The sequence below is a fragment of the Mesoplodon mirus genome, assembly GCF_964341445.2.
Source record: "Mesoplodon mirus genome assembly, chromosome: 10".
Lineage (NCBI taxonomy): Eukaryota > Metazoa > Chordata > Mammalia > Artiodactyla > Ziphiidae > Mesoplodon > Mesoplodon mirus.
In genome coordinates, this window is record NC_138986.1 from 2,378,801 (window position 1) to 2,450,400 (window position 71,600).

A 71,600-nucleotide genomic window follows, 5' to 3' on the forward strand; every position below is an offset into this window, starting at 1 on the left:
AAACCAATGGTCACCAGTGGGGAGAGGGAAGGGGGAGGGGCAAAATCGGGGGAGGGGAGTAAGAGGTAAAAACTGTTATGTATATTGTACACCATGGGGAATACCGTCAATATTTTATAACTATAAATGGAGTAAATAACCTTTAAAAACTGTGAATCGCTATACTGTACACCTGTAACATATAATATTACAACTACACTTCAGTTAAAAAATTAGATTAATGCATAAGATGAAAGGAACAACACAAAACAAAGAAAGCCCCCAAGCAACTAGTTAAAAGACTGGCCACGTCCTAAGATGGAAGCCCCCTCTTATGCGTGCTGCTTCAGGAGGGTACGCTGTCCTCGGCTGGCTTACTTAGAGTTCTGCAAGTGCTGATATGAAGTCAAGGTAGAGCCAGGGGGGCCGGAGAGGACGGGGCCTATGGACCCGTCTGAGCAGCAGAGACGAGAACATTCTCACATGGTTGTCCTCCAGTCATCCGTTACGGGCTGAGCTGTGTGTCATCTCTCTGTCCCACAAGGAGCCCCGAGTATGGTCATTAGAGATCAAAGTGCGGAAGGAAACAGAAGACATTTCTCCTCCTACCAGAAGTTTAAAGTTCAGGGCTTGTGAAGCAGCCTTCTTTAATTAGCTGTGCAACAGCCCGTTCTTAAATGAGAACCCAGAAAACCATCATTTCTAATTCTGAGAGTCTCGTGCTTCTCAAATTTAAGGAGCACATAAATTCCCTGAAATCTTGTGAACACACGGACACTGGGACCACAGCCCTGGGGTGGGCCCGAGAGTCTGCATTTCTAACAAGTTCTGGGTGACACAGTGCTGATACAGTGCAGGGACCACTCGCTGGGCAGCAAGTTTCCAGAACACAGACCGGGCGCTGATCTAGGACCCACCGAGCACTCCTAGAAGGTCTGCAGCCCTCCCAGCTCTCCCACCACTAAATATACCCTGGGAGGGGCAAGAATGTGTAACTAGAAACTCTGCAAGTTGACTAAAAGGATTCTCAACTTGAGGACCTGAAACTGAGGCTTTTGTGAAGGGCCTCGCTGTAGCAACGGGGACTTCCCCAGGTTTCCAGGACAGAGAAAACACACAGCAAAAGCACTGATGGAGTTCCATTAAAGCAACTATCAAGCACCCACTCTGAGCCAGACACTAAGCATTTTTAGGTATGTTGCTACCCCCGTGTTCATTATTTACTTACTTTTCCACACTAATACAGTCTACAAATGAATGTATTACCATAAGCCTGGGACAAAATACAAGCCTATTGTTTGTCAATTTCAGTTTGTCTGCACATTTCTAATCCTTCCCCTAACCCCTGGATTCTACCCTCCCAGCAGAAGGACGTACCCTTGTCACTCCATTACTCACAATCCCTGAGTGTTTCTGCTGTGTGTTCTTCTATATTAAGTGACATCTCAGTCAGTGGACACAGTTTATGCTAAAGCCAACTAGACATCTGCTGCTATCAGTGAGATCTTCTAAAGTTACCACTTACTGGAAGATGTGTACACTGGGCACACATCTTAAGAAAGACCAGTTCCCACCGTAACACAGAACTCGTGGGGTCTTATTTAATAACAGATCTGTTGGCATGAAAGTTGTCACCAAAAAAAAGTTCCTGCTGACACTTTAAATGGGAATATGGTCCATATGAACCGGTTGTCTTTTCCTTAGAGGTTTTGTTATCAGCCTCTCAGTGGCAAAAATTGTTGAACACTTAATTTCTATTAGGAGCAATGATATTCAGCTTTTCACTTCAGATAAAATCACGGTTCCAGGCTCCAAGTCTCTAGGTCCCAAATCCATCTGTATCTGATCGTTAGTTCCTCGAAAAAGCTATTCCTAAACATCACTGTAAATTCAACCGTGAAATGGTGGGTCTTGTTTGGAATTTTCCTCTGGGAATCAAAGAGGACCACGTACCCTGCCATCCCCCAGTGCAGCGCTGCCAGAAATGCAGAGTCCTTTCACGGGCGAGGTGGAATTGGTGTGCTCAAACACCCTGCTTCTGTATACATGTCCGTACACACGCACAGGGCAGATTCCAGCTCCCCACCGAGTTGGTTTCCTTCGTGAACATCGAGACTGGAGGAGATCCCTCGCACTTTCAGGCAAGCCCCTTAAGTGCTGGCGTCCAAGTAGCCACATCCTCTCTCCTCTCGTGGTGCTCCAAACGGGGGAGCCCTGTCAGCTTGCCTCCCCAAGTGATGGCAGTGTGGGCCAGGCCTGGGAGGGACACGGATCTGGGCGAGACATGAGGCTGCCACCGTAGCAGAATCTAGCCTACCCTGAGCGACCTGGTTGGTTTATCATAAGTGACAAGTTTGGAAAACTCAAAAGGTAAACAAAGGTCTCCCTAAAGAGAAATGATCTAAAATTTTCTTAACTTCTTAGAACACTTCTTCAAGAGGCGTACTTCAACGGCTCTAAAGCAGGGTTATTTTAGTCCTTTCTTGCCCTTTGAAGAGAGTGGGCTCCACCTCCTAGAGGGTATTAGAAAAGCTGCACTCAATTCCGGGTGCCATGCCTGGGTCCCTACCTCTGCACCCAGCAGTGCGAATAAGCACTTTACATGGGTAATCTTCTGTCTCCTCCACACACTTACGAGGAGGAAACATTACAACCGAGAGCAGAGAGGAAACGTGCCCAGTCACATGGCCAGGAAGCAATGAAACCAGGATCGGACCCCAGGACCCCCGTATGTTCTTAGGAAATGGAGTACTTACAACATACTGACTTATCTCTAGACCCACACCCTATGTACAGAAGACATACCATCTGGAGATGCTGACTTTATACTGGTGGCCCCATAGATCTTTGTTAAAATCCACACATATTGCTTAGGAATAATAAGTCTTAGAAAACAGAGGTGAGGAGGAAGACGATGAATTAATATTGAGAACCCACTGTGTGCTGGATGCTGCTTTCTTGCTTAGTATTCACAACCTTTATGTCAATGAGGTGCTATCTCCATGTTACAGATGCACAAACTGAGGCTTGGAGGAAGATTAAATAACTTGGCCCTAATACATGTACTGCATATCAGAATTAGATTTCAATCCAAAATCTGTCCTTTATGTGGCCCATGCTCTCCCCACACATGATGGTGCAAGGTGTTTCAGAAGTGGATTACAAGAAAGCCAAGTTTTTCTGGAGGTTGCTAGAAAGATCCGGTGCCTGGCCAGCTGCATCATGAGGAATAAGGCCACGGGAGACACCAGGGAGGAGAAGCGCTGTAAAGGGAGCTGAAGAAAGCTCGTCTGCTTTGTCTTTCCATCCCACGGCCAGGCCCAGGCCCAGGCCAGAGCAGAGCTGCTTTGTCTCCCTCTCCGATCTGACTGAAATCAGAGTACTTTTAAGGGGAGTACTCAAATCGGTACTCTTAAGGAGAAATCAGAAATTTAACTGCTTTTTTGATAAACTGATGAAGTTTTATTCTGGACAGAAAAAGGCAATTTAACTGATGGCCAGTTTTCCCACTAATTCTATTCTCCCCTGCTTTCTGGACACAAGGCACGCAGCTGGGGAACAAACTTTCAAAAACTGGAGAATCAAACTTGATTTCTATCATGGCTACTTTTAACTACGAATCAAGAAATCATTTAGTTTAGACAAAAACTATCCAAAATTTGATATTAAGAAATCTAGTAACTGGGATTTACACAATACATGTGTAAATTATTCCACTCTAAAACCGTTTAGCAGATAAAAGCACTATAGGTAAATTGCCAGGTTTAAAAAAAAATAAAAGAGGGAAGATGAAAAAAAGGATCATGGAGTTTCACCTTCCCTTCGGGAACCAACTTAGAATCTTTTTTTTTTTTTAATGTATTTATTTATTTTATTTTTGGACGCATGGGTCTTCACTGCTGTGCGCGGGTCTTCATTGCTGTGCGCGGCTTTCTCTAGTTGCAGAGAGCTGCGGTGGCTTCTCTTGTTGCAGAGCACGGGCTCTAGGCACGCGGGCTTCAGTAGTTGTGGCTCACGGGCTATAGAGCGCAGGCTCAGGAGTTGTGGCGCATGGGTTTATTTGCTCCGTGGCATGTGGGATCTTCCCGGACCAGGGCTCGAACCCGTGTCCCCTGCATTGGCAGGTGGATTCTTAACCACTGTGCCACCAGGGAAGTCCCTATAGCATGGTTTCTAATGAGAAATCTGCATTCATTTGAATTTTTGTTCCTCTATAAGTAATGCATTGTTTGACTGCTCTAAAGACTTTTTTTGTCGAGTTTTCAGTAGTTTGATCATGATGTGTCTAGAATATGGATTTGGTAGAGGCGGGTGGTTATCCTGTTTGGAGGTTGCTGAGGTTCTCGAATCTGTTGGTTTATGTGTTTTGCCAGACTTGAAAGTTTTTAGCCGTTACTTCTTCAAATATTTTTTCTGTACACTCTTTCTCATCTCTTTCTGGTCTTCCAATGATATAAATGTTAGCATTTTTGGTAATATCCCAAAGTTCCCTCTGTTCTTTGTTTTTTTCAGTGTCTTTTCACTGTTGTTCAAGTCAGATAATTTTCTAGACCTGTCTTCAAGTGCACTGACTCCCTCCTCTGTTACCCTTGTTCTGCTACTGAACCCATCCAGTGAGTATTTTGTTTCCTTTTTTGAAATTTTCAGGGTTTTTTTTTTAACATCTTTATTGGAGTATAATTGCTTTACAATGGTGTGTTAGTTTCTGCTTTATAACAAAGTGAATCAGTTATACATATACATATGTCCCCATCTCTCTTCCCTCTTGCGTCTCCCTCCCTCCCACCCTCCCTATCCCACCCCTCTAGGTGGTCACAAAGCACCGAGCTGATCTCCCTGTGCTGTGTGGCTGCTTCCCACTAGCTATCTGTTTTACATTCAGTAGTGTATATATGTCCGTGCCACACTCCCACTTCGTCCCAGCTTACCCTTCCCCCTCCCCGTGTCCTCAAGTCCATTCTCTACATCAGTGTCTTTATTCCTGTCCTGCCCCTAAGTTCTTCAGAGCTTTTTTTTTTTAGATTCCATATATACATATATATGTGTTAGCATATGGTATTTGTTTTTCTCTTTCTGACTTACTTCACTCTCTATGACAGACTCTAGGTCCATCCACCTCACTACAAATATCTCAGTTTTGTGCCATTTTATGGCTGAGTAATATTCCATTGTATATATGTGCCACATATTCTTTATCCATTCATCTGTTGATGGACACTTAGGTTGCTTCCACGTCCTGGCTATTGTAAATAGAGCTGCAATGAACATTTTGGTACATGACTCTTTTTGAATTATGGTTTTCTCAGGGTATATGCCCAGTAGTGGGATTGCTGGGTCGTATGGTAGTTCTATTTTTAGTTTTCTACAAACAATAAATGCTGGAGAGGGTGTGGAGAAAAGGGAACCCTCTTGCACTGTTGGTGGGAATGTAAATTGATACAGCCAGTATGGAGAACAGTATGGAAGTTCCTTAAAAAACTAGAAATTTTCAGTTCTAATTTCCATTTAGTTCTTCTTGATGCTTCTCTTTCTTTGCTTATAATTTCTATCTTTCCATTCAAAAAGCATTATTGGGGTGGGATAGGGAGGGTGGGAGGGAAGGAGATGCAAGAGGGAAGAGATATGGGAACATATGTATATGTATAACTGATTCACTTTGTTATAAAGCAGAAACTAACACACCCTTGTAAAGCAATTATACTCCAATAAAGATGTTTTTTAAAAAATTCCAATTAAGTTAAAAGCTGAAGCAGTATAAAATATTTTTCTGTAATCACAGCTTGTTTTGGTAGCACTACATTTCACTTTAACTGCTGAAAATCCAAATTGAAAGATGCTCTAAGTGCAAAATACACACCAGATTTCAAAGACAGTATTTAAAATATGTAAAATAGCTTATTAATATTTTTATACTTTTTGCATGATGAAGTATATTGGGTTATATAAATATGTTTTTGCATGTTGGATCTGTTGTGTTTGAGAAAATATATTATTAAAATTAGTTTTCCCTGAAAAAAAAAAGAAGCATTATTATAGTAGCTACTTTGACATCTTAGCCTGAACATTAAGATTATTAATTAATGGATTTGCATTTTAAATATTTTCTATGTTAAAGTTTCCAAATCTTTTATTTAAAGGTAAAATTTAATTAACGAGAGCACTCCACCTATGAGTCATCTTACTAAGCAGGGCTTTACCTCATACACGTATGGCTGAATAAAGGCTGATGGGCAAGGACACCTACAGCATGGCTGCTATTATATAACAGAACACACACTTAGCATATACATTATTTCTAAAACCACAGAGGCCAAACCACAGTGGAAAATTCAGCTACTCTGGAGAGAAATAGCAAGGTTATCTTCTGCAAAGTTTCCTATTCAGGTATGCATTCTAAGGTGGCCTATATTTCTAATGCTTCTTAAAACCCACACAATGAGTTAGTCTCTATGAAAAAAATGTGTCTTTTTGGAGAGTTTGCCTCTTTGGCCCTGTATTCAATCTCACAGACAGGCTTTAAATATTGGGAGGTATTTAAAATATTTCACAGCACTACAGATTTCACTCCTTTTTCCACATGCAAAGACAGACCTCAGAGAATTCTGGATTTTTTTATCAACTCATTTTTTGAGAATTACTTAAGGAGTAGACATCACCTATAAAAATAGCCTGATATATATACCTCCCTCCCTGCCTTTTGGATTCTAGTAACCTCAGAACTGGACTAGGGAAAATCTGCTGGATTTTATATCTTGAAGCAAGTAATTTAGTAGATTATTTTGTCCACACTGCAGCAGTTGAGAATATTTTTTCCCAGGAAGTTTCTGTGGCTAATTGATCCCGAAAAGTTAATCACTGATAGAAGAGATAAGACAACTGTGTATGATGGTGGGTCATTACTGTATCAGCTGATGGCCCAGTCTCCTAAGAGGAAGACAAAGACGGCTTCACATTCTTTCCCTGCAGGAATCATCGATCCCCCACCCGGCCCCGCCCTTGCGCTTTCCTGCCTCCTCCTCCCGCCTCCCTCCTCCTGACCCATTTCTCTTTTTCCCTTTCTCCCTTGTCTGTCTCCTGTGCTCTCCCTCTCCATCCTTACTTGACCATAATGAATCAACCAATATTTATTTCTTTGTTCTTATAAAGTTGGCCATTGTATAGACTTACAGTGTTATAAACTTACAGAGTGTTTAAACACTCTATTGCCAAGTTTTTAGAGTCTTCTATTTTCTCAGTAAAAAATTTTAAAGGTTCTCTGCTGTTTCTTAGGAGACCCATTGCCAAATATCTGTATAAGCCCATGGTAATTATTCTTTTCTCTTTCAAAGAAATGGAAATAGCTGCAGATAAACTGCAGCTCCTTCTCTAGTGCTAAGATTTCAGAATGCATACTGGGTAAATGACCTAGTTTGACTCGCTGCCACTACTAGGCATATCACAACAGATGATGTTATTTAATACCTAACCATGACACAGAACAACATGACACAGTTTTAGGTGGGTGGGTTTTTTTGGGGGGAGGGTTGCTTTTAATACATTAATTTTAGTAATTACTCTCAGTAACTTCGAGCAAGACTCACTAGATAATAGTATGCACACAAGGTTTTCTTAGAATATGCTGGCCGATCGCTGAGAAGTCCCATCTGCTTTCTTTACAAAACGTTGCTTTCTTCTGCCAGGAGGTTACACCTTCTGGGCAGCATGCTGACGCAGCAACAGAGGCACGCAGCCCAGCAGCATCCCCCAGGGCAGTTGTTAAAGGAAAATTCTTCTTTTCAAATATTAGAACTTGATTGTATGTCATGGGCGAATAAGTGGCTTTCCATTCCCCCCTCCTCAGCCCCTGAGGCACCCTGAGAGGCCTGGGCTCCTACAGCCCAGTGTGAAAACACAGAACCAAGGGTCCAGCACCCTCAGCTGACTCGTGAGAGGCAAGGTCCACAGAAGGGGCCGAGCTGAGAGGTCCAGAACCCGGTTAGTTTGACTACAGCCCAGGATTCCTTCTTTCAAACAGACCACTTCCAATTTCCAATGAGCATTCGTTCCTCATTATGTTTGTTTGCTAATTCCACCTAAAATACATATCCTACTGGGTAAAAATTGACCAGTTCTTCTTTTTCCTGATGCTCATTTGAACACCTATGTTAACACCTAAATATTTTGACTTAGCACTTAAAGCTCAGAATATTTTGGTCACCAACTTTCTAGAAAATGTCCAGATTTCATTAAACAATCATTTGGTAATGGTAAATGGTAATGGATAGGTCAATGAAGCCATTTAAATGTTCATTTACTATGATTTACCTTGATTATATACAAACTCCTTCTCCACTGATACAGAGTACAACCAAAGAAAATTACTAAAGCTTCACTTTTTGAAAGACATTTCAAAAAGTTCACTGGTAAGTCAGCGGGTTAACATTCATTTTTTTTGTAGAAACATGCGTCCAGAAGTGTAGAAAGCAAGGGGCCAACCTCCAGAAGTCGGCTCATCTCCTAATTTACTATTTCAACTCTGCTTCCTGCTCTGAGGCTTTGCAGCACATATACCAGATCACCCTTTGGATTCATCATTCTGTACATGTTCACAATTTCATGGAAGATCACAGACAGCTATGAAAGGTTGCTGCCTAAACTTTATTTAAATTCAAGTGGAGTAAGCCAAATTGTGAGAAATCACAGTAAATGGCACAGTATATGACAACTTCAACAAAGTGTGAGGTAAAAATGGGAGTACTCTGAGTCATTTTGAGATACGACCCCTAGAACAGGCGGCCTGGTAATAGGTAAGGAATGAATCAGGATACACTGTTGACTAACAGATGCAGGGTAGGGGGGTTTCATTCGCTGCAGAGTTGTCAAGTGGAAGTTCACAGATCCCCCTCTAGAAATAGCTCAGGGTATCCTATCCACTAAGAGAGGCACAGTTCCCTTTCCATATGTTTTCCTGTCTCCCTACCGCACTTTATGGGCATGGGTTCTCTAAAAGACATAAAATTACATAAAGTAAAAATTATAATAGGCAATTCTTGGACTTGTAACACATACAGAGGTAATAACGAAAACAGCGCAAACACAAGGGAAGAGGGAATAGAGCTAGACGGGAAACGCGTGTCTATGTCTCAGTGGGAATAATGTAGGATAAACCTAAAAAGATTCTTATAAGTTGAGAAGTATATTGTAAGCCCCAGAGCAACCACTAAGAAAACAACTTTGAAAAGATACATAGGGAGGTTGTTAAGAGAGCAGACCATAAGAGTAATTCCTCATCACAAGAAGAATTGTTGTCTTTTTATTATGTCTATGAGTTGATGGATGTTAACTAGACCTACTATGGGAACCATTTTACAATACATGTAAATCAAGCCATCATGCTGGACTTAGCACCTTACACTTACATAGTGATATATGTGGAAAATACACACACACACACACACACATACAGTGAACAAATAAGGAATCATAGTTACACTAGAAAAGATACACTTAATGCAAAAGAAAGCAGCAAAGAACAGAAAAACAAAAAATACATGACACATATAGAAAACAAAAAATTTAAATTGCAGCCATAAATCAAACTACATCAATAATAACACTAAATCTGAATGGATTAAACAATCCAATCAAAAGGCAGAGGTTATCAGACTGCACTGAAAGAAAACAAAAAAGATCCAACTATATGCTGTGTACATGAGGCAAACGTTAGATTCAGAGATACAAACAGGCTAAAAGAAAAAGGTACATCATGCAAACAGCTGCCATAAGAGCAAGAATGGTTATACTAATATCAGGCAAAATGATTTTAAAAGGACAAAAAAAATTGCTAGAGATCAACAGGGACATTTTATAATGATAAAAGGGTCATCCATCAGGAAGATGTAACAATCACCTAACAAGAGAATTCCAAAATACAGGCATTTTGGACAGAATGAGAGAATTGAAGGAAGGAATAGATTGTTAAACAGTAACAGTTGAAGATTTCAATACCCCATTTTCAATAATGGATAGAAAAACTAAGAATAAGATCGAGGAAACAGAAAACTTGAAAAGCACTATTAACTAACTAGACTTAAAAGACGGCTATAGAACATGCTACCTAACAGCAGCAGAATACACCTTCTTAAGTGCACATGAAACATGCTCCAAATGCAAACCCAAACCACAATGTGATACGACTTCACATCCACCAGAATTGCTATATTTAAAAAGAGAAATAGGGCTTCCCTGGTGGTGCAGTGGTTGAGAGTCCGCCTGCTGATGCAGGGGACACAGGTTCATGCCCTGGTCAGGGAAGATCCCACAGGCCGTGGAGCGGCTAGGCCCGTGAGCCATGGCCGCTGAGCCTGCGTGTCCAGAGCCTGTGCTCCGCAACGGGAGAGGCCACAACAGTGAGAGGCCCGCGTACCGCAAAAAAAAAAAAAAAAAAAAAACAGGAGAGATAATAATGAGTGTTGGTAGAAAAAGCTTTTGACAAACTTCAACACCCATTTATAATAAAAACTCTCCAGAAAGTGGGCATAGAGGGAACCTACCTCAACATAATAAAGGCCATATATGACAAACCCACAGCCAACATCATTCTCAATGGTGAAAAACTGAAGCCATTTCCTCTAAGATCAGGAACAAGACAAGGATGTCCACTCTCACCACTATTATTCAACATAGTTCTGGAAGTCCTAGCCATGGCAATCAGAGAAGAAAAAGAAATAAAAGGAATACAGATTGGAAAAGAAGAAGTAAAACTGTCACTGTTTGCAGATGACATGATACTATACATAGAGAATCCTAAAGATGCCACCAGAAAACTACTAGACCTAATCAATGAATTTGGTAAAGTTGCAGGATACAAAATTAATGCACAGAAATCTCTTGCATTCCTATACACTAATGATGAAAAATCTGAAAGAGAAATTAAGGAAACACTCCCATTTACCACTGCAACAAAAAGAATAAACCTACCTAAGGAGACAAAAGACCTATATGCAGAAAACTATAAGACACTGATGAAAGAAATTAAAGATGATACCAACAGATGGAGAGATATACCATGTTCTTGGATTGGAAGAATCAATATTGTGAAAATGACTACACTACCAAAGCAATCTACAGATTCAATGCAATCCCTATCAAATGACCAATGGCATTTTTTACAGAACTAGAACAAAAAATCTTAAAATTTGTGTGGAGACACAAAAGACCCCAAACAGCCAAAGCAGTCTTGAAGGAAAAAAATGGAGCTGGAGGAATCAGACTCCCTGACTTCAGACTATACTACAAAGCTACAGTAATCAAGACAATATGGTACTGGCACAAAAACAAAAATATAGATCAATGGAACAGGATAGAAAGCCCAGAGATAAACCCACGCACCTATGGTCAACTAATCTATGACAAAGGAGGCAAGGATACACAATGGAGAAAAGACAGTCTCTTCAATAAGTGGTGCTGGGAAAACTGGACAGCTACATGTAAAAGAATGATATTAGGACACTCCCTAACACCATACACAAAAATAAACTCAAAATGGATTACAGATCTAAATGTAAGACTGGACACCATAAAACTCTTAGAGGAAAACATAGGCAGAACACTCTTTGACATAAATCACAGCAATATCTTTTTTGATCCACCTCCTAGAGTAATGGAAATAAAAACAAAAATAAACAAATGGGACCTAATGAAACTTCAAATCTTTTGCAAAGCGAAGGAAACTACAAACAAGACAGAAAGACAACCCTCAGAATGGGAGAAAATATCTGCAAACGAATCAACGGACAAAGGATTAATCTCCAAAATATACAAACAGCTCATGCAGCTCAATATTAAAAAAACAAACAACCCAATCAAAAAATGGGCAGAAGACCTAAATGGACATTTCTCCAAAGAAGACATACAGATGGCCAAGAAGCACATGAAAAGCTGCTCAACACCACTAATTATTAGAGAAATGCAAATCAAAACTACAGTGAGGTATCACCTCACACAAAAGTGGTAGGGAGGTGGTGGTGATGGGATGAATTGGGAGATTGCGATTGACATGGATACACTCATATGTATAAAATGGATAACTAATGAGAACCTGCTGTATAAAAAATAAATAAAATTCAAAACTTCAAAAATAAAATCATATCCACCCTGATCACACACACACACAAAAAAAAGAGTGTTGGTGAGGATGTGGAGAAACTGGAAGCTTCACAGATTGCTGGCAGGGATGTCAAATGGTGCAGCTAGTTTGGAATGCAGTTTAGCAGTTCCTCAAAATACTAAACATGGGGTTATCATATGACTCAGAAATTCCACTTCTATGTATGTACTCGAGAAAACGTTCTCCCAGAAACTTGTATGTGAATATTGTGCGAATATTCTTAGTAGTACTATTCATAACAGCAAAAAGTGGAGACAACTCAAATGTCCATCAGCTTACGAACTGACATATCAAATATGGTGTATCCATACAGAATATTATTCGGCAATACAAAGAAATAAAGTAGTGATAGATGCCACGACATGGATGAACCCTGAAGACATTATGCTAAGTGAAAGCAGCCAATCACGAAAGAAAGCATATTATGACACATTGTATCATTCCATTTATAAAAGAGGCCCAGAATAGGCACTTTCCAGAGTCAGGAAGTGGTTGTCTTGGGGGAAGGTCGGAGGGGTGGGGAAAAGGGAGGATGACTGCCAGTGGGTATGCGGTTCTTTCTGGTGGTGATGAAAATATTTTAAAACTGACTGTGGTGATGGTGGCACAACTCTGTGAATAGACTAAAAACTGTTGAACTGTATACTTGACATGGGTAAACTGCATGGTGTGTACATACCTCAATAAAGCTGTTTAAATTACTGGAAAGTGACAGGAACTGCATTACGGCATGTTCCAGCCTGCAATGCACACCCTGACCATTTTCTGGCCCCAAAGTTTGTCTCAGCTATCCCAGCTTGTTCTTTGGTGAGTTACACCCAGCAACTGGGTGTGGGACTGTAGGCTGCAGAGAAAATATTTCTATATTTCTGCATGGTTAGGGCTTACTGAACAAATTTTACTGGGACCTTGGACAAAGGGCGGGTCTTTACTGAATAGAGATTCACCTTTCTCATGGTCTGTGCTTACACTTCAAAAGGGTTTGAGACCTGGAGCCATGGAGATATTCCAGCAATCTCTCCTCCTGGAGACATTTAATTGCAATCCAAAGAGTAAGAACCCAGGAGTCTTCCCCCTTTCTTCCTGAGGAGGATTTACTTATACTGGGAGAATCAAGTTGCTTTCCCTCTCTCAGGAGGAGAGAGGAACAATGTACATATAAGCCTGCAGATTCTTATTTCAGGGTTTCTCACCTACAGTACGGACCCCCGAAAGGGGTTAGGTGACAGCAATCTGGCCCTCACCACCTCACCACAGAAGGGGAAAAACTAGAGCAAAGGAAGCAAATCTGGTTATCGCTCTTGGGGATAATCAGTTCCCACCCAGGAAACCCCACCTCGACTTTCAGGACAACACAAATAAACACGGGCGTGGGAAAATTACCAAGGTATGTCCACTCCGGCCCTCACCACCATCAGAATCAAGCCTAGGCCACTATACAGATTTCAACCAAAACTTCAGTGCAAATTACTACCTGCTTGCCTGCAGTGAGCAGTCCCACTCCTCAAAGATTCCACACCTTGCTCTCTGAACTACGTCCTGGTCCTGCTGGTGGACAGAAGCCCTGCGTTCTGCTCATCTTGTCAGAAAATGTTGAGGTCCCGCCTCTGCAACCTACACAGTCTTACCTGTAAAAGAGGAATAAGTAATTCCCCTTATGTTGGGAGCATCATAGAGGAGCATTTGTCACCGACCTAAAGGGACAGCAGTGACTGAAACAAAGTGCCTGCCTTGTGAACTCCCATCCTCCTGGGAGAGCGCTCCACCAGCTGAAAAGGTTGTCACAAGCTGCTTTCGTCTACTCCTATGCATGGCGGTTATTAGTAACAGTTCCCAATGCAAATCATCTGTCTGAAGAGGCAAAAGGTAAAAACCAATGAGAATGCATCCATCATGCCTTCCATTTCTCTGGTGTGTACTAAACAGTCTTGCTGGCTGAGAAGCTTTCAGGGAGGGGTCTTTATAAACGTCAAATTTAATACAGTCTGGTTTCTGATGAAGGAGCAAAGGCAGTTCGGTGGAGAAGGGATAGTTTTTCTCCAATGGTGCGCGAACAAATGAACATCCAATACGTATAGGGTTGGCCAAGAAGTTTGTTCGGGTTTTTCCATATGACGTTATGGAAAAAATAAAATTAAAAAATAAAAATCCTGCTGCGGTACCACCAGGCTGTTTCTTTGCCCATCTTCCTAGGCTCCTGCCTGGTTTTACGCCTGATTCTCCATCCTGTATCTTCCCAAGAAACTGCATTTCTGTCTAAGTTAGGGATAGACTGAGACTGTTGTCTGCAACCAGGAAGCTTGCCATTAAACCAGAGGGTACAGAGCAAGCAGCTGACGGCAGCAGGCTGCCAAGGGCCTCTGTGACGCTGATACCCCTGGAGCAGGCGTGATGCCCGGGAGACGACCAGATGTGTCCCTCTGCACGGAGAGCAGCAGGCCGCATGCCCGCTGCGTGAAGGCTCGTGAGAACGGGGAGGAGACGGGCGCCAACGGCGCTGCAGACTCTCCCGCCAAAGGTGCTCAGGATTCGAGTTTCAGGAAGGAACTTTCAATATTTCTCATTTGATCTACAGAATCTGCTCAAACTTCAGACGCCTACCTCTTTTCAATGACCAGCGCTCCTTGATAACAGACTTACACTGTTTCTCCCTCTCCACTGTTTTCTGCTGGCTAGACTCCTAGCCTACTGACTAGGGCAGGGCCTCGCTCAGCAGCCTGTAACATCTGGGACTACCTTCTGCTAGAGGAGGGATACGAAATGACCTGCACAAAGCTAGCTATAAACATACATACTCTGAATAGACACAAGAGCCCAACAAACTATACATTTTAAAAGTCTGACAGATCGGCCGGCCCGGTCCTAGGGGAGGAAGGCCGAGGGCGCTGGAGTGAAAACAAATCTGCGGCGACGCCAACACGGCGGGCACGGTGGGCGGGAGACGGAGCTCTGTATCCACTTTGTCCCCGTGAACTGCCCTTTGGTGGAAGAGGAAGTTAGCAGCCCCAACTGGCGGGTTCTGATTACTGGTGCCACCAGGCTTCTTGGCAGAGCTGTGTACTAAGAATTTCAGCAGAATAATTGGCATGCTGTCGGCTGTGGTTTTAGAAGAGCAAGACCAAAATCTGAGCAGCTGAATCTCCTGGAGTCTAAAGCAGTTCATCACATCATTTATGATTTTCAGCCCCATGTCCTAGTACATCGTGCAGCAGAGAGAAGGCCAGATGTTGTCGAAAATCAGCCGGATGCTGCTTCTCAACTTAATGTGGATGCTTCCGGGAACTCGGTGAAGAAAGCAGCTGCAATTGGAGCATTTCTAATCTGCATTAGCTCCGATTATGTTTTTGCTGGAACAAACCCACCTTATAGAGAGGAAGACGTACCAAGTCCCCTAAATCTATATGGCAAAACAAAACTAGAAGGAGAAAGGGCCGTCCTGGAGAACAATTTAGGAGCTGCTGTTTTGAGAATTCCTGTTCTGTACAGAGAAGTTGAAAAGCTTGAGGAAAGTGCCGTGACTCTTATGTCTGATAAAGTGCAGTTCAGCAGCAAGTCTGCGAACAGGGACCACCGGCAGCAGCGGTTCCCCACACACGTCAAAGATGTGGCCACTGTGTGTCGTCAGTTATCACAGAAGAGGATGCTGGATCCATCACTTAAGGGAACCTTTCACCGGTCTGGCAATGAACAGACGACTAAGTACGAAATGGCGTGTGCAACTGCACACGCCTTCAACCTCCCCAGCGGCCACTTAAGACCGATAACTGACAGTCCTGTCTTAGGAGCACAACATCCGAGAAACGCTCAGCTTGACTCCTCCAAATTGGAGACCTTAGGCATTGGCCAGTGAACACCATTTCGAATTGGAATCAAGGAATCACTCTGGCCTTTCCTCACTGACAAGAGATGGAGACCAACGGTCTTCATTAGCATTATGTGCGGTGGCGGTGGTGTTTTAAATGAGCAGTATGTGGCACTTTTTAAAGAAACAAGGAGATAGTTTTGTACAAGTGCTCTTTAACTGGGACTCATGATCTTTCCGGTGAACGATGCTCTTGCACTGGTGAAACTGTCTAAGGAAACCAAGGACAATAATGCCTTGTTTGAACTAACGAGTTTTCTGTTTATCATTCTGTTCTGGCTTAACTTGCTGTTTGAATATAGTAAATTATGATTCTCAAATATTTGAGAGCCAGGATGAAACACATCTGCTGTAGACTTTTTTTTGGATGAAATGCATTGTTCATTCCTATAAATAACCTCTACATTTTCGGGACTTTTGCATCTGTTGGTCCTTCTATGTTTTAAAGTGTGTTAAATAGTATAAAAATCATTGGTGTTCATTATTTGCTTTGCTTGAGCTCAGATCAAAATGTTTGAAGAAACTTTATTTTTGCAAGTTAAGTGTAGTTTTTATGCTTGAGATGTTTCAACTTGTTATGTATATTGGAACTCCTGCAGCTTGATGCCTCCTGCTTTTGTAGCGGTGAATGGTGAGCCTCTGAGAGAACGTGTGTGTGTATTTGTTTAATATATATGAAACTGTCCTTTTCACTCCATGTCACCAAGTGATATTTCATATGTGTGGTTATACTAATAGTAATGGGCCTTGTAAGTCTTTTGACCATTCATGAATAAAAATAAATATGTACTGCTGGCATGGTGAAAATATAAAAAATAAAAATAAATAAATCTGACAAATACCACAAACATCGCAAAATACAGGAAAATAAATATTTTCATTGACTGCCTGCTGTATTTTTGTAATACATTTTTCCTACATTGCTTTAACGGCACACTTTCTGATATCACCTCTTCATATCAGAATGACTTTTAAAAATATCTTTCTATGGAGATAAAAAAATAATTTTACTCTACAATGATTGATCAAAATGGTTTTTCAATTACTGACATATTTTAAGAGTTTCATCGATGGATGAATTCAATTACAATTCATTTTGGAAATGTCATGCATGTAAGTTTTAGAACTGTCAAATTTTGGAAACCTTTTTCGAGTTCTTTTTTCACGTGAGTTTGGAATTTATAGCATTTCAATGTTTTTTCAGTGACTAGTAACATTTTAGTAACATAGATGCTCTCTTTTAATTATGTCCATTCACCAGTTTTTCATTCATGTTCTTGTCATACAGTATATCATAGTGTTATATGGTCTTCATCAATATTTTGTGTCAAATCAGTAGTAAATCTAAATGTTTTTACAGTGTATTTACATGATGCACTCCTCTTCGTTCATTGGGTTATCAAATAACACAAGAGCCTAGTGATTATTTCTATTCAAAATTTAACTCCTGAATTACTACTTTTGGTATGATCTGAGGAAGTATTCTGTTACAATTAGCTTTTAACGTCGGGATAACTTCTGATGTTCCGTCACTCATCTTTATCACACAGACCCCAGCAGCAAGACTGAGCAAAGATGCTCATCCTGTAAATTCAAGCTTGAACCTCACCCCTTAACAGCTCAGTCTGCAGTGCACTAAGAAATTACTTTTTAATCCCATAATTCTCTTGTGAAAGGAATTACAACACATTTTGGGGTGTTAAAATCATAGTTGATGAAAATTTTTATGGCATACTGTGACTTCTCAAACAGTCTGGGTGGTTTTCACTCCGTTACCACACCAGGTCTCCTTTAAGTGGTGTGCAGTCACAGCTAGAAACCCCGGTTGGGACACCACTGACAGGGACACGAGGAAAACCCAGACCACGAACACGTTACACTGCGGGTACCTCGGTGGGGGGAAGAAGGCTTGGTGGGAAGTGGCGTCCGAATCAGGCCTCGGGAGGGCAACAGAAAGTCATCTGCCATCACCCAAGGCGCTCTCTCTTCTCCTTGCCCTCCACATCCAAGTTAAACTACATCCCGTGACTCTTACCTTCTTAGTAAAAAGACCGTTAACATTTACTGAGTATTATTTGCCGAGAACACTGCTCAACACTCTGCATACGTGACTTATGTTTCACCACAACCGCCCCGTCCGGTCAGGCAGTATTCACTCGCCCTTGTACCGACGAGCAACCTGAGAACATCGATGATAAACCACGTGCCCAACAGCACTCAGCCAGGAGGTTAGGTGTCCAGGATCCTGCTCTGTGCAGTGGTTGCAACACGTACACTCAACCCCTCTGCTCCTCAGCCTCCTGCATCTCTGCTGCCCCCACTTCCTTCTGGTGACACCCTTCCTTCTCAGAAGGGCGCCTGGCTCACTCCCCATGAGTCCGGCAACCCTGGGCAGAACCCATCAGCCCACCAGTTTCCAGGGAACCAAAGTCCAAAGATCATCCCGAACGTCATCTTTCTGGTGGTGCTGCGTGTAACATTCTCACAGGGCCCGTGAGCAGCACACGGTGGCACAGACGTGGTATTTCCCAAGTCCCCGTTACCGACTGTGCACAGAGCGTGTGCACACCTGGCACAGCACCTGGCACCCAGCACCTTAAACGTCTGCAAACACCTGCTGGAATTCTGGTATACTTCCCCCACAACGGGATGTGCAGGGAGTCAAAGGGACAGACGACAAGTACCTGGCACACCAAGGAGACGAAACACTTGCTCCCTCTCACCTGGGCCTTGAAAGAGGAGAAAGGGTAAGCGTAGCCCAGGTGTGTGCAATGGGGAAGAGGGGTCAGGGAAGGTGGCGCCCCAGCCAAAGAGCCAACACACCTGGGGCTGCAGGAGCACCTGCCATCGAGGCCCAACACCAGACTAAGGACGGTGGGTGCAGCACAGCATTCTGTATACCAAAATTTAAACATAAGGTCAGATAAAAAAATCACACATCACATGGACTGAGACAGAAGGGGGAGAGAAATGCTAAATGCCTGAAGTAAAAAGGGAACTCATTCACCAAAAATTTCCATTTCGGAAAAGCTACCATTCAGTTTTACAAACTATAAATGATTTAAAAGAGAGATTAAGATCCATATCCAATAGTCTAGTGATTTATAAAACATGCCCAAGGGCTCCTCTGGTGACGCAGTGGTTGAGAGTCTGCCTGCCGATGCAGGGAACACGGGTTCGTGCCCCGGTCCGGGAGGATCTCACATGCCACGGAGCGGCTGGGCCCGTGAGCCGTGACCGCCTGCGCGTCCGGAGCCTGTGCTCCCCAACGGGAAAGGCCACAAAAGTGAGAGGCCCTCGTACCGCAAAAACAAAACAAAACAAAACAAAATGCCCAAATTGGCTTTTAGCAACTAGAAGTGTTTGAAAATTAAACATTTACGGGAAAAATAATTTCATCATCAAATCGGAAGATTGCATAAATTGCCAAAGCAACAAACTCAGGTGAAAATATCAGAAATGACCCCTGTATATAAGGCATGGCCCAGACACCTCTATCCTGCAGCTCCCCTGTCCCTATTTCTCTCCATCCACCCTGAGATGCAGGCCCGGGGACCCCCTGCCCTCTCTTCTCCTTCCTGGTTTTGGGGAAGCAGGCCTGACTTTACCCAAAGTCACCATTCTGCAGAGGCAAAGCCCTGGTAAAGGCACAGCGTGCCCCAGAAGGTGGGGAGGGGTCCACAGGTCCCCTCCCACTGCCGGTAGCAGCACAGACTGCCCCGCGGAGACGTGACGTAAGCCTGATGCCACGTGAGAGGTCAGACCCGTCTTACCTTGCTTTGTGATCCATTTCCTACAAGGCAGAAAGGTTCCTTTTTTTTTTTTTTTTTTTCCATCAGGGTAGAAATTCTTTGCTCAAAATTCATTTTCCCTCCTAACTTTGTAGCTATTGCTCTATTACCTGTAGCATCCGGTCAGGCAATTTCATTCTCATTCCTTTAAAATGATCTGGGAAGAGTCTTTTTTTCACACTAATCAGGATCCACCCAGCTGTGGGCCTGGCTTTCCCTCATCCAGACACTCAGGTGTCTCCGAACTTATGCACATTTCTGCCAATGTTTCCTGCCTCAGTTTTAACCCTGTGGATGGACACGTAGCTGCTGCAGTCCTTAGTCAATCCTCTGTCCACATCTCCTGACCATTCTGTTTCCACCTTGGTCTTTTTGCTACACATGCAGGGGGTTCTTTACCTTTGAGGGTTACTAATTTTTTTTTTTTTTTTTTTGCGTTATCCCATCATTCAATCCAACCACCGAATGACTTGGCCCAACAATTTTTTAATCAAAAATCATTTTGGGGGCTTCCCTGGTAGCGCTGTGGTTAAGAATCCGCCTGCCAATGCAGGGGACACAAGTTCAAGCCCTGGTCCAGGAAGATCCCACATGCCATGGAGCAACTAAGCCCGTGCGCCACAACTACTGAGCCTGCGCTCTAGAACCCGTGAGGCACGACTACTGAGCCTGCGTCCTGCAACTACTGAAGCCCACACGCCTACAGCCCCTGCTCCGCAACAAGAGAAGCCACCGCAATGAGAAGCCCACGCACCGCAACACAGAGTAGCCCCCACTCACCACTAGAGAAAGCCCACGTGCAGCACCAAAGACCCCACGCGGCCAAAGATAAATACTTTTAAAACCTCATTGTGGCTGCGCCTTTTTCACGGCGGCCTTTTTAGGTACAAACGTTCTCAGATCTCAAGCAGCGCAATTAGGTTACTTCAAAAGTACTTTGTTCTCTGAATCGTTTCCCCCAAGATAAGCCAGTCTGCTGGTTCACCTCAGCCTTTGTCACACGCTGTTCACTTTCCTCCTCCGTCCAGTGTGGATGACCCGAGAGAGTGGCTGCCCTCATTTCCTCTGCACTTGTTTCCACCAAATACGCCCCTTCGTACAATGGGGGCTGGCAGTGTAGACCGTGTCAGGAGGGCAGGGTGGGTTAGTGTGCAAGGGCAGAGACCAGGTGGGGTCCCAGGCAGCCCGAGGCCGAGTCCAGGAGGGTCTGCACCTGCGCCGTGGGGCGTGCTCTTCCCCAGGTGAGCGCTGCCCTCCGGCACGTCCAACGGGGCCGTCGGTGCACGACCTCGAACCCTGCTGCTGCCCTGTGCCTGTGTCCACACTGAGCCGCAGACGGGAGGCCTGCCCACGTCCGTCAGGAGCAATGCTCCGACCAGCCTGGGGGGCGGGCGGGGCAGCCAGGCCCGCTGTCCCTGAGCCACTGCTCAGACTTGAAGCTGGGGCCTCCCTGGGTTCAGGGTAAGGACGGCTGTCCCCCTGAAAGCGTGCCGTGTTGTCCTCGGGCAGCAGCTGCCCAGCCCCAGACTGCGCTTCCCAGACCCCTGGATCTGTGGATGTGGTCGCCTTGGATCCTCACCGGGCACATACAGGGGCTGACTTCTGCTCCAGGCACCAGGGATACACACTGCTTACAAAGTCCCTGCTCCAACGGAGCTTATGGATGATAACCCAGCGCATCTCAGACAGCAATGAGAGATGAATAAAATACACAGGGCAAACGTGGGAGGGAAAACGGGCATCCCCTTCCGGCTGGAGCTCCTCTGAGAACGAGACGGAAACAAGCCAGCCCGGCAGGATTCTGCGGGAAGGACGATCCAGACAAGGAGGGGCAGATACACCCCGAGACAGGACCCACCTTGGTAGCTCGCAGGTGCTGTGCGGCGCCGGGGCGGGGAGCGAGGGAAGAGGGGCAAGGGGCAGAGGCAGGCGGCGGCAATCGGGGCAGGACCAAGGGCAGCAGAGCTGGTGCCCGGTTACCGTCGCTACGGAACACAAAGGGCGTGAGCTTTCGCCCGCTTCAGTCATCATCAAGAAAACGAGACTTTTATTGACATCCGACAAGCAAAGAAACATCTGAAACACTCCACTGTACAATACAGGTTTTACCATAAAAATGTTATTTCCTGGGTTAATATTTCAACATGTACTTCTCAACAAAAAGAAAACGCTAATCACACTCAAAACCTTCTACCTAATCAAGGGACACATGTAGAAACAGAGCTTTTTCATAGCTGAATTTGAAGCTATTAAAACTATCTGATCAGATGTATGTATTGCTGATGACAGAGGGAGTCTCATATTTGGCCTTTTTCTCCCCATCCTCCCAGATACTATAAAAAGATCAGATTCTGTGGGTAGCAGAAAAATGACAAATTTCAGATGCTGCTATTCAGAAGTTTTCTGCAAAATTAAAGCGCCACACCCCGATGATCGTTCCATTGAAATGATTTCAAATCATTGCACAGAAATCTAGCTCCTATAAAATAATATAAAAAATAAATCACACGTTTGACACAGGTTCCAGAGGGCCAGAACGGAACCACAAGCTTTATAGAAAACGACTTTTTACAGAGATGACATCCAAGGAAATACATTTTACAGCGAGCACACTGGGGGGCTTTTAGCAACAGACTGCATCTTCATGCAGCGCTATTTCCTCACACGAAACAAAAAGCCTGACCGAGACCGAGATCACACGGCCCACAAACTGAGGGCAGCTTGGCAGAGCGGCTCCCAGGCTGCCCCGGCCCACATCCTGTCCTGCTTCCTCTTGGTGTTCGTGGCTCAGCTTCACTTAAATTGTATAAAATCAGATTCTAATGTCACATGACCTTGATCCATACATTATCATTTCCCTTTACATTTCGGAGCCTAGTAAGTATTTCTGTAATGTTTAGACTCGTATGCAATGAAACACTAACATCATACAAACCACAAAGTCCGTTCACTTCTTGAGATCAATGAATTAGGTCTAATTTGCTCCTTTTATTAATAAAGGTGACAATAAAAAGCTTTAATTTAACTGAAATTCAGAAGTACAAAATTTAACACAATCACGGCTTTACTTACATCAATATGAACATGCACGCATCACTTCCAATTGTTCTTTTTAATACTTCAGGATCAGTAATGTCAGCAACCTACGTAAATAGCAGCACAATGGATAGAATGTAAACTGCCTGAAAGTCTATCATTGGCTCAACGTTTAAGGGTTACAGTGAAACTATGTACAGTGTACAAAGCTTGTCAAACTGGATATGGTCTTAGGCCATTACTACTGTTACAGTCCAATTTGGATTTTAATATAACCAACTTATAGATCTGAAATAAAAGCACTGCTTAACGGTTTCAGATGCATTTTGGTATTTAATATGCTTCAAGGCATCTTTACAAATAATAAATTATAACCATGACAAGGAGAACCTGTGAATAAAGCTTCTTACACGGACATAGCGCGGCGACTGCGAGTGTGGTCAGAGACAGTTCCATGAATCAAAAGTCATAACCACATCTGGATGTTAATCTTTAAAACAAGCAAAACTAAGTAGCACACACATGAGTATTTTAATATAACCTTAATGGTCTAACAAACCTTCCAAATGGAAGGAAATATAAAATAAAGTCAACCTATCAAATGTAACTTACAGTGATGGGCTTCAGGACTGCAGATTTTCCAGGCCACCTGCCAACTACCTGCAGAACCACCTGCTGCCGAACGCGCTGACTGCAGACGAACCACCTGCTGCCGAAGGGCCTGACCGCAGGCGGCTGCCCCACAGGCGGACACGCGGAGCTTTGGGAACCTACGGCTTTACTGGCACCTTCGTTATGCGCTTAATACTGGCATTTCACAGGCTCGCGCCTTGTAGTGAATTTGAGCGTAATCAACTTCCATAGAGAAGCACGTAGCTAAACCAAATTAAGAATACTGAATCTTCCACACATGGTCTCAAATAAGAGTATTTTGTTTAGTATAATGAAAATTTTTTTTTTTTTTTTTGCGGTACGCGGACCTCTCACTGCTGTGGCCTCTCCCGTTGCGGAGCACAGGCTCCGGACGCGCAAGCTCAGCGGCCATGGCTCACGGGCCCAGCCGCTCCGCGGCACGTGGTATCTTGCCAGACCGGGGCACGAACCCGTGTCCCCTGCATCAGCAGGCGGACTCTCAACCACTGCGCCACCATGGAAGCCCAAAAGTTAATTTTTTTAAATATCTGTAATCTTTTTGAAACACAAGGCACCAACAGGGAGCAAACATTTCAGCAAAGAGTGATTGTCCAGGAGAAAAAAAAAAAAAAAGAACTGATCAGAGTCCTTTGTCCTTTGCTGATTAGAATACTTCCTTCTTTCATCGCCTAGGCAACATCTTCCAGATAATCCGCAACATCACTGAGCTGGGACACAGTTAGGTCCTGTGTCAGGTCATCAAGCTTTGTTGTTCAAAAGAAAGAAATGAATTAGTGTCAGGATGCAAGCAGAGTCTTAAATAATGTTTAGCATCTATTGCTATAACTTAAATACTATCTTATACTCTACAAACTGCTGCATAGTCAGAAGTCCTTGTCCTCACTTTCTTCCTTTTCTGAAATCTTTTTGAAAGCTGAGCTAACAGTTGAACTCTACATTAAGAAGAAGACTGGCTGTTAAAATAATCTGCCTGTAGTTCTTTTCGTAACTTTAAAGCAACATTTTCAGGCCTCTTTAGGATGACATAAGGTAAAAAGAGAAAGACAAATTATTACAAACTTATACCGTATCAGGAATTAGAGAAGGCACGTTATATATTATCCCCTAACCTTCAGAACAAGCCTACGAGGGAGGCATTGACACCTCCATCTCACGAATAAAGAAACTGAGGATCAAAGGATGCAGCTCGCCTGAGAAAGCACGTACATAAAAGAATAGGAACGCGGGTCCAGATTCACTATAAAACGCTGCTTCTCTCAAAGGCCTTCTCCCTACATGATAGTCCTTGACAGTCACAAGCACTTGGAGAGCCCTTCCTTATTCTGGAAAGCAATGTTCACCTCCAGGCTGTAGCGACCTACAACCTCAAAGGCAGACTCACCCACAGTTTACCGGGGGCACTGATATCTGATCCTGAGATGCTACCTTACATCTCAGATCTATCACACACCTAAGTATCTGCTCTCTGTCCAATAAAAGGTCAAATGTGATCTCCAAAATGCACTCCTAATTTTACACCCTGACTCCCCGTTTCTGCTGTCTTGTCTCCCTGCCTGCTCAGACCTCACAAACACTCCACACCCCAGTCTCTGCTTCAGCTCCTGCATTCACAGGGCTCTTATATACACACAAACCTTCGATACTGACGTCTCTGAAAAGGACCTCCTACCTAGTGTCTACACCCTGAGGTGGTTGATTCTGACTCTCATCCTGACCCACCATGGCCCAGTTACACCCACAGCAACTGAAGCCCCAGTAATAACACGCCAGCATTTCACAAGCACTCAGTTAACAAAGCAGGCGACAACTGAAAACAATTTTACACATTCATTACAGACATTCTTTTTAGATTTGGACCAGGAAACTCCGTCATAAACTTTACGGAATTTTCAACTGCTTTTCTCCTAGTTAGTATAATTTCTTTTTTATTGGCGTATAATTGCTTCACAATGTTGTGTTAGTTTCTGCCGCACAGCAAAGTGAATCAGCCATACGCGTACACACATCCCCTCCCGCTTAGACCTCCCTCCCCGCCCCCCATCCCACCCATCTAGGCCATCACAGAGCTCCGAGCTGAGCTCCCTGTGCTATACAGCAGGTTCCCACTAGCTATCTGTTTAACACATGCTAGTGTATTTATGTCAAACCTAATCTCCCAATTCATCCCACCCTCCCCCCTTCCCCTCCTGTGTCCCACATCTGTTCTCTAAGTCTGCCTTTCTACTCCTGCCCTGCAAAAAGTATAAAGTTTTGAAGCTTTACAGTAACTCAAGGCAACAGGCACAGAGAGCGCTCCATGGGAGAAGCAGAACATCATACTTTATCACTGGTATTGACGTCATCTATTTCCACAGAGAGGTCTTCCTCTATCTCTTCACCAATACTTAGCTCACTTTTTTCTGAGCGATGGCTGGTACTAATTTCAGGGGAAAAAAAAAGAAAAATAAGAACTTTGAATATAAACATTTAGAGAGAGTAACTAGCATTCTTCAATCTTTCACGTAATTATTTTAATTCTTTAAATAAAATAGAATAAACTATTACACATCATTAATTCCATACATCTCATCTCACTTGAGCCTTAAAATAACTTAGCAAGGGCACAGGAATAGTCCAGTCCATTTACCAGATGAGAACACTAAGCTTCATAATAGTGACTATGGTCACAATGGCATGAAAGAAGCAAACCCAGATTTTTAAAATTTCATCTCTCAAAAAACTGTATAATATGTTAGAAAGTAAACACAAATTCTAAATTGGGGGAAAAAAACTATCAGTTACATAAAATTCTCAAACTCTGAGTTAAAATTTCTAATCGTATCTACAACAAATGTTACTTCCAAATTAATTATTAGCCAAGTCACAGGTTATATTTTCTTTACATACATAAAAAAATTACCTGAAACAAAATATTAAGAAATGTCACGTGAATCAGAAAAACAACTTGAGAGGGCAATTTGTTTAAGCCGAATGTAGACAATTCCCACCACTGAGATCAGAAAGGGGAGAAGGAAAGCACTGAGCAACCAGTGGCCTAACGGCTTCTGCTGGCTTCTGAGTCAGTCCTTCAATGTTATCTCCTTTGCTTATTCTTATCAAGTTCCCTGCACATAACATAGACGTTCTTATTCTAACGTAAACTCACAAACATGCTTCAAAGTCCAATGTGTAATTCTGGATTAACTATCTTCCATCCACCTTCAATCAACACGAACAAGAGAATCAAAGACTAAAATCAGCGCCAGTGTAATCCTGTCGCACTTCCCTGTTCCGAAACTGTTCACAATTCACGCATTTCTTTTCCACCACTGTTCTTACCTATTAAAATCATCAACATAGTCATCTTCCTCTCCAGTCCCTGGTAAGTTGAAGAAAAGATATATATGTTATTACTTATATAAACACACCTCACAATTTATCTACAATTAGACACACATTTCCTTCAAAAACTACACTACTGAATTATATGGCATCATTAAAAAGAACAGCTGGGCGGCAGTTTGGATTTGGGGGAAACTAACCACTCCCCCACCTTCCTCCGGCTTCTGTAGCCAATTCAAGGACAAAATAGTCACTGAATAATGGGCTGGAGCCTACCATTAGCCTCTGACTTCCTGGTCACACATACAAGCCTGTCCTGCAGGCCAAATCTGCCCACAACCTGTTTTTGTACAGCCTGCAAGTTAGGAATGGCTTTTACATTTTTCAATGATTGTAAAAATACAAAGAATACTCAGAGACTACGTGTGGCCCACAAAGCCTAAAATACCCATTCTGTCCCTTTACAGAAAGAGTTTGCCGACTCGTGCTTTAAACATGTGAAGCGCCTGTCTGTGAACATGAGTGCCTTTGACTAATATTTTTGTCTCCCAAGCTAAACTGTGCTCTAAAGCCTTATTCCAGAAGCGTCAAGGTTCTGAGGGCAGGACGGTGCCCACAAGTGGCCCGGGGCACTTGGAGGCTTCTCCTGCTGCAGGAGTACCGCTCCCGCTGCTGCTCCAGGCCACAGGACGGGGCACAACACCCCAGAGTTCCTGTTACACGTCCATCCCCATCAGACTGACTCCCTGGGGCCCGGACCACGTTCCGCCAGCCCCAGGGAAGCGCCTCTACCTCGGCACGCACTGCGCGGCACGCACTGCGCTCGCGGTCCGAACGTCAGGCTCTCCCCTCTGCCTGCTCCAGCAGGTCTCGCAGAGCAGTCACTTCCTGGGAGAGGCTCCCCCATCGCCAAGGCTAGGCTAAGTCAAACTACTACCCGCTTCCGTAAGGCTGCGGCCTGACTCTTCTAACACTCCAAGTACCCGTAAGGCACCTGTTTTTTGTTTGTTTGTTTGTTTTGTTTTGTTTGCGGTACGCAGGCCTGCCACCGTTGTGGCCTCTGCCATTGCAGAGCACAGGCTCCGGACGCGCAGGCTCAGCGGCCACGGCTCACGGGCCCAGCCGCTCCACGGCATGTGGGATCTTCCCGGACCGGGGCACGAACCCGTGTCCCCTGCATTGGCAGGCGGACTCTCAGCCACTGCACCACCAGGGAAGCCCAAGGCACCTGTTAACACCCATCTTCCTGCTAGGTTTAAACCTCACAAGGACAGCATCTGCTGTGGTTACTACCCCCTCCACCCCTGGCCGACAGAGTAACCCTGGATACATAAAAACCATCCAACTGTCTGTGCACGAGGTGCTCACGGCAGGTTGACTGACACTTCATTTAAGATTTTATTCTAAAAAAATAATCGCCTTAGGCCTTCCCTGGTGGCGCAGTGGTTGAGAGTGCCTGCCGATGCAGGGGACACGGCTTCGGGCCCCGGTCCGGAAGGATCCCACATGCCGCAGAGCAGCTGGGCCCGTGAGCCATGGCCGCTGAGCCTGCGCGTCCGGAGCCTGTGCTCCGCAACGGGAGAGGCCACAACAGTGAGAGGCCCGTGTACCGCAAAAAAAAAAAAAATAATACTAATCGCCTTAAAGCAGTCAATACTGAAACTGGAAATCTACTTACCTAAACCAAGTGATCCAATTTTATCATTGACCAATTTAAGATCTTTCAAAATTGTGTTTCCCCTTTTACCTGTGAACAGAAAAAAATATTCACATTAAATTGACTTTTAGAATATAATAGTCTCTAAACCATGTCAACTTTTTTTTTGCAGTACAGTTTGTTGATACATCATAACCGAAAACTAAGAAGAAAATTAGAAACTGTGATTACACTGCATTATGCATTACTATGCATTACACAATATCATATGCTTACACTATGTATCACACATCCCTTTTTTCACCACACTATTACATATCCTTTCTGTAGCCATACTACTCTTTATTGGAACCTGACCATCAGAATCATTTTCTACCCAACTATCAGATATCAGCCTTCTATAAAAAGCCCTACTGGGTATGAATTCACGGACTACAGTTAATTATTCTCATCAGTTTTACTTTTCCTTTGAACTTCTAAATTTTGCTTCAATTTAATCGCTATTTCATTTACCAAACTTATCTCCTCATTGGTTTTTACTTCTTCAGTCCCCAGTTCTCAATGCCCTCTCTAAATCATCATTTCCTAGTCAGTGTGAAGAGTGACATGATCATGACTTCCGGATTCCTTCACTGAAGGTGACAACACCGTGGGAGAGGAGAAAAAGAGGGAAACTGGGCCGAATTAACAGACTCATGGCTAGTGTACTTTACGTGCCCTGGGAAACCCTACTACAGTGGTATCACATAACACAAAACGGTTAGTAAGTACTACCAGATTATGCAAAACCCCACAGCAATTTCCTAATAAAGATCTACTCAACGAGGCACATTTATGCTCTCAACACTCTGCCAATTAAATCCTGTATTCACTATGATATAGTATGCAAAGCTCATCTGCATGATTACATGTTTCAGGCTTTGCTTTTTCAATCCTCGGTCTTGTCACCGTCTGTGTGCAGTAGCAACGCCATCCCATGTCTAGCTAGCAGTCCCACCTCTGCTGCATATAGAAAGAGACATCTGACCCAAACCCTAAAGGGGGAGTAGTGTCTTAACACTCTTACGATGATTACTGTGCTATCTACAGAATCTAGGAAACAAAGTGTTAAAAATTAATCGTACGTAAATCCCACATAAGTCAATTTAAATGTCCAAAAAAGAGAGATGGCTTAAAAATTATAATGTCTATTTATTATAGAAGACGGTCGAAAAGTCAATTTCCTAAAAATATGTCCATGGCATAGGAAAAGCAGAATACAAAACAATATAGAGAATATGACCACGCTCAAAAGAAATTTTAAAAATAAAATATTAACAGAAAATATCACTGAGCAGTAAAATTATGGGCTATTTTTATGACTTTACATATATTTTTCTGAAAAAATAAACAATGATCATACACTACTTAATTAGAGAAAAAAATATCATCAGCATTCAAAGTCCACGGCTTCAGTCAGCAAACCTAGGGACTTCAAGACACTCACTTTCAGAGTCTTTCAATGAGGGAGCTCCAGGAAGGGAGCTGACTCCACTTTTTAACGGGGGGGCGTCCGAGAGCGATGCAAGGCTTCCTACTTGCTTACTAGGTTCACTTCTCCTAGCAAGAAACAAGCGTACAGTTAAATGGGATTCTTACATTCTGCCATTAAAACATAAGCAGCTTGAATATATCTTATAGGCAACACAGGAGCCGGGAAATAAAGAATATACATTTCACAGATTCAAAATCATGAAGTATACCTGGCAAGGCAAAACAGCCTAAGAATCACTGCAGATTCATGCAGGAAGTTACCACCTCTCTCTAGAACTGTGTGTGATGTCTCACAAATTAAACTGCTCCCCTTCATCGGCTTCACTGTCTGGGAGTTTATCGGAAGCCCCCTCCGTGGCCCAGAGATGCAGCCAAGGGACAGCGCAGGAGCCGACGAGCACAGCACGACAGCCCAGACGTGGCCCTGCGGAGCGGGCCGCAAATGACGCCACCAGCTGACCTCAGCACACATCCCTGACCGCCAGCCTGCGGCGGACGCGGAGCAGTGCCCAGCAGCCCGCAGGCTCGCCCTCCGGCCCGGCGCCCTCTCACCTCCTCCGGCGCCGGCTCGGAGGCGCAGCACTCCAGGAATTCCCCTCTCCCGCTCTTACTTCTTTCATCTTTCCTCTTTAAAACCGGGTTGTTCTCATCAACACACGTACGTGCTACTGTTCTTCGCAGTTTAACGTTTCTAGCCCCACATGCCCGCCCTCCAGCCACCGTGCATCCCTCTGCACCCTGTACAGGAAAACTCATCAGGAAATCGCTCTGCCGCATACAGTCCTCTCGTCTCAGGCTTTCTTGAACCCACGCTAACCCTGTAACACTGCCCCAGCCCCACCCGACGGGGCCGCCCGCGAGAGGCATCGGGGCTCCATGGGGCCAAGTGCAAAGGGTGACTTCCAGCAGAACTTAACTCAGCGGCTCACTCGGGCCCCCTCCTCCAAGGACGCCTCTCTCTCCGGTTCTCTGGGTCCCCTTCCCGCTGCAGTGCCCCTTCCTTGGTGACCTCTTCCAGTCTCCCGGCTGCGACCTCAGCCAAGACTGATGACTCCCTAACTGTCACCTCTAGCCCGGACCTCTCCCTGAATGCCCACACCCACACCCACACCCGAAAACAGGCTTCACCTTTCCATGGCCGACCTTCTCGAACTCGCTGGTCGAGGGTGAGCTCCGGACCGCCGCACGGCCCACCTGTGCGATCCAGCCTCGCTCCCCCTGCTCTTCCCCTGGATCGATGCATTTCCAACTCCTAGTTACTCAGCCTGGGAACTCCGGAGCTGCCCTTGATAGTGCTTTTCCTCTCGCACACTTACCAGCAAATCCTTTTGGATCCAAACTCAAAATACATGCCAAACCGCCTATTCCTCACCACTTCCACCATCACCTCTCACCTGGATAACCCCAACAGCTTTGCAAGCTCCTTCGCCGCAGGTCCTCGGACCCGCCACACCACACACCTCTGCCTGTGCAGGGCTCCGGAAGCCCAGCTCAACGCCTGGCCTGCTCTCCCCTCTGTAAGCTCGCCCTTGAGGTGAGGCCTTCTCCGACAGCTACTGAGAACCGGCCGCCCTCCACACCCACACTCCCGCCCTCTGCCGTTCCGTTCTCTCAGTTCCTGTAACACGGGCTGCATCTACACGACACGGCACCTGGGGACTCTTAACTTATTGCTGCTGCCGTCCAGAGTATGAGCTCCCGGAAGCAGAGATTCTGCCTGTTTCATCACTGTTGCACCTGTACCTGAAACGGTACCTGGCATACGGCAGGCACTCAGTACAAACCTACCTGCTGAAATCATAAACATCTAGGTCCTTCAAAACTTGGAACTGTTTTACTACATAGAAGGCTTTAATGACACAAAATCAGACTTACCAATTCAATAATTACAGAACCATTGGTAGCTCATTACTTCTTAAACATAAAACATTTAGAAACTCTATTTTTAAGCCGCTAGTCTGATAATATAAAAGCACAGGTTACTCACCAACCATAGGTTTTTTCTGGTTTAGGAATGGGATCATCAAAGAAAGAATCTCCTTCCATATCATCTTCATCTGGACAAGGACCAGCTTTGTCTTTGACATCTAGACTTTTGTTGCTTAACAAGGATCCGATTTTTGCTTCGTGGGCCAGTAAGTGAGGACTGCTTTTGCTCTTTGGTTCTGGTGATGAGTTACTGGAATCACTCTGACAAGCATCACTGCTGGCCTTCTAGGAAAAGAGAAAAGGTCTCCTTGGCGAAATAAAACTTTAATAAGACATCTTAAATAATAAAAAGTCACGTGAACATACGCAATTCTGTGTGTGCACGCGCATACACACGTGGGGTCTTGCAACTGCATGAGGTGCAGTGGGACCCCCCCGGACCTACCAGTTCATCCCTAGGCTTCAGAGCATAACTAACTTTTGAAGGGGAAAAACGTCAAACATGTTTGTACCATTCCTCTCCTCCCTCCCTAAATGGAAATACCTTTACCTAGCCCATTTATAAACAAATTTTCCCATTTCCTCTTGCATATATATCACTGCTTCATAAATTACCTTAATATGTTTCCAACTTGCAAATTAAAAGCATTACTAATAAAGGAGATAAGGAAGATTAGTTCATTATCATCAGTTCATCACATAAATGAACCAAGCATTAAAACAAAGTGGTCGTCAACAAAACCAGCAGTTTTCCATCCAGTGCCAAATACAGTGGACATCAGGTGAAAGATGCCGCCTTTACCGTTCACATTTCTAAAGTAAAGTTTTGCTAGTTTTATCACTGGTCTTAATTCAGACTTTCAGAGTAACTCCCTATTCCACACCTCCCTTAAACGTCCATGGATGCATGTATTGATGCATATGTTTCTATATATCTGAAACCAATGTACAAAATTCTCAAGCATTTTTACTCCTGTCCTACTGATTTGGTGATGTTAGCAAAAATATGCTGCACACTGTATTTTCTTGTTTTCAGGTAGCCCTAACCCTCACAACCTAATTTTATTCTATCCTTGGTCAGATTTCTTTTTATCTTTAGACACTTCTATGTCAACAACAATAAAAATAATAACAACAAAACCAAAATATCATGATAGTAATAATAAAAGTAGCTAACATTTATGGAAAGTCTTCAAATGCTTCCCATGTGTTACCTCATTTTAATCCTCAAAATAACCTTACGGTGCGTGGGGCAGGTTCTGTTTTCTCTGCAGAAATGGAAAAGGAGACGTAGAGACACTGCAGTCATTTGCCAAGCCGGGGAGTAAAGGCGTCTGATATCAAAGTCTGATTCCAGAGGTTAGCTCTAATGCCTTATGCTCTGCTATTAGGTTGAGTCATATGAAACTGTCGTTTTTATGGGTTAAAAATGACAGTTTCCCAAGATTCAGCCTTCACACTACAGAGAGCAGTGCTGAGTAAGACGCCACAGTGTGTGAGACGAGTACTCTCCTGAAACGTGGAATGTGTAACGGAGTCCATACTCTACTACCAACTATATAATGTTAAGGAATTTTATGTTCTCAGGCATGAGTTTCCTCAAGAATTGAACCGCAGTAGTCTTTTCCAAGTCAAATTATTACTAGGAGGTAAGGAAAAAGGGATGGGCAGCTGGGGAAAGGTGGTAATAATGCGGGTTAAGAGTTACTCAAGGACACACTGAGGATGCCTGCACTTTCAGTCTGTGCACAGACAGAAGGTGCTGTGCGGTAAGACATACATTTATAGTTTTACACTAATTAGAGGCCATGATTAGTCGACAGAAGGTAAGATATATGCTACACAATTTTTAGGGCCTTGTATAGAGCTATACATTCCGTATGTTATTAATATAGACACATCAATGGTTGTAAAGAGATGTCTGGAGAAATAAATACCAAGTTATCACCCTTTTAGACAACATAGGATATTTTCAAAGAAGCAGACACTTTTTCAAATTTCCCAGTAACTTTCTTGAAGTTTTCCTATTATTATCAATTATAGAGAACCACCATCCACCTATGTATTTCTTAAGTATATTCATGCCCATTATAATTTCTGATTTATAAGTGTTTTAAAAATTGATTTATATCTTTTCAAAGGAATATGCATTTGGAAATAAATACCCTGCATTCTTGTGCTGTTTAAACACATTTATGATTACAGATACTAAGACAGTGAAAGACTGTCTCCTTCAAAACATCCCTGAGAAAATTCAAAAGGACACCTGACATGAAACGGACAAATACAAATGTAAAGCACATTACAGGAAACAATAATTATTCCAACAAAGTCTTTCCTCCCCATGAATTCACAGCAACATAATTTAAGTCCATATAATGAACTACCTGAACTTAATAACCAATATATATCCATGATTATTTTTGACAGGTTTTAGTCTTGCTATGAAACAAAAGACTAGTTTTAGGAAGACAAGTTTCATGGAGTAGCACATTATGATGTTCAACACAATACATATTTTTAAAAATAATAATTTGTTTTAAAATTATAGTTCTATTTATCTATGGAGTAAAATTAAACTTTAAAAACACTCAATCTGCTTTGGAAGTGCTGTCAAAATCAATTTCTAAATCACATAGGAATGTGTCATTTACTCTGTAACTATGGCTCATTTTTTATCAAAAAGACCATTACCTAACCGGGTTACTAATGAATTCACTAAACTTAATTCCAAATATTTTTTACTATTAAAAAAAAATCCACAGGAGGAGAAGCATTTATCAAAACATTCTGCAGATTGAAACAAAAGTACTGCAAAACTTTAAGAGCAATTTTCATGGAGGAAGTCCAAATTTTCCGAGCAACAACAGATCAACTCACGATGCATATACCCTGGGATCTATTTATCTTTTTTTTTTTTAGATTTTTAAATGGTAAGTTTAATAATGGAGATACACATGGGGTACAGAGAGACATCAAATACAAACTTAGAAAAAAGGAAGCATTAAAATGTCTTCTTGGAGGTAAAGATGTCTAAGCTGAGTTTTAAAAATAAATAGAACTTTGAAGACAGGAGTTAAGGACAGGGTATTCTAGGCAGTGGATTAGCTAGAGCAAAGGCACAAAATTGAGAAACAACAGATATGCACCAAGAGACACAGAGAGTTCAGAATTGCTAAAGTGTGAACTTAAAGCAAGGCTCAGCAGAATAAAGCAAGACAGGTCCCAGATCACAGAGATATTTCACAGAGGAGTCATGTTTGCATATTAGAAAGATCACGTGACTACGTAAAAAAACAAACTTGAAGAGCCAAAACTCTTAAAAGAGGAGAACAGTTAGGAGGCTGTTTGAGTAACCCAAAAAAAGGTACAAGGGATTTAACTAGAGCTGTAGAAGCAGCTGGATGCTGTGCGTAAATCCCAACTCTTCTATGTAACTTTACACAAGGCCCTGATCTCCCTATGCTTCAATTTCTTTATCTGTAAAGCTGGCATAATAATGCTGACAAGAATTACACAATATCATCCCATTTTGCATATGAGGAAACTGACAGCTGGAATAAGGATTAATTAGACGGGACAGTTCAGACAAGTATATACAAGTTAAGTTAGCAGGACTTGGTAATGGATTTAATATGGGAACTGCGAGAGGAGTGAGATTTAAGAATGGCTCCCTGTTTCAATTTTGGAGACTATCAACTGATATTGAGAACACAGGAAGAAGAATTGGTCTGGTGAAAATAAGGTCTATTTCTTATAACTGAAATTGAAATAGACTGGGATCTGTTTAAAAATCTTTTATCATGGCTTAAGACAAGTCTCATACACATAAACTTCAGTTAATTGAGTCTCTATCACCTAGATGTGGACAAATTAAGACTCAGGATAAATCTAAACAGCTAAGATTAAGAATTGTTTAAAATAAAGAAATGCAACCAAAAAAAAAAACCTTCCTATGACAAGGCCTTAGAATTCATTCCCTGGACAACCTCAGAAGCCTTGGAGGTTATTATGGGTTAAACTGCATCCCCCCAAAAGGTAAGCTGACGTCCTAACACCCAGTACTTCAGAACGCGCAGTCATTTACAAATAGGGTCACTACAGATGTAACCAGTTAAGGGGAGGGCACAGTGGAGGCAGGCAGGCCCCTAACTCAATACGCCTGGTGTCCCAACGAGAGAGGACAGGCACACACAGGGAGAAAGCCCCGTCAACATGATGGCAGAGACTGGAGCGATGTGTCTACAAGCCAAGGAGCGCCGAGGACTGCTGCGAGCTGCGAGAAGCCAGGAGGGCGGCCGGGAACAGAGTCCCAGCCCCAGAAGGAGGCAGTCCCGCAGACACCTTGATGGCAGACTTCCAGCCTCCAGAGCCGTGTGACAGTGAACCTCCGCTGTTTTGAGCTACCAACCTTGTGAGGCTTTGTTACAGCTGCCCTGGGAACTAAGAGGTACGTATAATAAAACGTAACAAAGTCTTGTCTGTCCAGATCAGGAGGAGGCCTACTGCACAGCACTACAGCAGTCACTTAATCCCTTGGATGGACCCCAGGGCTACTAAGCTTTATGGTAAATTACAGCCAAACTGTAAGGAAGTTCTAGTGTATGCTTAGTTTTCTACTAGTACACTTACACATTCAAGATTTCAATCATTTCTAGATTAACAGCAAATCAGCATCATAAAGAAGTTTCACAGAGAAATAACTACCAATTTTCCAGTACCCAAAAACTGAATTATCAGTAGAATGTCTTAAAAACCTGGAAAAAATAATTTTGTTTTTCTAAACTAAAGGCTTACCCTGCACTGCTCATAACAGAGGAACAGCAAAACCAAAGAAACATCCCCGTTTTGCAAAAGTATTCAAAAATATTTGTGCAATTCCAATTCTCTTCCCTGCCCACGCTTCAGCCCGCAGCTCCCCTCCCGGACTCCGCCAAAGGCAGTCTGTGACCCATGACTTACTAATGAATTATTTAGAAAAGTAGTTTTACTACCATTGTAACACACATATATTTAAAGGTTTAATTTACGTATCTAGAAAGTAAACACTGTGGAATCTGAAAACCACAAAACAGACATACAAGCCCCTCTTTCTAAAAACTCAGTTTTTCTAAAGAAACGCTATCCCTATGCTGTATAAACAACCTGTAATTCCCACAGATGCACATGAGAACCAATGTCTGGCTGTGAAATCGGCCTGAAGGTTACCCTCTGTCCAGCCACTCTGCTCTCCTACCCTGTGCAGCCAGCTCACAGGCTCAGCGGACAAGAAGTCTGGGATCTGAAGCAGAAGGCCAGGCACAATTATGGGTTATGGGCCAAGTGCTGGCATCCTGTTCACCCACATGCATTCCTTCATTTAGATGGTGTGGTATGGTGTGGTGTGGTGTGGTGTGGTGTGGTGTGGTGTGTGTGTACAGAATAATACTGTTTTGTTCATCTAGAAAACCCTAAGGTGAGACTATACTTTCGGGGATCATTTCTACAGCTCGAAAACCCAAAGGCAACCGCAAAAGATGAGGAAACACACGCTCCCAACGTACACAACACGTGATCCCCATCAATGCCCTAAATCAACATAAAGCTGGGCTTATCTCAGAATTTTGAAAACAAGGAACAAATTAAGAAACATCATTTATTAAGAACTTGAAGCAAAAAAATACCTCAACACAAATCAGTCTTAAAACACCTAAAAATTGATTATGAAAAGAAAGGATAACCTTCCATGCTACATTTAATGTGATGATTAAAACAGCTTCGTGTCAAAAACAAACAAAAACATCAAATACCTTATTTAGTTGTTTCAACTGAATGGTAAAAACCTCCTTAGTGGAGCCTACCAAAAGTCTGTTGTAATAAATAAAACGCATTTATTTTTTTCAGACAACCAGCACCATGCTTGGTACAACAAAATGGTTCACACCAAAACAGATTATTACGGATGATACTTTGGAAGTGTTAATGCACATTTAAAATGTTTAACGCGTTAAAGAAATGCCCTCCCGTCTAATATTTATGCACCTTGTATTCTAACTCTTCTAGCATCCTTTATTGTCCTACAACAATAACAAAAAGAAACATAACTTTTATTTTTACTCAAATTAAATTAGTTCAAAACCCTTAGATTTTGCTTTGCATATTAACGGGCTTACAATACTAAGTACAAATCAATTATACATGTAACTGATTTTTTAAAGTTTATTTCTGATATGAATATAGTTTCTCTGAAAACAGCCAGAAGTCTCTGAATGAGCAATTAATACTTGTGCCTTCCCGCAGGCAAAAGAAACAGTAAGACACAGACACTTCCTGCTGGGCACCCTGGGCTACCACTCCCAGCTCTGCCCACCCGAAGGTGCCACTACCTACCCTGTGAACGGCTCCCCCTGGTGCCTGGCTGTGGACAACCCCCATGACCAGATGCAGCTCAGGATGTGGATTATTAAGATGTTAAGAAAGTTAGGATATTAAGGGTACTGGGACCCTGCTGCATGCACAGGGCAAAAGATGAAGGCAGAGGGAGGGAGAGCTAACGGCTCCTCTACTGGGCTGGAGACAGGCAATGGTGGGTACAACACAGACTTCTTATAGACACCATTCGGAGACAAGAGCAGGGAAGTAGAAGGGAAAAGGTTTCCAAGTTGTTGAGCAAGTGTTTTGGGCTCAGGAATATAATCGTGAAATAAAAGGGGCCCAACTTGCAGCCTGCAGCTCCAGAATAAGGCCTGTGCAGACTCTTCAGTCACCCGCAGACCACGTGAGGCCCTGCCCGGCGCAGAGGGAGGGCGATGTCTGGGCCCCCGCCGCTGCGTCCAGCACACAATGTGAAATGTGTCTCCTAGTGGCTTTGGTTCTACGTATCAACTTCTTTCAAATGTTTTAACTTCTTTAAAACTCATGACACCAACAAGATTTTTAAAATTTAATATTATGAAATATACTTTACAAATGTACAAGAAACTGACTTAAAACATCTATAAAAAACATGCTAGTTTATATGCTTAATTATTTTTCTTAAGATCTGTCTCACGTCTCCAATTTGACCATAAACTGCTTAAGTGAGGACCCACGTTAAATCCGTCTTGCCCCCAGCACTTAACAAAGACTTTCACTATGTAAATGTTCAAACACACTCGAATACATTTTAAAACATCTTCTCACGTAGTAGTGCATAAAGAACAGTGTGAACAAATATAATAACAGGAACTTACCATTGAAACCACTAGAACTAAAGCCAGCTAACACGGCAAATACAATTTTTCAAAAGCCTTTAATTTTGGAACTCCTCAACTTAGCGAAAAAAATCTATACATAAACCTAGGCTCAACAAGGACTAGTGATTCTCAAAGAATTGAACGTTAAATAACTTGATCTTATTCTAAATAAGTTCAAGAACTATACAGATAATTAATGCTTCTGAGAACTCCAATACTTAAATTTTATAAGCAGTTCATCTACCAGCTTAGTCGAATTTTGAGATCTTTTGGGAAGGAAGAAAGGCAGGCAAGGCAGCGACACAGCGCGCCCCTGTGAGGCTGCTGTGAGCCAGCGCTCGGAAAGGCTAACAGACATGCAGGGGCTGACAAGCTGCTCAACACAAACAGAAGCGTCTTGAAGGAAACTAGGGTTGGCCTTTACTCATCGGCTGGCACTTATCCAAAAAGTAGTCTGATGCTCTAGTTACCTCAGATAAAAATCATAATGTTGAGAATACAGAGGTGACCATCCATTCAAGAGGAAAGTATCTTCAACTTGTTTTTGTTGCTAAAAAAACAAGGAATTCTCAAAGCAAAACCGAGAGCAGAGTTTTAAAATGCAGCACTATGATTTTCACCTGGATAAAAACTGAAAGTCAAACTACTTTTTCTTTTACGTCACCATGACTTTGGCATGTTCTGATCGCAGAAAAAAGAAAGTGACATTTCGAAGGAAAACGCAACCCTAGGCCAATGGGAACTCAGCGCCCGAGGAGGCCCGCGTGAGGCCGGCGGCTGGCCCGGCCCAGGCCGCTCTCCTCCTCGGCCCTCCCGCGTTACCTTGGCACCAGACTTCCGCCTGCTTGGCTTCTTCTTACCTTGTCCTTTATACCTTGGTATCTGAGCATGAGAATAAAATGACATTTTACCACAAAGTATAAATCTTTAAAAATAAACTAATTCATACCAAACCAATACAGATTCCTATTAGAAAATGTCTTAAAAATGGAAAATCTAACTAATGTGCTTCATTTTGAAATGCACTGTTTTACTCTTTCCTTCACACTCTTCCTAAAGTGGTTCAGCTCACGTTTAATTCCTCTGTCCGACAGTCACGGGGCTCAACGTAGGGACCAGAGCCCCCCGCTCAGCTCCCGTGTGTGGGGACTCACTCCTTTCCCGCTCCGTCCAGCAGCACGCTAAGAAAGCCAGCCTGCACGCCTCGGCAGCTTCCTCTGGGACCCGCCCTGGCCTTACCTCTGCTTCCCCGGGAGGACACAAAGCGCGTTTCTAAGGGCCCCAGCTTCCCGGAACTCTTAGCGCTCTCCAGACCGATGAGGCGCCCTAATGTGTAGGCCCTTCGCAGAGCCCCCAAACCACTCAGAGACAGAAGAAAGCGGGCAAGAAAAGGGTGGGGCAAGGGCTGGAATCCCAAATCCAGATCCTGTAGGACTACAGGGGAACTGCGGTTTAACTGCCAAAAGAAGGCCTTCTCTTAAAACAGACCCCATCCAGCCCCACTGGAGGGGGGATAGAGATGGGCTACGGTGTCCGGAAGTGCTCACTGCGCCCGCAGGCCTAGGATGCCGACTGAGAGCCCGGGTGAAGCTGAAAACCATGGGAAGGTGGCAGAAGCAGGGGCCACCTGGAGACACCTTAAAAGTCACCGTCACTTCTCTGCATTTAGAGCAACATTTCCTGACTTAAAACTTAAGACTCTCTTGATAATTCTCATGATAGAGCTTAATTAAAACTCTTTTTATGTAGAGAGCATACGGATATGTAAAACAGACATTAACATTTTATCTTGAAGACACACAATATGTGGAAAATTAGTATTGCCAATATGCTTTAGAAAATAATATGCTAAAAAGAGAACTTCCAAATAACTCAATACTATAGGTATTAATAAGTAGTTTGGAATATGGTTAATTTTAATCCCTCTAAAGCCAGATATTTTCACAGAAAGCAAACCTTTCTTTTTACTAAGGCTCTTGTATCTGGCACTTAATTTGAAGTGAATTTTAGATTCACTCACGACCTCGTCCTCCCTGTACAGCAGGTTCCAGCCTCCAATGAGCATCACGGGAAAATGCTTCCAAGACCAACCGACCCTATTAGGAAAGGCTAACTAGGCCTCGGGAAACAGAACAGCTGCCAGCAGCGTGAGAGCCTCATTCCCAAGGCACAGCATTCCTCTGACTTCTAAATCTAAAAGATAAAAAGGAGCAACAAAATCAAAGAACCAGCAATAAACAGCAACAGAAACCATTCACTGGTGTCTACGCCCAGGCATCTGGAAAAGCAAGGAACCTAGCAGTACAATTGCTGCCCTCCAGACGTTCACCTAATTTAAAAAGACACAACTTGTGTCAACGAATAACACAGCACCAGGAGCCACTTTGGGGAGGTACTCCATGGCACCTCTCCAAACAGAAGTCAGAGGAAGTCACACGACACAATCAGACCCAAGCCCGCCCTTGGGTAAGATGGGCTGCTTCATCCACCGTGCTGTGCTCAGCCAGGCACAGGAAGATGCCCTTCCAGACCACCACCTTTCTATCCATTCCTACTATTACAGAGAGCCTTGATTTTAAATTCAAGTGTTCCACACAATTTTTTTCTCCGTTAATCCAAATCCCTGAAATCAGAAGGCCTTAACTTTAACAGCTCATACAAATATAACCAGAGTGCATAGACTTTTTATAAATCCTTAAAATATCTCATTAGTATAAAAAAATCATCGTGACTTACAATTCCAAATCTGGGCACCTGTCTACAGTATTCAACACAACGATTCTATATTCTGGAGCCTGATATTCTCAAATTACAGGAATTTATAAGTGAAAAGTAAATTTCCTTGTTAATTGAAGGACAAAACGCTCAATGTACCAAATGAATCCAAATATCCTACAATTCTGTTATTTAACAGCATATTTCTTTCTACGATACAATATTCAAAACAATATCAAAGCAAAAGAATTTTCAAAAATTAAAAATTTTTTAAAATAAATTCAGTATTTTAAAAATGGAAAGTATAGTACTGAGATCCAAATCTCATGTGGCTCAACATATAAATTGTTGATAAAAAAATTTAAGAGCATATTTACATGGCATTTTAAAAAACCTACTGTCTTGCATAATGGTCCCAAAGGAGCTTATTAAAGCTTTAGAAGACTCTCTAAGTAAATAAATAAATAAACATTAAAAAATATACTTCATCAAAGACAAAAAAGCACTTGAACAACAACAAAACTTGTAACAAGAGTAGAGACAGAAAGCAGAGCCCTGTGGAGCCTTAGCCCACTCACCTTACTGGGAGGAGTGTGTGCACTCGTTTTTCCTTCTGGTGACTTTGGTGGAGAATGTACATCAGATAGATCTAGTGTACCCTGAAATATTTCAGTTTAAAATTAAAACATTTAAAAATAAAGCATGAACATACCAATTATACCTTAACAGACTATCAGCATTTAAAACCACTATACAATATTGGCACTTTTATTTCTTCCTATTAGTCTAAATATCCTCATTAGATTTTCTTCAAATTTTACCAAAACACAAACAGATTTGTGATTCTAATTACCTGTTGAGTATTTCACCCAAACACCTTGAACAGGCTATGCTCAGGCCGCATTTAAACATGCCCCCCAGCTTCCTTTCCAGAGTTATTTAACCTTCTCACTTTGCTTTCCCAACTCGCCACACTAACACTGTCCTGCGATTCTCAAAGATCTAACTCTTTCTACCTTCCCTTGACTTGCTTCCTTACTTCACTGTCTCAAAAATAAATAAATAAATAAATTAACTAGCAACTCTCATAAGAACAGGAGTACATTCCAAAAGTGGCTCCTGGTGCTGCGTTATTCGTAGATATAAGCAACTCTCATAAAAACAGGTAACTGGGGGGTGGGGATGAACTGGGAGATTAGGATTGACATGTACACACTATTATGTATAAAATGGATAACTAATAAGAACCTGCTGTCTAAAAGAAATAATAATAAAATTAAATTAAAAAAAAAACCAGGTAACTATTACAACTATGCAGGATGAGGCACTAAATTACAGGGGCTGCCAGGAGGGAGTGAGTAAAAACGAGAGAAAACGTCCCCGAAGTCAGAGTCAAGAGAACATGAATGGTGGGGCTTCCCTGGTGGCGCAGTGGTTAAGAATCTGCCTGTCAATGCAGGGGACACAGGTTCGAGCCCCGGTCCAGGAAGATCCCACATGCTGTGGAGCAACTAAGCCCATGAGCCACAACTACTGAGCCTGCGCTCTAGAGACTGCGAGCCACAACTACTGAGCCCATGTGCCACAACTACTGAGCCCGCGAGCCACAACTACTGAAGCCCGTGTGCCTAGAGCCCGTGCTCCGCAACAAAAGAAGCCTCCACAATGAGAAGCCTGCGAACCGAAACAAAGAATATCCCCCACTCGCTGCAAGTAGAGAAAGCCTGCACGCAGCAACAAAGACCCAACACAGCCAAAAAATAAAATAAATAAAAATAAATAAATTTACTAAAAAAAAAAAAAAAAGAGAGAGAACATGGATGGTAACATTGCACAGCTGGGTACAGGAGAGGATGTACCATTTCAGGTGGAGAATAGATGAGAAAAGGGGGAAGGCAAGAAAGCAAAAGCCACTTTCAAGGGTAAGCTCCACCTGGGCTAAGCACAAGGTTGCACATTTCAAAAAAAGGCATAAGGCTAGAAAGCCAGGTTGGTGCCACATCATGCAGCATCTTAAAGTTGAGGAACCTGGAGATTATTTAGTTGCCATTACATAGTGACTGTGATGTTTAAAGAGGGAAGAAATAGACAAAGAGCTGAATTAATTCAGCCATCATGAATAGAAAAGACTGAAAAGATGTGGGCATAGCAACCTGGTTTTTAAGGGGGGGTTAAAATGCACTTTTGGTAAAAGCTTCACTGAGTTCAGTGGGCTAATCCACAGCTAGTTTTCTTCTCCGGCATCACAAGTCCAAAGTCCGTTACCTTCCACATTCCTACAGACCAACCTGACTAAAGGCACACATTTAACCAGGTATCTGGGACAGTCACGACGTTGTCTACATCCATGAAACAGTATCTTTATGTAAAACTAATGTTTGTAAAGGAAATCAGACCATTAATCTCATTAGCACGATTTCTAAAAAGAAAGGATAAGACAATGGCTAATCAAAAAACGAAGTATGAAAATGTTTAGAAACCGCAAAATCAACAGCTTAAAGTTTTAAGCCTAGTTTAAAAAAGCCTTTAAGTTCAAAAAATTGTTAACTAGCCTATCATTCAGCCCTTCTATGTTTAAAAATAGTAGTAAAAGTAACAACCAACAATTGAGTGTTCTCAGCATTTCACATGCACTAACTCACGCGTGTACTAACTCACACTTGTAAGCTCCACAACGCCTGCCAGGAAGACTACCATCCCATCTACAAAGGAGGACCCGGGGAGGGGAGTCGCATGACCAAGGCCGGAGGCTAGTTAGTGGAGAAGCTGGGATTGGCTCCACACAGCCCAGCCCCTGATCTCCCTGATCTGAGTGTCACTCCCCAGGACAGGTGCAGCAGCAGCCTCAGAGCAACCGCATCTCCAATTTTCATCAAAATGTGCATTTATACAATCTCTGAGTATGTCTTCTTTTGTTTTGAAGGAATAACCTCTTTTTATTTAAACCCGACTCATTACGTATGCACTAATCTGCGTGGCTGCACTAGACAGGCAATGACTGGAAAAGAGAAACAGGTAATAAAGGATAGGACTGTACTTACTTCCCCGCTGGTTGGCCCTTTTTCTTTCTGTTGACAGCGTCTGATCACTTCTAATAATAAGGGTCCACCCACCGTACCTTCTGCTTCAGTAATTCCTAAATCGCGGGCTAAATTCTCTCGACCTTCGAGACCTTGAAACTGGGAAAGAAATAAGATATAAAGAAGTATAAATGCACCAAAATATAGAAAAGTTATTTTCAGAGATTAAAGAAAAATATTTTCAGAACTTAAAGACATCTCTAAACTCAAAGAGGCCATTTTTCTAAGGAATGAAACGTCCATTTTTAAGAATTACATATTTCTTTTACCAAGTCTCTGCATTCAAAGTCTCCATTACCAGGTATAGGCTTAGAGCAGAACAAGTTAACTCTATAACAACACTTCTGTCAAGTTATGTGAAGCAGGGACACTGATGCCAGCTACCTGACAGCTCAGATGGCTTTTGAGAAAAAGATAATCAACTATAAACTATAATCTTTATGCAAGATTAAACTAAGTAAGTTGTCAAATTTTGCTAACTTTCAGCTTGTAATGAACCCATCTGTATCAAAGGCAGTTTCAGAGACAGACGTAAAAAGCATCATTCTTACTGTGCTAGTTTCAGGTTGAAAAACAGCCAAGGTGAAATCAAGATTGAAGAACTGAAGAAATTCGGCAACGAGACTAGCCACGAGCCGGCCTGCAAAGAGCAGAAGAGAAGGTGGGAGAGGGTCTTCAGGAATCCGAGGCCTCCCCACTGACACTGGGAGTAAGATAACCACAGTAAAGGGAGAAAAGAAGTTTCTCAGTGTTTCAAATTGCAAATTTCTTCTCTTGAATAATACAATTAAGTGATGAACATCTCAGTTCCGCCATTTCCTCATTAGGACCATTGGTCTGGAACTATCAGTAACACAATGTGACATTTCATAAATGGATGAGTGTTTTGCTTTTCACAGTAAAATCAGCTTTTTACAATAAAATTGGCTTTAACCAACAATTTCCCATGACCACTGGTATCTAATGGCAACTCAGTTGTACAATAATATACAATTTAAAATGAGAACCTAGAAGAATCAGATACTTCAAAAAATAATCTGAAATTCCTCATTTCTCCCAAATGGAGTCAAGACTTGAAAATTCAGAGACAGACAAAATAAACAACAACAAATATCTTACCATCTTTCGTATTTAAAAACTTTTTCAGGCTCTCATTGACTAAAGGAGTTTTGTTCTGTTAAAAAATGAAATATTTTAAGTGTTATACATTTACCCCCAAACGACTACAAAATGTAGACTAAAGTTTAATTTTTTGGCAAAGATATTAAGTTAAATACTGTCACTCACAAAGTGATGGCTAAACCCATTCTATAACTACTGATTACTACAGGAGCTACTTTTTGCTAAGGTAAGGACTGAGATATACTCAATTAGGAGATCCTTCTTGACAGCAGCAAAAGAAATTACTTAGGTGTAGTAGCGATGGATTTAAGATGTTAATGAATTAGAGGGTGCCTGGAGCACAAGGAAAGATATAAGACAGACACAGTCTTTCAAAACTGAGGAAAAAAGTTGCAGAGGTATTAAAAAGCAGAACATGAGTCAAGGGAATCAGCTTTCTCCTTGAGAGAGATGTAAACATGTTTCCATGCTCAACAGAAGAGCCAGCAGAAAGGGAGAGGCCAAAGATAACAGCTTAGAGAAGAGGCACTGACAGTAACACCTAGAAGGTAAAACCAGAGAAAGTGATGATTCTTGGACAAGATAGAGTCGCCTCTGTTAAAGCAGGAAGGAAGGAGAAACAGATGAACACAGATGCAGGGGAGCTTTTTCTGAAATGAGTGACAGATTGTGGGGGAGGACACAAAAAGTTAGGATCTGGGGCTTCCCTGGTGGCACAGTGGTTGGGAGTCCGCCTGCCGATGCAGGGGACACGGGTTCGTGTCCCGGTCCGGGAAGATCCCACATGTCGCAGAGCGGCTGGGCCCGTGAGCCATGGTCGCTGAGCCTGTGCGTCCGGAGCCTGTGCTCCGCAACGGGAGAGGCCACAGCGGTGAGAGGCCCGCGTACCGCCAAAAAAAAAAAAAAAAAAAAAGTTAGGATCTGATGCTTGTATTATCTAGTGAAGGGAGAGACAAGACCGTCTGTCAACAGTGAAGGAAACAGGTGATGTAGGAGGCTAACGTGAAGGCGAACTGGGAGCTGCTGAGCAGAGACGAGGATCAGGGTCAGCCAGCTCAGGACCTCACAGAGGCTGGAACCACCAGCCAGGAACATGAGCAGTCCAGTGCGGGGTGACCGCTCCAGCGCAGACGGACACACACGGGGAGGGGAGTTAATCTGCTCAACTAAATGACCCTTAAGATTTTTCCCCAAATCAAGTATGGCTGGAAGGCAAGGTAGGGAGGATTTTTGAGATATGGACCATGGGGTCCAGACCAGCTAAGAACAAGAGGAAGCTAAGAGAAGACTGACGTCTGGAAAAACACAGAAGAGCCAAGAACTGAAGACCTTCATGAAGTTAAAGAGGAGCAAGGCATCTAGGTCTAAAGTGAGGAGGAGAGGCTGATTTGTCACAGAGGAAGTTGAAGGCCTTGATTATGGAGTAACGCTTGCTGACGGCAAGTTCGAGGATATTTACTCAAGATGGTGGCAGGACGTGCCGTAGAGAGAAAAAACGAAATACACTTACACAGAGAGAAGTGACAGGACCTTTGACATAAGAAAGACTACATGATTTTAAAATGACTGGGTGACTGGACAGCTTGGAGAAAAGCTTCATACGATATTCCTCCCACCTGGTGGGGATTCACAGTGCATATTAGCAGTTTAAAGGTTCTAAGGGGTCCCGCAGTAAACCCACTTACTGTGAAACCGTCTCTTCAGGTGTTCTGGATTTCCCCTAGGGAAAGAGATCTATGAGATTTACTATTGGCCTCAGAGTTGTGGTGCCTTAACTTTCTTTAGATTACTCCAAACCTCTAAAATATACATGAAAAGAGAATAATCTTGACCCTCTCCCAACAGTAAAGAAGTTTAATCCTTAGTTCAAAATTGTCCCTGGCTACACACTCCTCTAAACAGTGTTCTAGAGTGGCTTTTAAGTAATTCGAAATTAAACATAAACGAATACAGTCATTAAACTTTGTAGATTTCGTACCTCTACTTTTTCTTGCTCCTCTAACGCTAAAAACACAGCTGCTCGGAGTTCAGCCTTGAAAAAAAGCGGGGGGCGGGGGTAAAGGAACAAAAATGGTCTCAGGACATTTTCAGGACAAGAAGCTCACCAGCTGAAATTTCAAAACGCAAAAGGAAAACTATCAAGGTGATAACGCTCAACAGGCAGGTGCAAAGAGAGGCCAGAAGGCGTCCCGAGACAACCCGAAGAAAGGGCGCAAGCTCTCTGGGCCCCGTGCCCACCGTCTGGCCCCCTGGCACTGGCAGCACCCATCACTCTGGCTGCGGTCCTGATTTCCGGTCCTCATGACGCCCATCGGTCGCGTCAAGGTTGCAAAGTACACTTCGAGAAGCAGCCCGCCACCCGCTCGTCACCGCCAGCGGGAGGGGCTCGCTGCCCAGCAGGAGAGGCCAGGGGCGGGGGAGAGCCAGGGGCGGGGGAGACCCAGGGGCGGGGGAGACCCAGGGGCGGGGAGCAACTCGACCACCGGGCCTGGAACGGGACCAGAGTGGGTAGCGGGCGACTCGACCACCGGACGAGTCTCTCCTCCGACGAAGGCAGGCCGGTCCCCCCCACCCGCTCGCCGCCGCGCGGCCCGGAAGCTCCCCGGGAGAGATCCTCGACCCGAGCGCGGACCGCCCCCGAGGTGGCCCGCGAGCTCGGACCTCAGCCCGCGCGGCCCGCCGGATGTGCCCCTTGCCCCTTTGTGACGCCCGCGGCCGGCCTCCCCTCCGCCGGACCCCCGGCCTCCCGCCCAACCTTGATGCGGTTCAGGACCCCGCTGTTCTCCAGCGTCTGCACCAGCAGGTCCCGCAGCTCCGTGTCCTCCTCCGCCACAACCGCGGCCGCCGTCGCCGCCATCTTGCTTCTCCAAGACAACCGCCCAAGCCGCGCCGACGGCCGACGGTTGCCGCAGCCCGCACGGCGCGCGGCAACGCGGCTCAGCCCACGCTCCCGGCGCCGGCGCGCAGCCAGCCGTCACGTCGGGGCGGGGCCTAGGGCGTCTCCGGAGGCGGGGACTTTGGGGGCGGTGGCCGGTAAAAGCTAAAGCTGGCACCAAGTCATCTCAGTGCTGACAGCTGGAGGCTGACCCGGGTGCAGAAAAGGTTCAGCTGAAAGGCATATGCGAGCTGCCTACAGACCTGCTGTACCCCTAATATCGTGAATGCTGCTGACTGTTTTCGATCAATCATGGGCAAAGTTTGAAAGATGTAATCATAATTGCAGAGGCGAATGCAAATTCTTGACAGTATAAAAGTAAAACTCAGACTTATAACGTTGGTGGGGGGTGAGAGAGTATAAATCTACTAATTTCCTCATCTCCCTTTGCAGGGAGCCAATAGGGAATATGTAAGTTTATAAACAATGACATAGGTAAATAAAGTCACAAAATCTTCCACCATTAGAACTAAAAGTAATGTAAGTTTTAAAATTAGGAGCTGAAAGAGAAGATAAAATTTTATCCTTTGAAAATATGCTATTTATGGTTGATGGGTCAGGATGTATATTATTTAGAGTTATAATGAAAAGAACCAGAAGAATTAAAAACAAACTTAATTGTGGCTGAGTCTAGGGTATGGTACCAGGTGTGCGTAGGGGAACAGGGGGGTCTCAGAGACCTTTCAGTATTTTCCCCTTTTGTTTGGCTTTTTTTTTTTTTTTTTCGGTACGCGGGCCTCTCACCGTTGTGGCCTCTCCCGTTGCAGAGCACAGGATCCGGATGCACAGGCTCAGCGACCATGGCTCTCGGGCCCAGCTGCTCGGCGGCATGTGGGATCTTCCCGGACCGGGGCACGAACCCGTGTCGCCTGCATCAGCAGGCGGACTCTCAACCACTGCGCCACCAGGGAAGCCCTGTTTGGCTTTTAAAGCACTGATCTGAGTAACCTCCACAGCAACAAAACAAATGCAAATGGACCGTAGTCTAGTCACAAAGCATAACTGTGAAACATCCTTACACAGAATGCAGGAGCTAAAGAGAATGAGGCAGAATATATATATATAAAGATGATTAGGAATTATGAAGTGAAATTAGTAAATTAAAAGACAGTGGGTGGGGGGGCTTCTCTGGTGGCACAGTGGTTGAGAGTCTGCCTGCCGATGCAGGGGACACGAGTTCGTGCCCCGGTCCGGGAGGATCCCATGTGCCGCGGAGCGGTTGGGCCCGTGAGCCATGGCCACTGAGCCTGCGCGTCCGGAGCCTGTGCTCCGCAATGGGAGAGGCCACAACAGTGAGAGGTCCGCGTACCGCAAAAAAAAAAAAGAAAAAAAAAGACAGTAAGCAAAGGATCCAAATTAGGGAAATAGAAAAATTACTTGTGTGTCTGTAACATGTCTATGAAAAGAAGCTGTCTGCAAAATCTCTGCTCGTCCCAAATAAACCTGTTCTGCCTGCATTTGAGGAAGACCTGAAGTGCCAGGGAGTTTGTACCTCCCGAGAGGGCCTGCAGGCAATGAGTGGGTAAGGACCCCTAGCCCCCTCACCCCTGGGGGCAGGAGGTACATCTAAGTTTTGTCCACTAGCTTCCAGTGTTTCGAGTTTGAGCTCTAGTTAAATAGAAACGTGCTTGAAAACACAGCCTTTATTAGTTCCTTCCCTGCCTGGCCCCATTTCCCTACTTCCCCACTGGTGCTTCCTGGCATCCTCTCCCAAATAAACTGCACCCAAAGCCTTATCTTAGGCTCTGCTTCTGGGGCACTCAAACCAAGACAGTCGCCCCAGATCAGGTCATGTGAAGCAGACCTGGGAAGGGGGTTCTGGAATCGGGTTACTCATCAGCCGGATGGCCATGAGGACCCACCGTTGGTAGTAAGCAGGGTGGCCATACCCCCCAGGGTGGTGCCACAGCTTTGCAGTTGTGACTAAGCGGGAGGGGATGCATGTGGGAAGGGGGGCTCTGACTTGTGCAATCTCTCCAGCATTTGTGGAAATGAGGGCAATGGTAAATTTTAAAGACTGTGGAGTCAGGTTTTTTTATTAATGATAGAAAAATGCTGAAGGAAGAATATGACAGCCAACTATCAACCCAGGGTGTGTTCCCATGATATCACATTGGTAGCTTGAAACCCACTATGGTAGGAAACACTAAGGAAATTGGCAAATACTGTAAACGAGGGCTTTAAAAAAAGAAAAAACAGAGAGCCAGGTGTTAAACGTTTACTAGCACATCTGCCTTCACTGGGTTTCCTGAGTCTGAGGATTTGTACCGTTTGTTCCTCGGTTTCCTCAGCTATCAAGTATTAACCTACCTCATAGAGTTTTGTAATTTAAAATAACATAAATGTGGATCTGATTCGTTGGTGATGGGGGGTGAGGGGAGATGGACGCAGGCAGAGGGAACTTGCGGGCAGTGAGTAGGCCACTGTGCACTTGATCTTTATTTGGCTTTTTCTAGGTCTGCAACTAGAGTTCCTCTTTCAGCTAAGCTACGGTTCTCCATTTCGATTCTTTTAGCAGCTTTGTAAGAAAACTTTCGAAGTCACTAGGGTATTATTTCAATTACTACTCTATCATAAAAGTTAGTATAACTCCTCACTCCCAGGGAGTCGTTTATACAACAGGAGAATTTGCCTTAAAACGCATGCGTTTTTCCTATCATAAAGTCAACAAAGTAGAAGCTCTGTGCAAAAGCATTCACTTCCTTGAGCACTTTAAGGCTGAAGATGTCACTGTTTATCATTTGTAAACATGGGATTTTTAATACTACTGCTTAAAGTTTATTTTACTAACTGAAGGAAACATACCATTAAATTTTAAAAATGTCCCAAATAAGCCTTAAATTAAGGAAGAAGAAATGGGAAATGCATTATTGTTTGAGTTGGGAGGTGAGAGAGCTACTCATTTATTAATTTCCATATCTCACCAAAACTGATGGATTAAAAGTTAAAAAAAATACTTACAATGAAATGATAGAAAAGATGCCCTTAGATGTGGTACCAATTGATGTGCTCACGTTTAGCTTGTTCTTGTATTTTCTAATTTAGCCTCCGTGTTTTATTTAAGAGAAACAGCACACAGTTGATGGTTTGGCATTATTGAACTCACCTCCTTATGGGAGTTATTCAGTATATCGCTCTGTTTGTCACAGCTTTGTTGAGAAATAATTCATACGTCGTACATTCGTCCATTTAAAGTGTACAAGTCAATGATTTTCATACATCTGCAGAGTTGTGCAACATCACCGCATCCTAATTTTCATCCATGTTGTGGCATTAACTCTGTACTTCATTTCCTATTACTATTAATACGGGGTAATATTGCATTGTATGGTTATAACATTTTATTTATCTACTCATTAGTCAGTGGACATTTGTATTGCTTCCTAGTTTGGGCTATTATGAAAAACACTGCTGTGAACACTCATGTACAACTTTTTGTGTGAACATATATTTTTTCAATGTATTTCTGATTGACACCTAAAAATAGACAATTTGCTTTAAAAAAAAAAAAAGAAGGGCCTGGATTCATGCTGCAATGCTGCAGAAGTGAGGGTACAGAGAAGATGAACTCAAGAGATGTGACTATGTTATAGAAACAAACTCTTTTACTAGATTCTGATAATAAGTTCAGGAGGCTGGAACAGGGGAAATGCCTTCTGACTTCCTACTTGCATATTCTTGGCATAGAAAGTCCCTGTTTCTTTAATATCAAGAAATTGAAAATGCATATTGACTCATGGGGATAGTCTCTCCATCTGCACTCAGGAGTATTGATGTTTTCTCTCTTGTGCTTGAGAGGTCGGGATGGTTTACACAGAGGTGAAGAATGAATAAAGTGCTTCATGACCTATGAGTTCTCATAAATGCTTCATAGATTGTGCGAACGACACTAACATGCTGGGAAAGAGAAGTCTGTACTTCCCCTGTTAGCATATTCATCATACATTTCTGAAATTACTTAGTTCATTATTTCAATGAAGATTTTCTGATAACGGGTTTTGTGTCGTGGTTAAAAGTATGGACTTTTGGGGCTTCCCTGGTGGCACAGTGGTTGAGAGTCCGCCTGCCGATGCAGGGGACACGGGTTTGTGCCCTGGTCCTGGAAGATCCCACATGCCGTGAAGCGGCTGGGCCCGTGAGCCATGGCCACTGGGCCTGCGCGTCCGGAGCCTGTGCTCCGCAACGGGAGAGGCCACAACAGTGAGAGGCCCGCGTACCGCAAAAAAAAAAAAAAAAAAAAGTATGGACTTTTGAGCCATGTTGCATGAGTTCAGATCCTCTTACTGGTTGTGTTGACTGTAGCAAGTTCCTTAATCTCTCCGTGCCTTGGTTTCCGATTTGTAAACGGGGTAAAATTCTCCGTGTGTGGGAATATGTATAGTTAGAAAGATTGCTAGATAGTATTGAATGTCTAAAACAGAGAGCACGATAAGAATATTAACTATTATGAGTTGGTTTTATATACAGCCTCGTCGCATTTTTTCCATGATACTCTGAGCTAATTTTTGTGTTTTCTAAGCTCTGTTTTATGGATGAGACAACTAATGCTCAGAGAAGTTAGGCAGCTTACCCACAGTCACACAGCAGCTAAGATGAACCATCCAAGTCTACTTGGTTTTCAAAATATTTTATGGAAATACTCCTCCCAATGTTTATATAATGTAACTTGATTAAATCAAATGGAATTAAAGAAATAGAAAAAAATGATTGGATGAAGACATGGACTTGCAGGAGATAGGAAAGGTGAGTCTACCTTCCCAAAGATGCATTCAGAGCCACCAGGGGGCAGCGTGCACCAGGACAACTGGCAAGGATCACCTTTTCACTAATTTTCATTAACTGCTCTAAGATATGACAGCTAATACTGTCAGATAATAGATTCACCACTTAGCTGATGCCTTTAAATTAAATATTCTTCAATGCCGAGGACAATAGGAAAGTGGTTTTCTTCTACCCCACGGCTTCTCTCAGGTTTTATTTACTTATTTAGCTTTACAATGCTTAGCCCTCTTTATGAATTTAATTATCTTGTTGCTAAGTACATGTCTAAGCATAAGTAGCTGGTACAAGAAGCCATCTCTATGGTACCATATCAGTGTATGGTACATTCACACCTTGGAAACGTACACTCTCTGTGTTTTAGAAGCTGTGTACTACTCATTCTTGAAGAATTGGGATTTTTAAAAATCACTTTGAGTTGTCGTTACTATTTTGATCCATTGTTTTAACCCCTTAATTAAATACCTTTGATGCTGAAGTTCAGAATTTGACCAGTATGTTAGAGCTAGAATAAATTAATTAAAACCATTAACTTAATTAAATTGAATAGAATTTAATACCATTATAAGTCCAAGATAGATGTGAATTCATTCTCTAAAACGTGGGTGATATAGAAAATTAGGCTCCTTTAATTGGTGAATCTAAAAAATAAACAAGAAGAATAAAATATACACAACACACAAAGACCAGGATATGTCCATTGAAAGAAACCCAGCCTCTTCAAATGTCTCATATATACGTGTATATATACATATACCATCTCTTCTTTTTGCTTTTGACGTTTCTTGTACCATCGACTCTAAAACAGTGGTTCTCAACTGGCGATTTTGCCCTCCCCAGAACATCTGGAGACATATGGGTTGTTGGCGGCGGAGAGCTCCCTGCCACTGGCATCCAGTAGCTGGAGGCCAGCGATGCTGCTCAACATCCTTCAATGCCCAGGACACCCCACAACAAAGAATTGTCAGGCTCAGAATGTCAGTCAAACCGATGTTGAGAAATCACGCTGTAGAGCAACACCCTAATTATCATCAGTGCGACGTACGTGCAAGTTACCCACTTTTCGGCCCACTAGTAAGGTTTTGGTCCAGGTTAAACCCCTTCTGCTTTCTAACACAAGGCCTCTTTCTCGCCTGCTGAAGCAACTGCCAGCTCTTATTCGTAGCTTTCCATTCAGAACCCAGTGAAACTTTGCAAGTCTAAAGCTGAAAGGAAACAAAATAATTTCATTTTTAACAGAAAAATGTATGTGTAACAAATTATTTTTAAAATAGAAAAGTATCCATGCATTCATTTTATCATAAGACATCTTAAAGAAAATTTTAAATCTTTAAGAAAGGCCACTTCAAGGTGCTATGAGAGCCTTAGACTAAAGAGCTACATCCTGTGTGACTTTCACGAATCAGTCATGTTTCCAGGACTTCATAGCCTATAGCAAATTGGGGTTGGAGCTTTTTGTTTCTGTTTTGTTTTTTTTTAATTTAAGACGTACAGAAAGTGACAAGAATAGTACAAAGAACTATTTACCCAGATTTACCGAAAGTCACCATTTTGTTGTATTACTGTATTATTGTCTATCACCTATGAATGTATATCTACGTATTGATCAATTAATTGATCTATCTTGAACTGTTTGAGAGTAAGCAGCAGACATTGGGTCCCTTTACCCTCAAATACTTCACTGTGGACTCCCTGAGAAAAAGAAGGTTGCCCTACACAGTAGAGGACCAAAATGAGGAAATTGAACATTGTCACAATCCAACTGTCACACATGCTGGTGCACTGGGGGTGAGGCAGGGGGATCCTAATTCCTAACACTTGCCACTTCCATGGGAAATGGCTCACCATGGCTGATTTCAAGTTACCAATAATTTAACACCCAGTTTGCAAAATTCCTCAATATTTAACCATAAGCTCTGGGCCACCTGGGCCCACTACGACTGGTATCTAATCTGCCATTCATAGTCAAACTTTGTTCCCATTTGTTTGTTCCCATAGCAGATGTTGTTCCCATTTCAGGATTCAGTCCACAGTCACCACTGGTCAAGTCCCCTTAGTCTCCTGTAATCTGGAGTGGCATCAGCCTTTCTTGTCTGTCATGACATCGCCGTTTTTGAAGAGTACAGGCTAGGTCTTTTGTAGAATGTCCTTTAATTAGGGTCCATCTGATGTCTTCTCGTGTTTAGATTTAGATTATGCACTTTTGGCAAGAATACCACATAAGTGATGTGTCCTCAGTTCGCCACCTTAGAAGCACATGGTGTCAGTTTGTCCCATTCCGGGTGATGCACATTTTGGTCACTTGGTGCAATCGTCTGAATGTTTGTGTCTTTCCCCCCACACTCACATGTTTCAATCCTAACCTCCAGTGTGATGGTGTCGGGAGCTGTGCCTTACAGGAGACCTAGGAGAACTCTCTAGCCCTCTTCCCGCCCTGTGAGGACATGGGGAGACGTCGGCAATCTGCCGCCCGTGGAAGAGGCTCCTCCCCAGATCCTGACCCTGCTGCCGCCCTCATCTTGGGTATCCAGCCTTCAGAGCTGTGAGAAAGTAAGTGTGTGTTGTTTGTAAGCCACCCAGTCTGTGGGACTTTGGTACAGCAGCCCGAACTGACCAGGGCTCTTGGTTAAGTGGTGTTTGTGAGGTTTCTCCCTTACCAAATTATTGAATTATTGTTTTCCCCCTGTAACTAATAAGCATTTTATGAGAAGACATAATGCAAGTATCTTCTCCTTCATTAAACTTTTACTGATTTTAGCATCTGGTAGCCATCCTCCAAAATGGCCCCAGGTATCCCACAACTGGCACTTAGGTCCTCCCACACTGAACAGGGAGGACATAGGTGTGCACCCAGTGGGATGAGAGGGAAATGGTGGCGTCTGGCTTCGGAGGCTGGGTTCCAGAGGAGGGCGCTCTCTCCTATGTTGCTCTCTGGGATCACTGGCTCTAGGGAAGCCAGAAAGTCATGCCTCCCACATAGGTGGAAACGATAATCTGATATTCTAAAATAAATTAAGGTGGAAATTAATAAAGGGAAACCTCACTAAAAGATTGGAGTGGCCAGAAGGGGGAGCGCTCATGCACGTACCACTCAAGGTCAATACAGACTCCAACAAAAAGAGATGTACCGGGCTTCCCTGGTGGCGCAGTGGTTGAGAGTCCGCCTGCCGATGCAGGGGACACGGGTTCGTGCCCCGATCCCGGAAGATCCCACATGCCGCGGAGCGGTTGGGCCCGCGAGCCATGGCCGCGGAGCCTGTGTGTCCGGAGCCTGTGCTCCGCAACGGGAGAGGCCACAGCAGTGAGAGGCCCACGTACAGCAAAAAAAAAAAAAAAAAAAAAAAAAAAAGAGATGTACCTTGCATCTCCCCCAGGGATGGATGCTACTTTACTATCTCCCGCAGTGGGGAGAAAGATTTTTTTTCTCCTTGTCTGGAAACAGCTCAGCCAATGAAAAGCCACTATACTTTAAACTAATTTCTTCCAAGGGAATTTTGTTTATTACAGCCTCCAACATCCCCTTGTCCTCTAGAAAAGAGTTTTCTCTCCTTTGCTTTACTGGGCTTGCATGTGGTTCACCATAGTTGCCTGTCCCAAATAGCAATTCTTTGCTGCTCCTGAATAAACCTGTTTTGCTGGTAAAAATAACTGGCTGTTTTATTGTTTTAGGTTTATAGCAGACATAAAGAATGACATAAGATATGGAAAGCAACATATGTCAGATTTAGAAAAACTCAGAAAGGAAGTGACAAACTCAGGAAAGAATTTAAATTTGTATGTGTTAAAAATAACGCATGAGGGCTTCCCTGGTGGCACAGTGGTTAAGAATCCACCTGCCAATGCAGGGGACACGGGTTCGAGCCCTGGTCTGGGAAGATCCCACATGCCATGGAGCAGCTAAGCCGGTGTGCCACAACTAGTGAAGTCCACGCACCACAACTACCGAAGCCCGCACATCGCAATGAAGAATAGCCCCCATTCACCGCAACTAGAGAAAGCCCTCGTGCAGCAATGAAGACCCAACACAGCCAAAAAATAAAATAAAATAAATAAATTTATAAAAAATAATAACAGGGGAGCAAATTAACCAAATTGATAATGCACTAAGAGAAATAAGTGAACAAAATTAGGAAGATATAAAAGATATGTAAAGTGGCCAGAATAATGGGTACCCAAAGATATCCACATACTAATCCCCAGAACTTGTGTGTATGTTTTCTTATCTAGCAAAGCAGATATTGCAGGTGTGATTAAATTAACACTTTCAACACATTACCCTGGATCATCTGGATGAGTTTAATCTAATCACACAGGTCCTTAAAAGCAGAGAATTTTTCCTGGCTGTGGTGATGCAAATACAGTAGAAGTGAGAAGTAAACAGAAGTCCTGGGAGGACAGGTGTACAGAAGGGTTAGGAAGAAACCTATTTCTACTGGAACGGAGGATGATGCCAGAGAGACTAAAACAATAACTCCCCGATGTGCTGATATGCTTGGCCATTTGGAAATAGCAATTAGTTTAGTTTTGTTTTTTAACATAATTCTTTTGGCGAGGCTAAGAGGAGAAATGATAGAAGACACCTAAATTTTTAACCCTAGGAAAAGCAAACATTGTAAAAGAAAGAAATAAGAAATAGAATCATGGTATACAACTTGTCTTGCAAGAAAAAGTACTTATATTTTCATATAGGGTAAATTAATGTTGTTTTAATTCTTACTGCATGGCAGGAAAGAGGAAAATTTGGGAAGATGATTAGAGAAGCCATTAAGTCTTTATCTTCCATTATTGGATGACCACCGAGAATGTCTTAGAGTGATACAGGGAGAGATGTAAGTACAAACACAGTTAGAATGAGGGAAATGAGTATCTGTGGAAACAGCAAAAGGAGCTGAAAAAGGCTGCTTCTGGGAACAGTAAGATATGACTGGAAACTATTCACGAATCAGTTGGGAAATAATTTTAAATAACTTTAAAAGGATAATAAAATGAATGTTTTTATTAGAAACAAAGTATGTTCTACTTTAAGATTTTCATTTTACTTTAGGAATATTTCTTCATTAAGTGAAACTATTGTAACACATGTTATAACATTAAAATGTTATACTTTTTTAATTTACTAACTTCTTGTGTTTAGTATATATTTTATAGTAAATTTCATGTGGCAAACACTGACCTCCAAATGTTATTTAAAAAAACAAAGTATTATTCTGACTGATAATCAGTCATTTCATGCAGCTTGAAAGATTTTAATTTGGAGGTTTGCTTTAACATTTTTCTATATACTTCTATGCTACTTTGGGTGAGAATTCTATGCCTGATTTTCAGTATTGTGCCCAGTATTCTAGAACAGCTAAGGCTTGTGAATTTAATTAGATTGACAAGAAACCAGATGAAGATGAAGTTTTGTATTTCTAGATTTTAATTTTTTTAATTATATCTCTGTTTATGAAAGTAGCATGTGGTCATTATAAAACCTTGGAAAATAAATAAAAGAACTTTTTTCAGAGTTTTTCTCCAGGCTTTTTCTCAATACATATATATTATGTATACACATATGTGTTTACATCTATATTTAAAACATCATTATTTAAGACAAAACATTCTTAATGAGAGAACTTCTAGAATGTCATTTACATTCGCCCAACCCCATTATAAAGGGACATAAGGTTACAAAGGAAAAAATGAGTTTGCCCGAACCTGAGTTTTATATTTAGGGCTTCTGATACCAGAACAAGGGCTACACCTAGATCCAGATGGATTTCATGGGGTCCTAAGTTTCCCCAAACCCAAAACTAATTGCCAGCTGTGAGATTTTCTTGGGATAATTGGTTATTGCCAAAATTGGATTCCAAATTTCTCTCTTAGAGCCAAACCTCTATATGTTTTACTCAACAGTAACACCACACACGCAATTTTATGGGAATAACTGGATGACATGGCTTTCAAGGCCTTGGAAGAAAGTTTGATGAACCCACCTTCCCTTGGGCATCTCAGTTATCACATTCCTTTTTGTACGTGAAAAGGAAGGGAATGCCCTGTGGTTACTCACCCCAAAACATGGGGACCACCATTGACCCATAAGGTTATTATCCTCCAAAACTAGACCCTCTGGCAGAGAACTACCCCCTTGCCTCAGAGCCATTATTGCCTTTGCCCTTTTGGTTAAGGCCACCGAGGAAATCCTGGTGGATTCCCTTTAGCCATTTTTACCCCATGCAGCGGAAGCCCTCCTGAATTCCCACCACACTCAGCATTTCTCAGCCAGCCACGTCACCTCTTAAGAAGCCCTTCTGTTCACTGCCCCTCACATACCTCTGTTACACTGTAATAACCTCACCCTGGCTACTTCTCTGCCCTCCAGCAGTGACAGAGTCCCTCATGACCATGTAACACTGACGGGCCACATCCTGATTCCTTGTGATGAGCCACAGGACATTCCATGGTTCACGGGGGTTCTTGTGTAAACGATGACAAAGGAAGACCTCGTGTTGGGTGTGCTATTACAAACACTTCTGATGTTGTCTGCGGTAAGGACAACAAGAACCTACGGCTCCTCCAGCCTAACAGGCTGAAGTATATACTCCTGTGCTTTAGCCACGGACAAAACTTCCAATATTTATACTAATAGTAGGTATACGTTTGGAGTAGCTGATGATTTTGGAATCTTGTGGAAACAGTGTGGCTTCCTTACGTCCAGTGGAAGTAAAATTTAAAATGTTCCCTATGTTCAGGAATTATCAAATGCAGTACTTTAACCTGCCACTTCAGATATCAAGATTCCAGGGCATTCTAAACTTGACCCTCTAGGGATCAAGTTAATTTTTGAATAATTATTAACTTATTAATAATAAATTAGGAATGCCGCCCTTAAAAGGACCAACAGAAGCCAAACCTCTGTCATGGTCCAAAGGGAAATTTCCCCAAAGAATAACTTAGAAAAATTGCCTAGAGAAGTCCAACAACTGGCTTCAGAAAAGGAAAAACAAGATTGGAAATTCAACAACTGTTGGTTGGATAGAAAGAGAAACTCTGGTTGGGACCAAGTAACCCAGTCCTACTGGAGACTCTACAATTCCCACTCCCCACTACTGTACATGCATCAAACCATTATTCTGGCAAAATGATAGCTATTATGAATCAATATTGGTGGGGAAACTTTTTTGTTTGTTTTAGCTGGGGTGGGTCTTCGTTGCTGCGCATGGGCTACTCTTCGTTGCGGTGCGCAGGCTTCTCATTGCGGTGGCTTCTCTTGTTGCAGAGTACGGGCTCTAGGCATGCAGGCTCGGTAGTTGTGGCTCGCGGGCTCTAGGGTGCAGGCTCAGTAGTCGGGCTTAGTTGCTCCGTGGCATGTGGGATCTTCCCGGACCAGGGCTCGAACCCATGTCCCCTGCGTTGGCAGGCGGATTCTTAACCACTGCACCACCAGGGAAGTCCCTACTGGGGAAACATTTTAAAAGGCCACAAAACTGCCTACCTCACTTGTCCCACTTGTCCAAAGTACAACCCAGGGAAGACAACTCACACTGCTCTGGACATTTAAAACTGCCCAATGGATCATTCAAGTTCTGGCAAGTGGAGTTCATACAACTCCCTTTATCTCTTGGCTAGAAATATGTTTAGTCGTGGTCTGTCTGTTTTCACACTGGACTAAAGTCTTCCCTTGCAGACAGGCTACTGCCTCTTCTGTGGCTAAAGTCCTTTCAGAAAAGATTGTCCCCTCAAACTGTACAGTGATGGAGGAATCCATCACTTGGCCAGGTGCTCGGATAGGTCTGTGCTGTCCAGCTGCTTTTACAATGCTGCCACTGTGCTAACCACCTTCAATCCTCTGGTTTCATAGAACGTGCTAAGGGAATTCCTAAGACTCAGTTGGCAAAACACCTTGGGCAAAAGTTTGCCACTGGTCCTTGTAAATCTCAGATGCATGTTTTTTGGAATTCACAACCTCTCACCCTTTGAGATGGTCCCAGGGACTCAACGCACTTGGCTCCTCCTTCTTTTGACCCACGGCTGATAAAAGGAGAGATACTCCAATACTGTAAAAGCCTACTTGCTTCTATTTAAAAATAGCCATGTTGGGCTTCCCTGGTGGTGCAGTGGTTGAGAGTCTGTCTGCCGATGCAGGGGACACGGGTTTGTGCCCTGGTCCGGGAAGATCCCACATGCTGCGGAGTGGCGAGGCCCGTGAGCCATGGCTGCTGAGCCGGCATGTCCAGAGCCTGTGCTCCACAACGGGAGAGGCCACAACAGTGAGAGGCCCGCATACCGCAAAAAAAAAAAAAAAAAAAAAAAAAAAAAATAGCCATGTTTTGGTAAAGCAGTCTTCACAGTGTGCCCTCAGGAGATACTTTAAGCATCACACCTTGCAGCCTGGAGCTTTGGTCTGTTGCAAAAGTCACCTCCAGAAGAACTCTCTTCCAGCTCACTGGAAGGGTCCCTATCAAGTGCTGCCAACCCACCCTCGTGCCACCAAACTCCAAAGAAGAGACTCTTGGGTTCACATGGCACACCTAAAAAAAAAAAAAAGCACTGAACCCTGGCTGGACCTGCATGTCATCTGGTGACCTGAAAGTAAAGATTTCCCAGAATTGAAGCAGACAACATCTGACGAGACAGCTTTCCCAAGATATCTAGACCAGGCCGGTTGGAAGTTTGTCTCCAAACCTTTGAACATGACATACTGCTTTAGATGATCTCCAGTGTCTACGATCTTGATAACATATAGACTTTGACAAAAAGTGTCAGAGTTCTCCTTCCCTCCTGGGTCTCCTTGCTACTCAAATGTGACCTCAATAGGTTTCCAATCTGTGCACTTTCCCTCCGACGTAGGACACTACACGCTGAAAAGTCCTTCCTGGCACTGAGGGACAAAAATCCACTGAAATAGAAAACCTGACTCTTGATCAGTGATGCTTTCAGAGAAAGATCTTGATCAAAAGGAGAAATGTGAAAAATTAATACACAGAAACCTCAGTTAACCAGGGTTGGGAGACCAGAGGAGGAGCTGTCACTCCCTGTGATGGTTGATGGCAGAGCCCAACAGGAAGAGAAAGAGGCATCTTCTTCCCGCAAGGACTCAGCCAATGAAAAGCCATGGACTCCCACCCCGCAACTTCCTTTTCCCTATAAAAGCGTTCATCATCCCTTGCTGCGCAGGGATGGCATGTGGCTCACACCGTGGTTGCAGACCCTGAACTGGTCTGCAGTTCTGGTCTCCAAGTCTCTGCTGGTCCTAAATAAACCCATCTTTGCTGGAGAAATATCTGGCAGCCATTTGTTTTAGGTCAACAGCTCCGTTTAACCTAATTTCTCCTCACTCTCTGTATGAATTCTGCTCTCAGCCACGTTGAGCCATTATTCACGGGCCCTGATCACAGCATGATCTTTCGGTATTCTTCATTCTCTCCACCCAGAACATGCTTCCTTGTGTTGTCTACCTGAAAAGTCCTCATCCTCTAAGATTCAGCTCAAATGCTGTCTACTCTGGAGAGGCCACAACAGTGAGAGGCCCACGTACTGCAAAAAAAAAAAAAAAAAAAAAAGGGGAATAGATTCAGAGACAGGGACTTATTATTTTTTTTGGCTGTGCTGGGTCTTCGTTTCTGTGCAAAGGCTTTCTCTAGCTGCTGCGAGCGGGGGCCACTCTTCATCGCAGTGCACTGGCCTCTCCCATTGCGGAGCACAGGCTCCAGACACGCAGGCACGGTGGTTGTGGCTCACGGGCCTAGTTGCTCCGCGGCATGTAGGATCTTCCCAGACCAGGGCTCGAACCCGTGCCCCCTGCATTGGCAGGCAGATTCGCAACCACTGCACCACCAGGGAAGCCCAGAGACAGGAACCTTTTGAGGTTCATTAGAGATCCCCACTATTTGAACTGTGTTAGTACTCCAAGGCAGGGACTGTTTTCTATCAATAGTAGTGGGGCTCAGCACTGAGCATGCGGCTCCAGCATCAGTTAGGACTGGAAAAGGTTCATCCCCATCTGGAGAGATGTTCAGGCCAATGAAGAGGGAAGGTTGGGAAGAGCCCCTGTAGTTACTTGGAGCCCCGTCACCGGGAACCGGGTGGACCCTGGAGAGGCTGCTTGGCGAGCTGAAGGCCCCTGACATGTTCAAATTTGTAACCATCTCCTTTCCAATGTCCTGGCTCTTTGCAACAAGAGCAGGAGCTAGGAGGGTCTGGGGTTTGTTCAGGAGCCTTCATTTGCTGGAGGTGAAGGTGAAGAATTTTGGTGGCCTTCCTTGGAGGTGAGTGATCTAGAGTGTGGGAGAGCTGACTTGGCAGGGTAACTAAATCTGGAGTGGACACAGCCTCCCGTTCCATCCTGGCCCTTATGACTAGAAAGGTCCCAGTTCAGCCTATTAATAAACAGAATTAAAAGCTACCCAGGTGGAGTCAACATCTGTAGAAAGACCAGAATTTTCTTTAAAAACATTCTGAAGTCAATTATAATAATCATGAACAGTTCATCAGATTTTTGTGTGCAAGCTTGAATTTTGTTCCAGTCAACAGGCCTTGCAGAAGCCCTAGGAAGGACTGGTCTCCCAGCTGTGATTCTAGACACCTCTCGGGACTTTCCAAATTAGCAGTTTTCATTGAATCTGGGCCTGACCCTCACTGATAATCTGAACTGGCTGCTACGAGTCAGAGAAACCACGTTGATAAGTTTGAGTGACTATATTAAACTCCTCAGCAAATCTGGGAGGATCTTCAGTTACTTTGAGAAAATCCTTGGCTATGGGTTGTAGTTCAGCTTTAGTCCAGGGAATATGAAAAATGAAGGGTTTAGTCCCTGGATTCTCAGAAGGCTTAATTTTAAAGGGACGGGTTCTGACAAGTTCAGAGGAAAAAGGAGTGAGAAAAGAGAAAGTTTGGTGGGAAAATTTGTGTGACTGGACGGAGGTTATAGCGAGGCATAGGTAGCTTAGAAGGAAAGGAGGAAGGTGGCCCTGGAGTCAGAGCCTGAGACAAAGAAGCAAAGGAGAGGAACCTGAGGCTTCCGGAGCTATTTTGTCTTTTCCTTTGCTCACTTCAGTTAATCCTGCCCGAGCCCCATTTTCATCTGCAAGAAGCACCGAGAGACAAGCTGGTTGTTTACACTTCAGTATTTAGAAGACATTTTTCAAGAGTGCATGGAGTTAGTCTGTCACTTCAAGGAAAACAGCTGACACTATTTGTCGCCAATGATAAAATAAAAGTTTTCAAGTGAAAATTTTGATAGCTTCTGTGAGTCCTTGAAAGCTTCCTAATATTTAAAGAGTTTTCTGACGAAGTCAGTGTGATATTAATGATTCTTTGAGACTATGTAATGAACCACGTCAACACTGGGAAAATCTGCACATAACCCAGTGAACCACTACTTTCCAAATGACCAGCTCACGACATTACAAAGTCTACATGGTGGCAGCGTTTCCCGTTGCTGCTGCAACAAACCACCGCAAACTTAGCGCCTCACACAACACAGCTCTGTGATCTTGCAGTTCTGCGGCTCTGCCGTCTGACATGGGTCTCCCTGTGCTCCTTTCTGGAGGCCCCAGGGGAGAATCTGCTTCCTTGTCTTTGAAGCCAGCCACGGTGGGTTGAGTCCTTCTCCTGTTGTCACTCGCTTGTCTGTCTGTCTCCCTCTCAGTTTCCCTCACAATCACAGCAGCAAATGTCTCTTTTGCCACGTTTCCCAGGTTCAGGCAGTAGGACCGGGATGCCTTTCGGGGCCTTTATTCTGCTACCACACGCGGATAAGTGATGCCCTTCAACGTTCCAGAAAGGGCAACGGATTCCAAGGTCACAGAGTGCAAAACGTTCACTGATAGAGCTTCAGATTCCACACTGCCGCTGATCTTCTATCATTTTAGATTATTTGTCCAGTTTCTAAAAGGCTATTAAAATACTCCTCCCCTTTCCAACTACATACCTGCGTGGGCCTGGATTTTCTTTATCCAAGCAACCTCTTGCAACAGATTGAATACAGAAGCAAATATGAGAATCCAATTTTCTTCCATTAAGCCAGACATTGAGGACATTTGCAAAAATGTAGGAACAATGCCACTCTTCTCACTAAATTGGTTTTGTTTTGGAACATATGTTAATTTTTATTAAAAATATGTTATTTATGTTAATCCGTAGTGGGCTTGCCATTATTTTAAAATTAAGTAATAAATGTTTGGATGTCCCTCAGCTTTAATTTCAAATAAGGTAAATATTGTTAAATATAACACATATTTACAAAAGTTCTTTGGAGTCCTCAATAATTTTTAAGGGTATAAGGGATTCTGAGACCAAAAAGCTTGAGAACTGCTGTTGCAGAGAATAAAGCATCCTTGGGGGGCCTGTGAGGTGATGTTTCAGGGTGACACTCGAAGGACCTGGAATCATCTTTTTCCATTATCGCCAAGCTTTTAGGTAGCGTTTCTTACACATCTTCTAGAACTACTGGGGTACAGGAGGAAGAGAAGTCTGAAGGCTTACACTGGCTCTGCCGTTAGCTCACCCACCGAGGAGCTGTGTCTTCATCAGGTGCTGAGCTTCTCAAGGGCTCACTTTCCTCCTTTTGGAAAAGGGACATAAATTCCGGCTCTGTCCACCGTCAGGGTTGTTAGAAAACTAAGTAAGATAATGAAAGTAAAATGCTTTCTAATCCAGAAAGTACTATATAAATGTAAGTTGGGTTTGGTGGGGTTTTTTGTTTGTTTGCTTGCTTGCTTTGTTTTGTTTTTTAGCACATATAGAGGCATACCTGCGAACAAAGTGCTTTTGGCTGAATGGTACTAAAGCAATAAACTAGCTTATTAATAACTATTAAGCGTCTGCCCTGTCACAGCACAGCGGAGACATGCAAGGATTGAAAGACCCAGCTCTGTCCCGAGGAGTTTATAATATTGTGGAAGAGAGGGATAAAGCAATACACAAGAGTACATTTTCAAAGGCTTTAGCCTACAAGAGAAATTAGAATTCGGGAGCTGGGGAAATTAGGTGAAGGAGGTCAACTTGCAGAAAAAGGATGAAACCTGAGCTGTGTTTTGAGGAATGGAGAGGATGTGAGGGGCAGGAGGAGTCAGAGCTCCCAGCAGAGATGTGAAAATGAAACATTAGCGGTGCAGGAGGGAGACGACTGGGAAAAAGCAGGATTTCTGGTGTTCTGAGCCCACGTACCACGGCTGCCTTTACGTTTGGGGTACTTCCAGGCTCTAATCCTACTGCTGGTCTAGCAGGAAGCAGCCTCCACTCTCTTCCTGGGACCCCCTTTTAACTCTTCTTCCCCTGCGGCGTTTGCTGTTGCATTAACAGACCTGTAAGGAGAGTTAATAGCAATGATGTGTCAAATGACCCCCTACTTCTTTTTTTCTTTTTTTTACATCTTTATTGGAGTATGATTGCTTTACAGTGGTGTGTTAGATTCTGCTTTATAACAAAGTGAATCAGTTATACATATACATATGTCCCCATATCTCTTCCCTCTTGCGTCTCCCTCCCTCCCACCCTCCCTCTCCCACCCCTCTAGGTGGTCTTCTTAAGATCATAATGAAAGGCAATTGAAGATGAAATCCTCCTTACTTTAAGCAAGTTAAGACAGGTTATGAGTCGGCATCTTAATCTGGTCCAGGTAAACTACTCTGTGGTTTAATCAGTTTCCCAGGCCAAAATCAGCCCCAAGGTGAAGGTAAATTACTTTAATGACTAGCTAACCCGTACCCTAAACCTAATCCTAACCCTTACCCTAACCCATACCCTAACCCTAAACCTAACCCTTACCCTAATCCTAAACCGTACCCTAACACTAACTCGTACCATAACACGTCCCCTAACCCTAACACGTTTTGGTACCCTCACCTGTACCCTAAACTTTACCCGTTCGCTAACCCTAACCCTAACCGTAAACCTAACCCTAACCCTAAACCTTACCCTAACCCGTACCCTAATCCTAAACCTAACCCTTACCCTAACCCATACCCTAACCCTAAACCTAACCCTTACCCTACTCCTAAACCGTACCCTAACACTAACCCGTACCATAACACGTCCCCTAACCCTAACACGTTTTCGTACCCTCACCTCTACCCTAAACCTTACCCTTAAGTTTTCATGCATTTCTTAATTTCTTTAATCTCCCTTTTTGCACCGACTTTCTCACAGACTTAAAACAACCCTAGTGGCATTAATATCGTGACTTATTTGCTGTGTTTATTTTATTTATTTAGTTTCACAGTAACAATACTCCGTGCTTAGTAACAAAATGGAAACCGAAAACAGTGTAAGTTTCCTCTGCGGGAATTTAGCCTTAGGATATCACACAGTAAAATCACTGTGTTTAAAAAAATACTTGAGGCCTTCCCAGGTGGCGCACTGGTTGAGAGTCCGCCTGCCGATGCAGGGGACACGGGTTCGTGCCCCGGTCTGGGAAGATCCCACATGCCGCGGAGCGGCTGGGCTCGTGAGCCACGGCCGCTGCGCCTGAGCGTCCAGAGCCTGTGCTCCGCAACGGGAGAGGCCACAACAGTGAGAGGCCCGCGTACCGCAATAAATAAATAAATAAATAAATAAATGAAAAATACTTGAAATACTTCTTCCTGTGTGGTCAAGCAACCTACCCAATACCTACAGACATTTCTTTCACTTTTCTTTTAGTTTTGAGGGGTGGCCTTTTAAGAATTTTTATGTAAAACACTTATTCTACACTGTTCTAAAGTTAAATCTACCAAACAATTACAATCAAAGAATTCTGGCTTCCGTCCTGTCCCTTGGTTAGTTTCCTCCACTCGTCACCAGTTGTTCCAGTTCCTGAGGCTACAGAACAAAATGCCCCAAACCTAGTGCCGTGCACGACCGTCCATCACACTCACTCATTCGGGGCCACAGCTCAGACAGGCCCCCGCAGAGTGACTTGACTCTGCTTGCTGATGTCGGGTCTCAGCTGGAAGAGTGAGGTTGGGTGCTGGGGTCACCTGGGGTGGCGCTGCTGGCTCCGGTCCTTCCTAGGTGGCCGTCCCACGTGCCTCTCTGCCTGAGTCTGTGCTTCAGCGCCTGGCAGGCTTGCTCCGGGGAGCATCCCAGGAGAGAGAGCCCAGGGAGGCTGTTAGACCTCAGAAGCCACACAGCGTCCCCTCCGCTACATTCTCCCAGGCGAAGGGTCAGCAATCCCACCCAGGGTCACTGAAGCAGGGGCCTCCGTAACTCCACGGAGCAGGACAAAGTTCTGGAAGAGTCTCTGGGCTGGCAAAAATGCTGTGGCTACTTTGGAAAATGACACGACACTGGGATGAGGTTCGGTTTGTCCGTCCGTTTTAAATGCTTGAAGATGGGAGAAGAATGGGGACAGTTCTGCAAAGGCATTCCACGAGGCAGCGGATCCGGGAGGGGACTTGGAAGGATGGACAGTGCTGGTGGCGACAAGGACAGGGGCCCCAAGAAGGTTGGAAGTGGGCGCGACCAAGAAGCCAGAGCTGCGCTGCAAGGCCAGCAGGAGGCCCACGCTTCTCATTCCTTTGGGGGAAAGAGGAATCCCATTTGAATGAGCTGGGATTTTTTTCCTTTGAAATTGACTTGTCAGTGCTTGTACATAAGGGATAATTATTTGGGACATATTCACAGCAAGCACAAGCTTGCACAGGCTTTTTTCTGCACAGCAGCCTCCTATATATAATGCCTATGGGCTCCCACTACCCATCTCACTCAGAGGAGGTCTTTGTAGGGGGGCAGGGCCGGTGCAATGAATGCAGGATGCCAGGCCCTCTCCCGGGCATGCATGGGCACAGCTGGAAGCCTCAGCTGCACCTGTTCAAGGTCACACAGTAGCTTTAAGGCCACTCGATGGCTGACTTCAGAGCTCTTTCCAGTATGTCTGAGCATTAGTTATACGTATTTATATCAGCTACTAAACACTATTGACCAAGACTAAATATTAATAGAATATCCACTACATTAACTGTTAATGAATATTCAACTATTATTTGTAAGGCAGAAGTGCTTATCTAAGGGAAAACAGCTCAGTCATGTCGTAAAATCTCAGAAGTCTAAGTGTGCTTAATTTTTGGTTTTCTTCCAGTTTTATTGAGATATAATTGACACACAGTGCTGAATACAGTTTAGGCATACAGAATAGTGATTTGACTTTTGTACATCCTGAAATGATGACCACAATAAGTTTGGTGAACATCCATCATCCATATAGACACAAAATTAAAGAAATAGAAAAAAAAATTTCTTTCTTGTGATGAGAACTCTTAGGACTACTCTCTTAACAACTTTCATACATAATGTACAGCAGTGTTCATTACATTTATCATCCTGTACATGATATCCCTAGTACTTATTTATCTTATAACTGGAAGTTTGTCCCTTTTGACAGCCTTCCTCTAATCCCCCCTCCCTCCTCCTCTGCTTAGTTTTTTTTAAGATAAGTAATTTTTAAAAACATCCAAGTAAACAGTCTCTTCTAATATCCACGTAGGAATGTGTGTGGGATGTGTGCACAGGTGCATATGTGTGTGTGAGTGAGCTCATCTTTTTCTTTCTTTTTTCAGGAAGTGATACATTCCTTTATTTCACATTTAGAATATTATGCTGTTTGGCTTGATTTAGTCTTATTCTCACTTCCAAAACGTTTCTTCCCTACAGTTCCAACTATTAAAGTGAATCTTCAAGAAAAACGACACCATGAACAACACTTGGCTGATCTTTTCCTGTTCCTTTCTTGTTCCTGTTTTGTCATAACCACAGCTCAGAATAAAGCAGCTCCACAAAATAGCTACCTCGGTAGCCAGGCTGGCATGGCAAGGCCACACATATTGGTCCTATGAGAGTCGGAGAAAGATCGGAGGGAAAACACCCAGAAAGTGTCCTAACTTTCTCAATATATAAATAATTTAGAATGCAAAGGAGTTTTTAAGGAAAGAGTCCCCAAAGTGTGACAAAGCTACTTAAAGCTCCAGAACCTAAAAAGATGCCACAGAGACTGGAAACATTCTCTCCTGTTATGGCTTTTAATACAGAAGGTCTAAAACCAACACCCACCGTCACCAAGCTCAGGGCTAAGGAAGAATCGCCGAGACCCCCAGGAGCCCCTTGAGGTCCTTCCCTCCCAGGTGAGGGTCCACAGGCTCTGTCATAAGAAACAAAGCAGCACTGGGCTCCTAATACGTGCCAGGCGCAGTGGGCTCGCACTAAGCCACTAATGACACTTTTTTGACCATCATGACAGGTCGTCAGAGCGCGTTGCTTTCCTATTTTACAAACGAGGAAGCCGAGGCTTCTCGAAGCCAGTTAGCTTACCAAGGTCACACAGGTCATAAGTGGAGAGTCTGAACTCACCCTCAGACAGGCCCGTTCCCAACCGCTGGAGACACCTGACCCAGAGCCCACGTTCACCTGAGCCTCCCCTGGCCTGGACGGGGCGGCAAGACTGGACGACGCCAGTAAAGGTGAGTGGGACCCCCCAGCTGGCAAGCCCCTCCTGTGGCTCCTGTGGGTCACGCGGCCCCCAGCTCCGGGCTCTGTTCCCCGAGAGCCAATGCAGACATCCATCGCGGAGCGCACTGACGTTCGGCACAGGTGCCTGCTCTGCAACTGGGCGCTCGTGTTCATCAGTTCGCATGTGACAAGTCCCCCACCAGCGGGTGCTGCGCGCCCACCCGGGGCTTTTCAGCCAAATCTGTGCTGCTCCGTGGTTCCTGTTACTCCGCTCACTGGGCGTCTCTGGGGTGGGGGGAAGCACGGGCACACCCGCAACCTGCGCCCACCTCCCCCACTCCGCTTGCCCACTTGGCTTTTCAAGGCCTTCTTCCCACCTCCTCATTGACGGTGGACCATGTTACTTTTCCCAGCTATTGGCTGACGTTCCCCGTACGCTCTC

At 43.7% G+C, this 71,600-nt stretch overlaps 1 protein-coding gene and 1 pseudogene across 7 annotated transcripts; one reads left to right on the plus strand and one right to left on the minus strand.

Annotated features, from left to right (window-relative positions):
* Positions 1–14,518: 14,518 nt before the first annotated feature.
* Positions 14,519–16,127, plus strand: LOC309810925 (methionine adenosyltransferase 2 subunit beta-like; annotated as a pseudogene). The gene is made up of 2 exons: positions 14,519–14,626; positions 14,994–16,127. The product of its transcript is annotated as a methionine adenosyltransferase 2 subunit beta-like (transcript).
* Positions 16,128–21,804: 5,677 nt separating this feature from the next.
* CEP43 (centrosomal protein 43) lies at positions 21,805–48,988 on the minus strand. 6 transcript variants are annotated; one of them, XR_014295171.1, is made up of 14 exons: positions 48,797–48,988; positions 48,020–48,073; positions 46,039–46,093; positions 45,471–45,559; positions 44,881–45,018; positions 42,418–42,498; positions 39,947–40,006; positions 31,969–32,195; positions 29,935–30,047; positions 28,470–28,538; positions 26,789–26,828; positions 25,790–25,886; positions 23,429–24,213; positions 21,805–22,923 (listed from the first exon to the last, which is right to left on the minus strand). XR_014295171.1 is itself a non-coding variant. In XM_082634185.1 (13 exons), exons 1-13 carry the CDS (start codon positions 48,896–48,898, stop codon positions 24,139–24,141), a joined length of 1,197 nt encoding a protein of 398 aa, XP_082490311.1. In that variant the 5' UTR covers positions 48,899–48,988; the 3' UTR covers positions 21,805–24,138. The 6 variants fall into 6 exon arrangements, 4 of the variants coding, with proteins under 4 accessions (XP_082490311.1, XP_082490310.1, XP_082490313.1 ...); XR_014295172.1 differs by having other exon boundaries at positions 21,805–22,259; positions 22,853–24,213; XM_082634185.1 differs by having other exon boundaries at positions 21,805–24,213; positions 31,969–32,192.
* Positions 48,989–71,600: the final 22,612 nt, after the last annotated feature.

Excerpts from the sequence above, each read along its gene's own strand:
- CEP43 (XM_082634184.1), bottom strand. The coding sequence starts at position 48,898 with ATGGCGGCGACGGCGGCCGCGGTTGTGGCGGAGGAGGACACGGAGCTG. Across the intron at positions 45,560-46,038 it reads GTTTTTAAATACGAAAGATG|GCCGGCTCGTGGCTAGTCTC; the intron begins GTAAGATATTTG and ends TGCTCTTTGCAG. Across the intron at positions 26,829-28,469 it reads AATTGGATCACTTGGTTTAG|GGACTGGAGAGGAAGATGAC; the intron begins GTAAGTAGATTT and ends TCAACTTACCAG.